Raw genomic sequence first — 72,089 nt, 5'->3', positions numbered from 1 at the left:
CACCAAATAATACCTTTTTGGTCAACTGTAGTGGTTACAAATATTTCTTACATTTGCCAATATTTCTGTTCTAATCAATCTTTTAAAATACAGAGGATAAATGAAATCTCCTTCATACCATATAAATCTTCAAATATCTAAGGAAGCCATCATGTAACTCACCTGGCTTTTCTCTCCTAGGTTAAAGCCTCCTGGGAACTTTGTGTATTTCTCATAAAAGCCTTTCTCTAAATCTGGTGTGTTTCTGACCTACCTTGTTTCCTTGAGCTCCGTTGGTGACGTTTCTCTTGATGCCACAGATCAGGGCTGAGCGAAGTGTGGGACCTGCAGGTCAGCGGCACTGCTGCTCCACTGCTCTCGCGATCTTCCAAAGTGGCTCTGAGAAATGGTGGCTTCCGGAATAAATACATTGACCACACGTGTGGTCACTGCAGAAGAACGCCCACAGAGAGGAGCAGGATTTGTGTATTATTAAAAAATAATTCACTGTATGTGCATAACTTGCATTTTTCTTCTGTTTTCACATTTTCTGTTTTCTAGTTCTTTTTCCAGTTTTCACTAATCATAAATTTAAGCACATGATTCCCTTTTGACCTCAACAAGCTTTTTAGTTTTCATCTATGACCTGCCTCCTTTTATGGAAATTGTGACTTTTAAAAAACACTGTTGTCTATAAAAACTACACACCTTAATCAAAGTTTTCAGATTCTTAGAACTATTTCTTATCCTATTACGTAGAGAAACGCTTTGGAATTTGATGTACTAATGTAATGATTTTACACCATATTGAGTAACTAGTGTTTTATTATGTTAAGCCTGATTATGTGATAATGTTTACATCCCCCAAGACTTCACTGAATAGTAAAAGCAATCAACCATAGTATGCTGGATGATATAGAGAAATATGTACAAGTATTTTGTTGTTGCTGTTAATTATGCTTTTAAAAAACCTCTGTGCATTTACCTAATTCTATGAGTGAAACGATAGATTTTAAATTTTAATTAATGATGATCTTATTGTTGTCAGATATAGTATTAATGGATATTAAGTACTTTAGCAAACCCCCCAAAATTTTAGATTTTGGAGTAGAAGCATGAATATTATTTTATTTCCTTAGGCTTCTCAATGTAGTCATTCTTTAATTCGTGTTAGTAAATGGGGATAATTTTATCCATTAAAATCATTTAAGATGGGGCTGGGGATTTAGCTCAGTGGCATAAGCGCCTACCTTGGAAGTAGGCAGTCGTGAGTTCGATCCCCGGTACCGATAAAAAGACAAAAAAAAAAAAATCATTTAAGATATATATATATATATATATAAATTTCTTATTTTTCTGTATTGACATTCAAGATAATCTTATATAATTTGTTATATCTTTTATGCAGCTGTTTACTCATCTGATCTATCCATATTAGCATGACAATTTATATTCCACATTTCCACATAAGTTAATTGGTGAAGAACAGAAAGAACAAAGTTAAGGTAGATTGGGCCAGAGCAATTTCATATCTTGCAGGGAAACTTAGCTTTTTGAACTTCTTGTGGTGTGGCAGGTATTTGGTTTATTCCCTAGTCTTTCTGCTTCCCCTCTTTTTAAGCACATAGGAGCGGGAGATAGGGGTGTTTCTACTTCCTCTCTAGGACTGGTGTGATCTTGTAAGTTGCTGTAGCCAATAAAATTTGAGTGAGAGTGACATATGATGGTTTGGTGCATAGGTACCAACTGTCCACATGAAACTACTCCCATAATCCTTTGTGGCAGTGGTTTGAGGAGCAGTCCTGTGACGGGAAATGCCATGATATCAAAGCAGCTAACAAAGCTGAGCCTATGCCTAAAGGACAGAGAGCTTCCTGGGGCACAGTGGACTTGGAGTGGGTGAGAAAATTGGTATCTTTGTTTTGGTAAATACATAAAGTATTGATAGTTTGTTGTTTTTTAAAAATTACTATTGCTTAAGTCAACCAGTCTTGGCAGATATACATGTATATTACTGTTGCTTTTAACTAGGCTGTGCTTCACCAGCATTTTATTTTCCCTCCACACCTCTTATACATCGTAGCTTTTGATAATAAATTGTCTTTTTAAGGTGTGTGATGCTTTGGAGACTTTTTACCTTTCACTTACATCATCTTAGATGAAAGGCACTGGATAGGTTGCTGAGGTACAATCCTTTGGGTCCATTTGTGTTGGCTTCAACAAGAGATTCTTTTGAAGCACCGGGCAAATATTTTCCATTGATTTGGCTTTATGAGCGAACACCGTACACTGTAGAAGCAGTGAGTGAAATACCAACTGGATAGCAGAAAAAGATGTTGGAACTTCTGAAAAAACTGAAAACTGCCAGGAAGCAGCATGCATGTCTGACCTTGTGGAAAGGACTGAAGATTTGACATTCTCTGCATTTTAGAACTCTCTTCTGTTTTTTGATTTTGGCGATCTATAACCCTGGGCCTTGTGGCTGGTAAGCAAGTGCTCTACCTCTGAGTTATATCTCTAGTCCTTAAATTGTATATTGAGGCAAAGTCTTGCTAAGTTGCCCAGTTTGGTCTTGAACTTACTGTCCACCTGTCTCAGCCCTCAGGGTGGCTAAGAATACGAGGGTAGGTTTCAGTGCCTGTCCATGAATAAATAAAATGGGTGAGGAAGTTCTCATGTGGATATTGAGACCTCCTTGAAATCCTTTTTTTGGGGTTTATTTTATGCCATTTCAATCCTTGTGGTAGAGTGACCTTGCAAGGAAGGATTTGGGTACTTTACAGAGGAGGACGGGGTGTTTGTCTGTTTGACTCTTGCAGAGTTTTGGAAATCTTAGTCTGGCATTTCCAAGCTGGTGTGGGGTGGGGTGGGGTGGGGAAGACAGTTACTCATGGAAAACCAAGGACATTTAAGAACTCTGAAAGAAAAAAAAGAATTAATCATTTATAAAATACGTTCGTCTAGAATGCACTCATTTACAGTCTAAATGAGGCTTGAATTGACCCAGCAGAGGATGTGGTTACAGTGCCAGGTTTCAACTGCGGAGTGCGGGGTACTTTTATCATCCATGGATAGTGTCATTATATATTGCAATCATCATAATGGCACTTGCTCATTAGAAATTCATTGAATGCCCATGTGGCTGGAATGCACTTCCATTTGTATTCTGAAACGATTTAGCATTGGGGACTTAAAGTCATTTGAGCAGTCCTGTGTGGAGCTCCTCTGTTTTACTCTAGGCAAATTAAGGTAAAGAGCACTGTGACACATTAAACAGATGTAATTTTCTTTGATTAAGTAGTAACCTTGGATTGTACATACTGGAAACTCTAATATTTCTTAACATTTTGAATGCATGGAAAAATATTTTTTCCAGTTAGACTGAGTGGCAAAACAGGAATTTGAATATTGAAAATACATGCAAAATTTAACTCATATTTTTTGATATTGGGTTACTTCCATGGTTAGGAATATAGAAGGTATGTTATGTGTATGAGTTGCTCATGAAATCATACTTTCTTGTGTATTAAATTTAAAAGTATAATTTTAGTAAATCCAAGAAATGTTGAATGTACAGAATACTGTCATTACTTGCTTCATTTTAATGGATGTAAAAATGATTCTAAGAGGAGTGATGTAAATGCTGCTAAATTTAGGAGTATGTTATATCTTCACTTTTTTCCAAGCTAGATGAAACCACATGAGAATAGAATAATAGTAAAACTAAGAGCAGTAGTGAAGGAAACTGGACTTTCATGAATTCTATGTTCTACAAGAGGGAAAACATTTCTTTTCAAAAAAGGGGTTAAAGGAGGAAATAAAATAGTAGAAACCTCTCCCCTCTCAGCCTTGCTGTGTGCAAATGTTGCCATGTGGAATTTTTATGAGCACGGTATATTTGAACTGTCATTAACAATAGGTTCTGCTTTGTCATCCTAACACTTGTAATGACTTCCAGAATTCAGAGATTTTTCTCAGGTTAAGAAAAATCTGTCAATTCTTTCTGTCTTTTATGTATTTATAAATATAAAGTTATATTTTCATATTTTTAGGAAGTTTTGAGAAGATGAAAGGATGAGCCAAAAGCCATTTTGTACCACAAAAGACACTTCAATGGAGCAGTGTCTGAGATGGAGATATTGGTGCAAATACTTGAAAATCATTAGTGTGGAATTGTACCCCTTTAGAAGAGATTATAATGATTTGAGTGCAATCTTCTCAGCTCACAGGTGAAGAAAACAAAACCTTGATAACATTTTAAAAATTATCTTTTACACTGCAAGATCATAGAGAAGGTTTAAGAATGACAATACTAGACATTATATAGCAATTTGAATCTTTATTTGATAAGATAGCTTCAAATGCTGCAATATAAGCTTTTAAAGTTCTCATAATTATTTGGATTTATTTCATCTTCACTTTGCATGCCTATCTTTTAAAGGTAACTATTTTTGAGTTAACTCCAGGTTGGATGGAACAGTACTCTAGGCAGAAAGAGTGAGCACAAACTCTAGGATGAGATTGTATGTGGCATCTGGGAGGAATCTCCAGGAGATGGAGTGATGAACAGGAATTGCAAGTCACACTGTCAGGGCTCAGGTCTTGTGACTTGCTGGGGGTTGCTGCAATGCTAGGTTCTTTGTATTCTAAACCAACAATTGAGCAGGAAATTCAGAAGTAGAAGTAAAAGCATGGATTTATTAACAGAAATCAAAGATCACCACATTGCTCAAAGTGGTAATAGGCCAGTGAGATGAGTTCATGGTCCCCAAAAAGTCTGGTGTCAGAATCTATTTAGGTTTTATTGAAATAGGGGAATGAAACTCCCAACCTACTATGTCCAGTATGAGCTTGTGTTCTCTAAAATAGAAGAATGAATTTTAGGAACAATGGAGGTGAAAAGCAGAATATATTTATTGAGAGAAAGAAATCTTCCATCTGAAGAGAGACAAAAGGGGGTCCCAAGCAGGTTACCAAGGACTCTGTCTTTTACAGGGACTTTTATAGAGTAAAACCATGGGTTTAAGATGGGAGAAGACTGAGAACTCACAAAGCAGATGGGCACAAAGTGGGACATAACTATTGTTAGCCAATAAGATCAATAGTTCAGGTAAAATTGATTACATTGAGGACAAATAGGGAAGTGAGCCATGTAGAAAGTTGACATTCTTAGACAGTAGTGACTCTTTCCTAGGGATTGAAATGGTAACTCCTGACTTCAGAGTGATCCAGACTTAATCCCTAAGGATTATACTTAAGGATGTAGTTACGTTTGTTTTGCCTTCAGTCTTGAGATCTGGCCCACAGCAGGAGGTGTGTGTCCCCTCCAAGGTCATCAGATATCTGGTCCTCTGTGCTGGCTTCCTTGAGGGCCTAACCCTGTCTGACTGCCTATAATATTTCTACCTAACTCAGCTACCTGTAACATTATTAAGAGGGAGAATTGACAGGGTGATTTACTCCACTCAGGCATAAGTCTCCTCCTTTTGTTGGAGAGGATGTCTTCATTCTAAATTAGGCTTTGTGGAACTGTCATGGCACCAAAATCCTCTAGGGGTTGTAGCCGTAATGCAAATGAAATTATGATTAATTGTAACTAAGTGGGGGTTACTTTCGGATGTCTAAGATATTTTGTAGCACATGTGTGTCCAGGTACTTGCCTAGTTGTTACAGCTGCATGTTCTTTGTGGTTTTTAGATAGCCATTTCTCCACTGCCCCCAAGTGTGGAGTGTGTGTGCGCGCCCCTTGTCTTCCCAGGTGTGGTCTAATTGTTAGAACTGGACACTCCCCGCAGCTGTGGAGAGCTGACTTCCTCTTGCACCTCCACCTCTCAGGCTTCTCTTCCACGGACTCTTCCCTACCACCTGCCTCAAGACCAGGTACAATATTTAGTTCACTGCGAGTGAAATGAGAGAAATTAGAGAGAATCAAGTGGAAGAGCTGTATAATTTGATGATGTTTTAAGACAGAATTTTGACTGTGTTGATGAGAACTTCCTCTTATGGTTATGTAGAGTTTATCTTCCTGTGTGGGCTTCCTCCAAACACTCTTGCCTCAAGGAGGTCTTTCATTATCTTGCTCCTCTGTCAAAGTGCTGTTTTGGAGTGTTGTATGAAACCAGATAGCAAGAGTATCTGATAAGCTTACTTGATTTTTCCAAAATCACTTTCTTCTTCCTTGGCCCACAAAGCCTTTGGAGGCTTGCCTTGGTGTTATCACTACCCATGATGACCTCTAGTGTGATGGTTTAGATCTGAAGTGTCTCCCAAAAGTCTCATGTGTTTCAGAGGTAGAGCTTTCAGAAGGTGATTGGATCATGGGGTGCTACACTTAGAGTGGGTTAATCCACTGATGAATTCAGAGCTGAATGTCCTGTTAGGAAGTGGGGCCTGGTAGCAGGAGGTTGGTCACAGAGGCATAACTTGGATGGTATATTTTACCTCTTATCTTCTCCCTCCTGGCTATCATGAGGTGAATAGTTTTCCTTTGCCACATGTTTCTAGTATGCAATCTCTGCCCTGCAGTCCACTGAAAAGAGACTTTACCTGCTAAAACTATGAGCCAAAATAAACTTCTCCTCCTTTAAGTTGTGGGTATTTCATCCCAGTAACAAGAAAGTGAATAATATGCCTGGCTTTGCTCTTACTGGTCCACTATTGGTATGTGTGCATGTGTATGTGTGTGTGTTTGTGTGTGTGTGTGTGTGTCTGCACATGTATGTGGTTGTTTGATTTTGTTATTATAAAGGTTAAGTTCTTTTGCTTCTGGGATACTATGTTTATTTTTAGTAGAAAAATGATTATTTGCACAAGTGTCTCATTTAAAATATGTGCAATTTCTATTTCAGAATTTGGCTTTTTAAAATAACTTTGTATAAATCCTTGGGAGGGTCACACTGTGTATGACAAAGCAAAATTCTTTGAAAGTACTGCCATCTCCAAAGTTCTACTATTTATATTAATTGTCTCTCATCTCCTCATTTCTATGTTTTTTTCTTTCCTTTCCTCTTTTTGTTATGTCTCTGTCTCCCATCATCTCTCCATATATCTTTGCTGGATCACATTATTTTCTCCTCGGGGTGGCTCTGAGTAGTATCTATATATAGAAATCTAACCCTCTCATCTCTCCAGTTTGTCCTTATCTTTGCTTTGTGTCACAAAATGGACACATTTCTTAGTATTTGTTCTTCATAGGAAGTGGAATAAGGGTAATATTATAAATATTTAAAATTAATTTATTTTTGTAATTATAAAAGCAAACTGTTTTCAATGCAAAAATTGGAAAATAGAAACAAAAATGACCCACCCAGAAGAAAGTATTTGCAGTTCTCTCACATGAAAACAACTTTATTTAACATATTTATATCTTCCTAGCACTTTGTGCATGTTTTAAAAAGATTGTAATTTAAAAATTTATAAGTATCAAGATGCAAATAAATTATATATTATTATTATTATATTACTATTGGGCTGCTCTTTATTGATTTTATAATGGTAGTAAATATGTGTTGTCATCCTACATATTTCAACTTAAACATTCTTTCATCTTCTGGAAAGAGATGTTGACTCCTTCATTCTAGTCTCTGCTTCACGTTGTCCCATACAGGTGTATAAATTGATTGCTGCATGGTGAACTGCAACTTACTTCTTTTTTCTGCTTCACTAGGCTTTCAGATTTACAAGGGCAGACATCCTGCTGTCCTACTGTCCACTAGGCAGTGAGTGGTACGTCATAGAGTCTCAGCAAGTTGCTGGTAATTGCATCTTAGAAGCCATGACTTTTAATCATGAAACAGTGTAATAATTACATTAATTATACCATGATTGATTAACATATTTTTACTCTTATTAATGAAAATATGTTATTTAACCATCAGAACAGCAGAGAAGCAGCCTTATATTTTCTAAATTTTCAGAAGTTAGAAACAATTAGGCACATACTGTATTATTGTCCTGGTGAATGAATGGATGAGTGAATGGATGGACAAGTAGAAGTTGAAAGATCAAAGGACTACTGTAGTCCATTGAAATATGGACAGCTGAAGGAGAACATATCCCTAACTTTTAGACTAAAAGTTGATTTAACAACAAAGAAAAACAAAACCACAGGCAAAGAGGGAAACCATAAAGGGAGCTTTACACCTCAAAATGAACCATGCAAATTTGCCTCAGTCTCTTTGGGAGATGGGTTCCAGGATACTTTGAAGACACCAAAACCCTCAGACTCAGATGCTCAAATATCCTTTATAATATGGGATAATATCTGCAAATAATCTAGACATCCTTTATATACTTCAAAATATCTTTAGGTCATTTATGATACCTAATACAAAGGAAATAGTATGCTTACTGTTATTATACTATATCACTTAAGGAATGATGATAAAAAAATGTCTGTGCATCTTCAGTAGAGATGAGATTTAGTTTTTCCAATATTCTGAATCTGCAGTTGATTGAATTCTTGAATGTAGAACTCTCAGAGACAGAGGGCCATTTGTATTTTACTTTACAAATTAATTCAACTTCCGAGCTCTCTCTATAACTAGTTTCTAGCTAACCTTTGCTTGTCTAGATTGGCTATATATTAATTGTGTTCTGGAAGTTGCAGTACATAACAGGTAAGGGATGTCTGTATAGAAGACTCCAAGTCATAACTTGTCCTGGTATATATACCAGGGATTTTTCATTAAATTTCTTCTGAAGTGTATTCCAAACCTAACATTATTAATTACTTTATTTTCAAATACATATTTCAAATTAACTTTTATATACCGGAATGTTACTTGGCTTAGTTAAATTAATAAAATTTACTAATATTCAAATAAGGAGATAGAATATGTTATTAATTTTAATATAAGTCTTGAGAAATCAGGGAAGTAATTTTGGTAAAGGCCAACTGGAAATGGATTTTGATTATTTGGTCATATAATCTCAATTAATATAAATTCCTTAAGAAGAGTGCAGAGTTAAGAATTTAGGAAAAGATTCAATTCTAACTCTTCATTACTGGCAAGGCATTTACAGAAGGACATGTGGTTGTGTGAAGGGAATAAAAATAAATTTTTCTTAAAATAGTATTTTTAAACATAATGAAGGTGGGTTGGGGATTGAGGGTTGAATGGAAGGTACTCAAAAGAAGATTTTAAAATAACTTTTAAAATAATGTTTTTAATATATTTCATGTTTTTATTCTTCATGTTCACACTGAGCAATGGCAAGGGCTCATAAATAGAACAGATATAAATAGCATAACTGCATGGTGGGTGGATTATTAAAAAGAAATGACTGTTCTCACGGATATCTGTTTATATTTCAATTAACAAAGAGTAAAAGGCCTTTTCTGACAGTTTTGCATAGGGATACTGGATTAAAAAGAATGTCACTTATGCTTGGCACATTTAATTAAATGTTTGGTTTGAGCTTATAAGGAGCTTCATTCCGATTTCAATGGGTCATTAGAAATTCCATTATCCACTGTTGTTGATATTTTGATTAAAAATTATGTCTAGCAGGATGAAGCCTCCTTGCTACTACATTTCTTAGAATATTTCTTTTCTCTCTCTCTCTTTCTTTTTCTTTCATAACAGGGATCGAAGTCATAACCTCACACTTGCTTTTGCTGCTGAGCTAAATCCCCAGCTTTTGATTCTTCCTTGATGTTATGGATTAAAAGATGGTGGTCAGCTTACACTAGCTGGATTATATCAGCATGGCACTGAGCATAGATTCTCCTCCTGAGAAGAGTTGCCAGCATAAGTAGAGAAGTGGAGAATGAGAAGCTGTTGCATTGAGGCATTGTGGGTTCTCTTATGAGTTGATGTTTGAACTGTTGGTTTTTTTGGAGATGCTCTGGTCCTCGCATCAAGCATTGCTTTTTGGAGGGGAAGACATGTGCTGCTTGGTCTCTAGGATAAACTCATTACTCTAGCTTCCTGGCATGTACTCGACTGTGCTTATCATCAGAGGAGCTCAGGGCCTCTGTGTTGCTAAGGATGGCTGTGGTGCTTTTTAGAACAGCCCTGGTCTTTGTTGTGAGTGTGGCTTTTTGGCTTCAGCATAAAACCCTCAACCTACCAGCACAGCTCCTTCACCCCGCTAGCATAGACTTTTTGGCTTGCACCACTGACCTTAGGGCCTTCCCAGCACAGATCCATAAAAGAGACAGGGGTGAGTCCTTTTAGTGGGCTCTGGACCTCTAGTTGGACTCGTGGGAGGCATTATAATGAGCTCTGGGTTTTCATCTGGACTCATGTGGGACATTGCTGTGGGATTTAGGCCCTTGACTAAATATTTTTTTTTTTTTGTGTTGTGGATAGATTTCCTGAATTTTCTTGTGTTAACTCCCAGTGGTCATTATAAAAATAATATTATAAACCCCATGTCCTGATTCTAATTGTTTTCTCTACAACCCCTGACTACAACAGAAATTGGTACCAGGAGTAGGGTTATTGCTGTTATGTTGCTTGGCCATGTGATTTAAGAGCCTTTAAAAATTATTTTTAAAAGTTTTTAAGAGACTGACCAAAAGGCAGCTCCTATATGCTGTGTACTATTTTGGAGACTCTGGTCAAAACCTAAAAAGTCAGAGTACTGATGAAAATGTTACCAGTTAAGATAAAGGCTTGGGAGGCTTTTGTTGAAAAGGACTGCTACATCTACTGGAGTCCAGGTAATATATTGTGCTTCAGTTGAAAGTTTATCTTCATTTTGCTTTATTTAGAGATATTACCTGGGTGACAGAAAAATTTCAGTACAGTATACTGTTGAGATGGTAGCACAGTTACTTTTGACCAGACCTATGTTAAAAATTTAGAGAAAAGAGCCAATAGAGTAATTTAAAACACTTGGCCAACTAAAAGGCTCCATTAAAACTGTGGGTTGCAAAGATAAAACAGAAAACATGGTTGTTATAGAAAGCAACAATTTTATCAAAATTCTCCAGATTTAGAAATTAGTTTGAAATATTTTATGTTACATTTCCTTTAAGAATATGTTTGTGAAAAGAAATAAAGGAGATTGTATTTCTGCACTAATATTGTATCTGAACAAAATTTCCCATTTAGATAGGGACTAATTTTTTCCTTTTTCTCAACATGAAATTGGAAAGCAGTTCTATATCTTTGATTAATTAAAACAAATAAAACCCATTAGTCTGCATGCACATATAGAACATGGTTTCATAGAGTTCCATTTGCTGGTAAGTAAAATTCTGTGAAATGAGTTGCAAGTTGATGAATCCCCATTATGATTAACAAGTGTGAATCGGATTACTGCAGAAAATTTGACTTTATGTTACTTCTTGAAAAGTTATGTTTATGTTTTTCTGTAATTACACTATATGTATGTACTGGATCACAGTAAAGTTACACTGAAACATGTACAGAAGAAAGGGGTTTCAAGGATGTGAGGGGGGAAGAAGGGATTGAAAAAGGGAGTAGGCTGTGTCAGGTGTGTGTGCCAACCCCTACAAGGAATGTAAGCACTATGTGTTACACACTCGTACTAATAAACTAAGAACAAACATATGGATTCAGAAAAACCATACTTTAAATGTTCAAAAATTGAAATAGAAGTGCACTATCTTTTAAAGTGAATATCATATAAATGTAGATTTCTATTAAAGAAAATTTTGGGGGTTTTAAAGCAGTAATCTGGGAGTGGAACCCTAGCTTCTGCAAGCAAGGTGCCATAGAGAAACAAATTTTTACTGAAAACATTACAACATCCCAAACCAGTTTTGGGTGCTGAAGGGTGCTGAGGACCAGGGTACTACCTTGGTTTTCCTTATGAATCAGTTCTACCTCAGGAGGATGAGAAGTCGAGAAAGGATAAACCATGAGCCTTGTTCCATAAGAGTTTATAACTTCAATGAGAAGTCAAGATCAACCCCACCTGGATCGTGTGTAACCCATAGGAAAAAGACGGAAACACAAATATCATCAGGAAGAAAATTTTGAGAAATGATTAGAAGCTTGGGGATTTAGATGGCTGTTTTTCTGAGATCTTTCTAGACTACTTGCTAGAATTGCTTACCTAGAAATGCTTTTTGAATGCAGCTGGGTTTTACCTCCCCATCTAGAATGTTCCATATCAGAAATTCCCAGTTCGATTAGAGGTTTGCACAGGGCAGAGCCTGAGGTTTCGGTTTAATTGGCTTCCCAGTTCTGACATCCAGCTTTAACAGTCAGGAGAAACAGTGAGCTGTATCACAAATATGTTAAACATCTGAGAAACATCACATTTGTAATTCATTATTCACTCCTCTATTTTGAACCTGGAGACTGAGAGACTAATGCTTGGGTTAGTCTGTGATGTTGTAATAAAAGACCCCAGACTGGGTAACCTATAAACAATAGGGATTAATTTTTCATCAAAGCACCAGTGAGAAGGACATTGCTCCCTTCAACCTGGAGCCCTGTAAAGAGTGCTGATCCTATTCATGAGGGAGGGGTCACTTAAGGCCCTCCCAAAAGCCATACCTCAGAACCCTGTTGCACTATGGATTAATGTTCATTGTGAATTTTGGAGGGGTCCCATCATTCCAATCATAGACTTAACAAAGGCGAGGTTGGACAAATTTCTTCTTTTCAGTGTCTGCCATTTGGAATTCTAACAATGAGGTGATTCAGAGCAGGTGTAGGACCATATGACTGTTAGGTTTATGGTCAGGATAAAGCACTACCCTTCTTAAAAGAAATGAAAATCCCATTGAACATTTAGAAATACAATAGGCCGGTAGAGTGTACCTTCTTCCTTACTTATATGCAATTGGACTCTGAAAAAGACTTCCAGATTTTATCTATACCATGCTACCGTGGACCCCATATATGAAAATTACTCCATTCATTCATTCATCAGATATTTATTGAGCACTTTTTATATGATGTTCACTGCCATAAGTGAGAAATACAGAACTAAATAAAGTTAGTACTTTCACAAAGACACAGTTCAGTATTCCATGTGTCATGCACAGAGCACCAAATGAAAAAAATACAAAGGGTGACAGCAGTGGATTGAAGAGGGCCACTCCTGCTTTCATCAAATGAAAGATGATGGGAGGGGGGATATTTGTGGAAAATCTTCGAGTCAGGGACATCAGAATCATGTGGCCTTGACTCTAGAGCACACATGGTTTGTGGTGGTACAGCAAGGAGGTCCGGATGGCTGGGAGAAAGGAGAGCAGAGGCAGTGGGGCCGGGGTGGAGTCCAGGCATGAGCTCTAAATCACAGTCAGGGAAGTGGAATGAGCAGAGGGCTGGTAAACAGGTCCCTTTCCCCAGCCTCGTCATGGTCTGGGAAGTTTGTATTTGTCATCCCATAGAAATGTTATTGGAATTCCAGCAAGTTAATTCCAATCTACCACTTCCAGTGCAACCCACAGTGAGAATGAAGCAGTAAGACCTATTTATAATTACGGGTAGCCCAGGAATTCTGAATCGGACCAGGTTCATCAGAACAAAGGCTTCCACCCAGGACCTAACCCAGCTTTTATTAATTCATGAAGAAGGGAGTGTCTGGAGGATGAGACTGTGAGAATGGAGGGAACTGTGTGAGTACTGTGAGCTGCACTGTCTAGTGCAGAAAATACCACCACAATGTGCAGAGAGAAGGATACGCAGAAAGAGCAATCTGCATAGCACAGTGGAGGTAGCATTTAATGTGAGGAGGCTGGTGCATTGGTTCTGATGTGCAAATGTTTCTGCCCTGGAAAGACGTAGCATATCTTGAGGCTCATCCCAGCTGACAGCCCTGGAGTGGTGGCTCTGTCATCCTGACCAGCTCAACTATGTTTTGGGTGTCACAGGGTGAGGAAACAGAAACTGTGGCCTAGTTTCAAAGATTATACACCTGCACCTCAGCTATCCCTATTTGCATTGCTTACAGCCAGTTGAAGGGAAAAGGAAATAACTTAGCCAGCTCTGTATGTATCAGTACATGGAGACAGGGCCAGGTTCAGCCAAAGTGGAGATAATTCAAGGACAGCCATCAGGTGGTCCTCCACAGGGTAGCATGATGTGACTTGGGATTCACAGGTCAGTCTGAGCGCCATACAGAATAAAGCATCAGAGTGAGGTGCAGGGAGCCAACAGGGCCACTGTGAGAACCCAGGACAGAGATGGTGGAGGCTCGCACTAACGTTTTGCTCCAAGGGATATTAAGAATTGGTAGATTCTATATTTTCTAACATATTGCTCTGGAGTCCTGCTCTAAGAAGACTGACTTACAAAGCTTTAAGGAGCTTAATTTGGGAAATCCTACTGTCTGCTGTGCTAGTGTTTATCCAAGTATTTATCCAGCTGCCTCGGAAGCTTTCTATTGTTTTTGTTAGAGTGAAGATTCCAGGGCCTGGCTCACTCCTGTCTACACAGCATCTATGGCAAAGGAGATCCAGGAATCTGAGGTTTTCACAAACTCCTTATGTGATTGTTAATGTAGGTTAAATGCTGAAGCCGGTGTCTACAAAGGAGAGTGCTGAGCCCTTGCAATGGCTTGTGTTATATTAGACGTTTCAATCCTACACTTTTAAGTCCCTGCAAGCCACAGAGCATGTCGTGAGCTTAATAATGAGAACAGCAGAAGCTCACTGTTTTGGCTTCCACGCGCAGCAGGGGCATCTCCAGCAAGCTGTCACATGTAGCCTTATCGGGAGTTTCATGAAATGTCATCATTTTCATATTTCTGAACCTGCTGCATAAATTTGATTTCCAGTCTTAGATTAGAGTTTCTAAATATTAACAAATGGACCGAGAGTTTTCTTAAACTTGTGTCTGTATGAGCTAGAAGTAAGGTGGTATGTTTAAGAGGAGAAAGAGGGAACTTGGCATTACTTTCTATGGTCATTTTGCTTCCTTATGTTTTAATAAGTTAATAGCTATCAGTAAAACAAAACAGGTTTCTTTAGCTTCCAAAACAGGTAAAATGAAGCTTTGAAGTAACTAGTGAAGAATGAGGCAGGAAACACAGCTAACAGTGCTTTTTTTTTCTATCTTGCTTCCTCTGCTATTCTTTAACAATACTGAATCATCTCAGTAAATAAGGATGGCTACTAAACTCTGTGCTAAAATTGCTTTCCATTGCTCACACATTGTAGTCAGTGTGAGCAGTGTTTTGTATTCTTTGTTGGTCTACAGCATCATATACACAGCACATGAATCATGTCAGCTCCCAGAATTATAATTCTTAATAACTTTGTATTAAAGCTTTGTAATACTATGCTGTGCTTCCTACAAACATTTATTTACTGTTTGTACTTGTAGTTGAGTTTTCCAAGTCTTCTGATATATAATAATAAACTATGACATAGATCTAAGCATCTTTATATAAATTATTTCATTTTCTTTGGGTCTATATTCTTACATGTTCCCAAATGTATGCTTACTGGACAAAGACAATAAGAGTTTTTTTTAAAAAAAAATTGTAACTCCCTGCTAGATTGTTTTTAGAGAGTTTGAATTGATATTTTATGCTATGGCTAATATTTCATCTTCATCATAGTGGTGTAAAATCTAAGCTCGTTAATTTTTTTTCTTTTTGCCAGTTTGATGGATGGAACTTACCCTATTATTTAAATATTTTCATCATCTTTTATTTTCAGTTAAAATTAGGATACTCATAAAATTGGGCCGTAATTGTAGGGCAGGACCAGAGTAGCAACTTTCCTACAAATGATTTCCTCACTCACCAAGCTTATTTTCCAGTCATTGTGGCCTCCTTTGCAAGACACATTGTCACTGATGAACGTCCCAAGTACTCCATGAGGCTTCTGCATTGTAGAGAAGTTCTACTGCGGAGCAGAAGAGGGCACTGTTTGTTTGTACCAAGGCAGAGCAGGAATAAACTGTGACCCATTTAAGGAGAGTGGTTGGTGCCAGAGACAGCCCTTTGCACATGTGATCTGTGACCTCGGTGGTGGTGGCTGCAGCTCCAGCCTGGCCGGACAAATCAGGTTAAGCATTCTATTTGCTGTTATTCACACAGCTCTGCAAAGTCCCAGCCTCCCAGGAGGTCAGTGGCATCGTTTGACAGCGAGGACTTGGCTCATGGGCAGGTGTGCTGCAAGACAGGGCTGGTTTCCCCTGAGTCACTGGTCCCTCAGGACACCTGCAGGGCTCTGGAAAACCACAAGATTAATTAGGGTTTTGAGCAGCTAAGGTGGGGAATTTAGAAAGCCTGGAGTAGCATCTAACAGAGAATGTAAGGACAGTTTTTGTTAACTTTGGAAATTAATGGGCAAGATTTTGAGGCCAGACATCATACATTTACCTCTTTCTTTTCTTTTCTTTTCTTTTCTTTCTTTCTTTCTTTCTTTCTCTCTTTTTTTTTCTTTCTTCCTCTTTCCCTTTCCCTTTCCCTTTCTCTTTTCTTTTCTTTAACAAGCTCTCACTATGTAGTTCAGTTTGGCTTTGAACTCACTATGAAGCCCAGGCTGGTCTAGAACTCATAGTGATCCTCCCACCTCAGCCTCCTGAGTGCTGGGATTACAGACAAGTGCTGCCATGCCCACTTACTTCTCTATTTCTTGAGGGTTTTTTTTTTTCAGTTTTAAGAAAAGTACAGATTCATTTTTATTACAAAGGGACAAATGGTGCCTCAAAGTGTTGAACAATGGGTAAAGTCCTTTTACCTCCTCTGTGCACACTGCTCTTCTCAAAGCCACCAGTGTTAAGTTTGATGACTGCTCTCAGGACATTTATAGCCTTAGATTTGCATATACATGCACACATACACACACACACATATACATTTACACATGTACTTTTTCCCAAGCAATATCTATTATGCCAAATTTAGTTTTTTCCTTTATATCATGAGTCTTGTCCCTGTTCCAATGAGTTCAAACTGCTGTCTCTTATCCTGCATTTGATCTGTAACACAGGCTGTTGTGAATGAATTAACAGAGGCTCTTGAGACGTGACAAGGTCTTTGATTTTTCACTATTACAAAAAATACAAAGTACATACCACAGAGTGTACACCTTTGTACATAGACCTAAGTATTTCTGCGAGAAGAACACTGCATGTCTACTTGCAAGGTCGAAGTATAAAAGCACTTAGCATTTTAATAATTTTAAATTACCCTCCCCAAAGGGAGTCAATAGCTTTCTGAGACTGTTGCTGTGTGCTGCCATCAGACTGTTTGATGGTCTAAGCAGAAAAAAAGTCTTGGGAGAATTTTGAAACCCTAACCTTGGGTGGCTTGACTCTGTTTGCATTGTTCCCTTTGCTGCTCTCCACTTATCTCATTCTAGATTCTTTCTTAAATGAGGCTCCGGGGGTCAGCAGGAAGACCTTGTAAGCTACTATGGGGCTGTGTCATATTTACCTCAGGTTGCTTTCTTCTTGGGGTAAAAGAAGGGGCCATGTGTCCAGTTGACTTCTAGGCGAGATGGGGGAAATGCTCTTCTCACCAGGATGGGCCTTGGGAGTAGGCCTTTGCCTGTGGTGCTTCTTAACTGTTCCAGCCCCACTTCTGCTCTGGTAACCCACCTCCTCTCGCTCCTTTGAAGCATGGATTACATCACGCTACTCCTTTGCTCACGGCCTTCCATTGGGTACCCCTGCAATCACACTGAACTACAAAGTGTTCCCACTGGGTTTTCCACCCATTCTATTCTTTGACGTCTTCCCCTGCTCTTTCTGTTCCACTTCTACCCTGACTCTGGCCTCTTCACCTCAAACACAGCCTGCTGAGGCAAGCGTCAGGTAGATGTCTGAAGGGCTCTAAAATATGCACTGTACTTCAGGAGGCCATGTAAAGGTCACACAGACTGCACCAGGTCTGCCTGGAGCCTGGAATTGAAAAGAAGATTAAATCACTATGTACTCATGGGATAGAGCCTGCAACAGCAGTGGCCATCCGATGGCACACATGCTGCATGGAACATTTATATCATTGAGAGCTCTAGGGGTTCACCATCCCTGGCCTAGATGGGTCTGCAGCAAGAGTCGTCCCAGTGTCTCCCTGGACTGGATGTGGGCCAGAGGGGAGAGATTTCATCTTAAGGCCTACAAAGAGAGGAGACAAGGAGACACCACACAAGATGGAAAACTGAATTTGATGTGTATATATGTGGAAACAACACCTGAACCTGGTTAATATGTATAAGAAATATATGTTAATAGAAAAATAAATTTAAAAAAAGGTTTTGATGCACAGTAGGGTATGTATTAGTTAGTATTTTATTGTTGTGACCAAATACCTGAGAAAGACAATCAAAAGGGGTAAAGGTTATCTTGGCTCATGGTTTGAGAGATTTCAGTTCACGGTTGGCTGACTTCACTGCTTTAGGCCCAGAGCAAGGCAGAAACATGGTGGAAGGACATGGTGGAGGAAAGCTACTCACCTCATCACAGCCGAGATGCAGCAGGGGTAGGAAAGTTCTCTGGAATGAAAGGGTAGAGGACAAGATATTCTCTGTAAAGGCACACTCCTAGAGTCCTGACTTCCGTCATCCAACGAGACCTTACTGTGAACTCATCAATGGATTAAGTTGATAAAGTTAGCGCCCTGTGATGCTTTCAGTTATTAAGTCCTAACAGCTATAACTGATCTGTAGCATAAGGAGGATATTTTGGGGGATATTTTGGATTCTAACACTAACTCCATGGAAGGTGTTGTCACCAAGGAAACTAGGTGAAAGGTTTCACAACTTGCAAATCTCTGAAGAGAATCTGATAGAGCCTCATTTAGGAAGAAGACAACTCAACACGTATCAGCTCAGCAGAGACTTTATCTTGGACCATTACCAAATCAAAAAACCTCCGAAATAATAACTGTGCTACCCTCTACTGCTCTCCCTCTCACCTCCTGTTCCCATCCAACCTTCACAAAAGTGGAAGAAAGTGTGAATCCAGAACAAAGTGAGCAGAAAGCAGAGAGAGCAAGACCAGCCTCACAGGCCATGCCGCCAATGCCCTGTCCATGAGAGCTGGAGTAGAGATGCAATCTTAATGTCAACTGAGAAATGCAGAGGCTAAGTCGCTGCAGGAGACTGGACATGTTGCTGAGTTGAGACTGTTTTACACACAAGTGAGCAGAAAGTTGTATCCCTGGAAAGTCACCAGAAAGATGGGGATTTGCTGAAGTCATCAGTCGGAGGCAGAGTGTAAAGCACCATTGGGTGTACAGCACGGTGCTCTATCTTGGTTTATTTTTGTGCCACTTTGGGACTCTGCAAAAATCCTAAGACACAGACCATGTTCAGGCTGACTCTGCAAAAATCCTAAAACACAGACCGTGTTCAGGCTGAGCAAATTACAATCTTTAAGAGTGGGGTCCAAACATTAGAATATTTAAAGATTCCAAATAATTTCAGTGTTCAACCAAAAAGTGATAGATGTCAGTAAGGTTTGCTTTCATCACAATAAAATAAGTGTTACCGATAATGAAAAACGGTCTTTATGATCATTAGATTTCATCAAGTGTTGATTTGTTCATTTCCAGATTTAAAAGTAAGCTTTCAGCTTTAAAAATATTTAGGTTGTCTGGCACTTAATACTATAAAAACTACCTCTTTTTTGCTTTAATTTGGTTTTAAGAACTTTTCTAAAGACAAGTATATACACTATCACCTTCTTTGAGTTGTGAGTGTACCTACAGCCCAGATTGTGCATTGAAATTAAGCTTATGATAGGTCACATTCTAATTTACACACACACACACACTCACACACACACATGTGTGTGTATACCTATATTAATATCACTGGTATATTATTTAGGGTTCTCTAGGGAGACCACCATAACCGAAATCTATGTCTATGTTGGTATAGATATTAATTGTAGGGTTGCAAGACTGTGGACATCAGCAAGTCCCACAGTCTGCTGTGTACTGTAGAACCAAGAGAGCTGGCAGTGTAGGGCAGCCTGAGACTAAAGGACTAACAGCCAGAGCACTGAGGGCAGGAGAAGACAGACGGCCTAATGCAGAGAGTGAGGTTGCTTTTCTTCACTTTCTCTTCCATTGAAGTGGCCCTTCCACAGATTCAATGATGCCCATTCGTGCTGTTGTGAGCAAGTTTTTATTCAGCCTACTGATCCAAACACTAATGTCTTCTGGAATTCCTATCATAGACTATTATGCTCTAGATCTGAAATATGTCCCCAAAGTCTCAGGTGTCCAGAAGTGGGGCTTTGGGCACAGTACTCATCAGTGGATTAATCCACTGAATTCATGCCTGAGTGTGCTATTAGCAGATGGGGCTGAATGGAAGAGGTGAGTGATTGGGCGTGTGACCTGAAAGGTCCCTAGCTCCGCCCTTCTCTCTCTGCTTCCTGAATGCTATGGGTTTATCAGATTTTCTTCTTCAGATACTTCCATTATATTATTTCTGCCTTGGAACCAGCCAACCATGGACTTTTGAAACTACAAGAAAAGAGGTTCCTCCTTTAAGTTACAAGTAATTTAATCCTGTGGTTAAAAGGGAACTAATACATAGATATACCTAGAAACAATGCTTTACTAGCTGTCTTGGTATCCCTTAGTCCAATCAGTTTGATGTAGAAAACTAATCTTCACATTGAGCTTTAAGAGTACCGCAGGAAGTTTTGGATGGGTTTAACTATCTTGCTTCAGAACTAAGGCAATTATGTTTGAGAAAATGTCATTTTGGCAGACATGGCAAGAATTTCACATGTATTTTTTTTTTTTATAGAAGCTCTCTTCATGATGGTTTTTATTGATTTCCAAAAGCTGAGTGTTTGGACTAACTGCATCAGAATCACTTTGGAAACCTATTAAAAATATCAATTCCTTAGCTCATGACCAGACCCTTAGAACCAGCCTTTCTGGTGGTGTAGGCTGAGCACAGTAGTTTAACAATTGCTCCCAGGTGGTTTCAATGCCCAGCCAAGTTAGGGCAGCACTGGAAATGCTAGCTGATTACTTAGATCAAGTACAAAACCTGCTGTGATGGAGAGCGAGTTGTCAATTAAGGAACAAACTAGTATTAAACTAGCTGTTAAAAGGTGATATTAGTGACCTGGGCTGTACAAGCTGCCTGCGGTGATATCTGAAGGATTCCTCAGTGAATACCTTAGGTCATTTTTGGAACCACTGAGATTTCCATCAGGAGTGTGATAGGATGCATCACAGAGTGAATTTTCACCAAAATCTTCTTCATCTGATTGTAGACTGCAATGGTTCATTAAAGACAAGGAAAGAGGAAGAGTTCTTAGAAGGCCTGAGGCATCCTGGGAAACATGAACTCTTCATTTCCTCCACGTGTCTTATGGAACCTTCTTCTCATGTCCTTCCCAAGACTTGTGTTTTGTTTCTTCTCCAGTAGCACAGGAAAGATGGACACGTTTATGAGCCAGGTGTTATAAAGTGAAATACTGGTGGTGCCACCCTCTACCCATGGTAATTTAGCTAAGTTCCTAATGTCTCTGGGTATCAGTGAATCTTTCCGTTAAGAGGATTTAGCTCAACATCGGTATATGAATATGTTTAAGCATGCAAGCAACCAATTCTACAATCCATGTCCTTAGCTCTGGGGACAAAACAAGTATTCAAAGAATGACAGAATGAATAACTAGCGTAGGGTCTCACATCTATAACATGTCCTAAAATATTTTTGGAAATGTTTAGAGACAGAGAAAATTGTAGATGCTGGAAGTCATTTCAAGGAAGCAGTTTATGTAGTTGGACGTCATTCTTTCCTAACCTTTCTGAGTGGATGTGAGACAGAAAAAGTGTGGGTGTTGATGGGCAATAACACACATCCTTCTATGAAAGACAGTCTCGCAGAAGTATTTCAGGTTGGAAGCTAAACCATATGAGTGTCCTAGGTAAGGGGCATATTCAAGGAACTTAAGTTGATTTCTCAACTGCATGGTGGGAAGGAATGAGGGGTTACTGCAGGGTTTGGTGATGCTGCATGGGATATGTGGTTTGGGGCTGGCTCAAAGTGAAGCTGAGCACTGCTCCCACACTTTTCTCCATTTGGAGAAATCTCTGGACTCATGAATTTGATGCTTTCATCATGTAAATGACTCAATTTTGTACCCTCACTATGGTATTCTTCCCTGAACTCCAGACCTGTAGGTCTAGCCATGTATTTGATATTTCTTTATAGGCACCTAACAGGCATTTGAAATGATACACCCAAAATCTAATGGGCACTCTTACCCTAAACCAGTTTTTCTTAAAACTTCTCTCATTCACTATCTGAGTGTTCCATTCTCTCCGTTAATTTGGCAAAAAAAAGTATTTAAAGGCATCTTGATTTTTCTGTTTTGCACATATTATATTCAATACAAATCCTATCCATTTTACCTTCAAAATACGTGGCTATTCAATTACTTCTTACCATCTCCACTACTACTACTTTGATCTAAGTGCTCTTTTTACGGACAAGAGTCCTTGCCCCAGGAGTTTCTATGTTATCTAGATTATTTCCTGTTCACTCACCTGATGCTTTGCCTTTCACCCTCCTGCTCCTATAATTGACTAGTGAGAGAAAGTTTGTTGAATACAATTCAGATAATCACTTTTCCCCCTTCAAAATCCTCCATTGGTTTCACAGGGATGGACTCTTCTCCATTCTTCTCCCCCAGTCCTGCTTCTCTCAGATCATCACCGAGGCTCTGGCTGCTCTGTCCTCTGTGCTGTGCACATAGCATAGACATCCACTTGTACCATAGACTTCCGAGAGGAGAGCTTCCACGGGACTCTGCCCCAGCTCTTCCTTTGCCTGGAATACTTTGCCTGGAGGTACTCTCTTGGCTCCTTCCTTTTCTCCTCCATGCCTTATTCACATGTTACCTGCCCAGGGAGGTCCTGACCTCTCTCTAAGGCTGCATCCACTCCTGTTGTTCTTCTCCCCCTTCCTAGAAATATTGTTCCCAGCAGCAATGACTGTTGAATGTATTTTACTTCATAGTATATGTCTCTCAATTGGAATAGATCATCTCAGGACACTGATTTGTTCTTCTTCTTCTTCTTCTTCTTCTTCTTCTTCTTCTTCTTCTCCTTCTCCTTCTCCTTCTCCTTCTCCTTCTCCTTCTCTTCCTCCTCCTCCTCCTGCTTGGAGAACTGCTAGAGTCCCAAAGTTTTGTGAAATGTCTGATAGTCAGTAGTTCCTCAAACATGTTTGCTAAATAGTAAACGAATTAGACTTACTGAGCTCAACTGTGACTTTCTGAATAGCAGCAGCAGAACTTAGTGATACAATTTATAACTGACACATGGATTTTATGAGTTTCTTGTTAGATTTTTTTCTTTTTCCTACTTAGTGTTGTGTGAAACCAAAGGATCCTTGAGGGTTCTCCTGCTGGCTGGCCCCAAGTTTCTTGCAGGGTGGGCTCCAGGCACTTTCTAAAATCACTAATCTTCTGCGATTCCTGTCTTATGCTTTGAGGAGTAGCATGGAGCTCCTATGAGGAGTTGCTTTTCGTCTTTTTTAGAAGATGCTGTCTGCTTCTCTAGGAAGCTGACTCCAAGCACCGTTCTGCAGCAGGTCCTGCCCCTCTTGGTTCTTCCAGACTGAGGCAGGCTAGGATTGTTGCCCTGGACACAGTGTACTCTGCTGCTTTGGAGATGGCAATGCTGAGTAAATCTGTCTTCTCTAGGTTTGCAAGACCCTTGGGAAGGTGTTATGAACCAATTAAGAGAGGAGCCTTTGAAAGGAGAGGAAGTAAATGTGTAATTAGAGGTTGCTAAACATTTTCTTTGAGGGGTTAGATAGTCAATATTTTAAGTTTGAGGGCATGCAGTCTTGGTTGCAGTAACTCAAAAAATGATTTTGTTGTCATAGCAACCCAAAACCATCATAAACAATCTTAAGCAAACAATGTATTAAAATAAGAGCTTATTTATGGGCATTGAAATTTAAAATTCATATAATCTTGGTATGTCACAAAATATTCTTATTTTCTTTCTTTCTTTCTTTCTTTCTTTCTTTCTTTCTTTCTTTCTTCCTTTCTTAGTTTTTTCTTCGATATTGGGGATTGAACCTAGGTTTCCTGCAATGCTAAGCATGTGTTCTACCACTGAGTTATATTCTCCAGCCCTGCATATGTTATTTAAAATCATTAATGTTGTATTAATTATTTTTAGCTTGTTGAGTTATATGGAAGCAGACAGTAGGTCTGCACTGGTTTATTGACCCTAGTTTACAGACCTCTGATATAACCCTTGGTTCCTAAGGAAGAAGATAATTAATGGTTTTCCATGGTCTATGACTTTCCCAGGGAAATGTGAAAGAAAGGCCTTCAAATTGAGGAGATGCCAACAGACAGGTCAAAGAATGACTGGGCCAAGTTCAGCTTGTGAGTGTATTAGGCTGACTTACGTCATGATGGATGGATTAAAGGCAGCTGCAGTCCTCACCACACCCCTGTCCCTTACCAAACTTCTGTTTGCGTAGGGCTCTAAGTTACATAACAAAAAGTGAAAGCAAGAAGCAAACCCATGGGAAGAATTATGTGCTTATGTACACTCGTTACCACTCTCATCAGGAATCTCACTGGTCTTAACAAACAGTAACAGATGATTTTGTTTTGTTACAATCTGGCCCACAGCCTTAGCACCTGCTGAGTCCTGCGGGACCACATGATGGGCTGCCACAGAATGATGTTAGTGTGGCTAGGACTTGGAGGACAAGTCTCCCTACACCTTGGTTGACAAGTAAGTGCCATGGATCCAGCACAAAGTAAGTGCCATGGACCCGGTTCTCTTTGGTACAGGGTTATGTTTTGAGAAAAACTGCTTGCGTTCATTTATGAGAGAAGACTGTAACCTTAGGATCTGCGCGTGGAGCAGATTTGTGGGCTATGTAGGATCTGGAAGTGTTGCATGACCACAGCTTTAGATACCCACTCTTAGGGCCGTGTAGGACCTGTGATCAGAAGGCCTCAGTGTTAACTGGGCAATGCAACATCTCTTGGTGCTTGAAATTTGGCAACCAAGCCAAGCACTTTTCAAATCAATGAGATTGTAAGATGTTTACGCAATTGGGGATGAGACAGCAAGAATTCTTTAGAGGCAGTTACTAGGCTTCCTGTAACTATGATTATTTATGATCAAACCAACCATATTTATAATGCATGCTGATTAAGAGGGTCAGCTCTGATATGCTTAACATATTTCTCTTTAGTACCCCAAGGCCCATAGCAGGGCATTTTCCAAAGAATTAAGTAGCTGATGATTTAATTGGAAGCATAAATATTTGTCCTTGACCAATCTTGTTTTCCAAGAATTTATGGTAATAAAATAAAAGAAACAAATATATTGGATTTTGATGTTTGGACATGGTGGTATGGATCCTGTCTTATATTATCTGGTCTAATTCTTTCCAGAAGGCAACTATCTTTATTTACATCTGATAAATAGCTTGCCCAGTGCCATGTAGCCAAAAGATGGTGGAGTCCACCTTTAAATGCAGGCCTGTCTGGCTCTTTATACTTCTTTCATAGTTTAATGGGTAAGTGTCAACCATTCTTTATACAATGTAGGCAGAGACATGAACTTGTATCAAAATAGACCACTGTCACTAAAATCCAGGTCAAAGTCTGTGTACCTTATATTTGGCTATTCTTACCCAATTACATATGTAGTATGTAATGTATTAATTTTTAGAGGATAAATATTTTAAAATATAACACATATTCATTTATTCAGGTGAGGTTTGTCTTCCTAGGATTTTGAAGCTTCTGTCAGAATACATCATAGACTCTAAGTTTGGGAACTTTAACCTTTGTTGTTATTTAAATAACTTTTCTTGAAGAAATACACGAAAGTGCCTCTCCTGACCCTTTTTGTAAGCTGGTCACACTCTTTCTCTTCAGCTGTTGGTCCTAACCAACAACTAGGCTGCTCACCTGTAGTTCTTTAGGTTTCTCCTGACCTTTTTGTTTATCTTTGGTCTTATCTTACTACAGGGACTTGGCTTGGGAGAAGACCATACAATTAAAGACTTGATGATTCTCCCTCTCTTTGGTACTAGAGAGGAAATACCAGACAGAGGTAACCTGGTTTCATGTGGTTTCCTTCAGGACACGGGCATTATAGGTAGCACCCAGAGAGTCTCTAGACTGTTGAGCTGTATTGGACCATGCTGGGCACTTGAATTCTACATTTAAGAGTCAAATATGACATTCTGGTAAGATCCACCAATTATATGTTTAAAATAATACTAGAGGAGTGTTTCATAATGAAGTTATTGAGGATCACTGAAGAATTTATTGAGAACACTGTAGAAACATTCTTTAAGAGAATTTATACATTTATGTATAACAAAGGAAAGAGCAGATTGAGAAATCAGTTTCATATTCCTCTTCACTGAGAAAGTGGTACCAGCACCTCCTTTGACAGTGTGGCTGAGGACCTACTTTGTTGTTGGTGTGAATCTTTGCAGTGTTTCACACCGTGTCATGTCTTGTCGCATGTGATGTGGTTTTACTTTAGAGACCTTATACAGAATATCAATGCTCTAACATTTTTAATTGCTAGTTTCACTCTTTCTCTTGAGTCTGTTTTCACTTTTCAGGATTGGGGACCTTCTGCATTGGGACATTTTTGATCTTTTGTGTTTTAAGGATAGAAAAATTTGAAGCACTTTTGGAGTCAGGAGTGGGAATAGAAAATAGATTTCACATTTATACAACTATGTGATACTTCCTGAGTGCACATTGTCATGATAGCCTCCTGGTAACAATGGCTCAGTGTCCCATTCCTCTTTACAGTGGTGGTGATGACCATGATGATGATGCTGATGGTGATGGGGAGCACCAGGTGGAGGGCCTGATGTGTACTTAGATCGATGAAGTGCTAGTTGAATCTGATCCTCACAAAATTTTCCACAAAACTCTGGGAAAACAAGGACAAAATGTGCAGGACTCCTTACAGGAACTCTTGCATATGGACATGGAAGGGATGCTACCTTTGGGGCTGGTAGGGGCCTTACTGTAAATTCTATCAGTGCACTAGGGGTGTTCAGGTCTTTCCAACATACCCAAAGGCCAATTTAAGGAAGCAGAGGGACAAAAGTGGAATAAGTCTTAAAGAAACGATAGGACTCTAATGCAAAACCAACTACAGTAGACAGATGGCCGGCACATGCTTCTAACTTTAAGAATATTTAGAAGAGTTATTTTTGTAAGCATATGAAGGGATTGCCTGACAGCAGGTGTTAGTCACTATCTCTTAAATGTGTCTAATAGAGCCTTAGGTAGGAAAGAAGGAATACTGACATTTTATTTTGTCATTTTCTTATTAAGATGTCATACGTACTTTTATAACAGCATTTTAATGATTTCAAAGAACAATTTATCAGCTCTCATCTCTTGAGTTGCTGACACTTTCACTCAGAATAGAACATCCTTTCTACATCATTATAAACCAAACCAAATGTTTCAAGGAAACACTACCTGATCTGTTACTCTTTTCAGGTGTGAAGTGCAAGTCTAGTCTGCTGATTAGTGTAAGACACAGGGTTGAGGATGAACTGTGTGATTGTAAATCACACCTCTAGGGACCCCGTTTTCATTGTGCAATTGAAGTAACTGCCAGGGCTAAAGTCATTTTAAGTTTCTTGGATGATTATTTTCCCAGAAAAGAAGAGTTTTTGGGAAAGACAGTTTAAACTTGGAGGGGAGAAAACACTTAGTGGAGAAAAATTTGGAAGACACTTGTTAGATTCTGACAGGTTTAGGAAATTCAATGAGCCTTTGTGTTATTAAGTACTGTGTTGAACACCCCAGGGGGAAGGTTTGCTTAATAATAAGGAAATACTGTAAATAAACTTAAGAAAATGAAAGGGGAACCGAGAAAAAAAAAGCAGAAAAGTAGTTTAGGGAAGTAATTGGAAGAGTTTGAAGGGGAGATTTTCTCCCAAGATATAAATGCTTAGATATAAAAAAAAATAAAGAGAATGTGTGGATCGTACTTGCTAAGGAAGAAAGGAGATGATCAAGGGGGGCAAATTCAGGGACAAACTATCCTGAAAATAAGTCCTCAAGAACAAACTGACAAACACACTTCAGATTAATGGAACTGGAGACCTGATAACAAAATGAATTGGATGAATCAAAATATTTGTGGTAGTTCTTCTACCAAAGAAGGAGCTCTTGGAATACAGAGCCATTCTAAAAATACATATCTGGAAGAGAACATGTGGTTCCTCTTGGCTTAATTTCTGCTAATAAACTTAAATGATTCAGTTGGTACATATGTGTAGAAAAGTTCTGAGAAGTGAAATTATTGTGAGAAAAATATAATCTCTCCTATAAGAAGGAGCCAAAACTTCTAAGCTATATATGCAAGGAAAATAAAATAAGGAAAAATTTCCAAACTGTCTACCTACATTTGCAATCAATTTCCAGACAACATATTAGCAGTAAGTTTTAGTTTAACAAATTTTTGTGAGCACCTACTATCATCCTAATTAGAGCAGCAACAATAGTACACAAACTATTCATGAAAATAAAGTCCTAAAACTCACAGGGATATTTCCAGAAATATGCCCCATTTCACATCACTATGTTATAACACAGATTCTTTAATAAGCTTTAAATATCCAGAATGTGCTTGTCTTCTCTTTGTGTGTCCACATTTGTGCTCCCATGTTAATATTTTTTTCTCTTTCAACATTTCATTTAGTAACCCTGAAACAGTTTGTTTATGTAATTTTGCATGGAACAAATAATAGTGCACTAAAGATCAGGATGTGAACCATGGACTATTTCTCCTCTGCAGTGCCTCTCTGCTATGCTCTCCTGCCTTGGAGCCAGCTGGCCATGGACTGAAACCTCCACAAACTGTGAACTGAAATTAACATTTTCTGCTTTAACTTTGAGTGTTGGGTATCTTATCTCAGTAATGACAAAGTATCTAAGACACTATTATACAAGCATGAAACATTATACTTGTTAAGGAGTTAATGAAAAATTAATAGTACAATTTATTGATTGCTGGGACCAAACATTCCTTTTTATAATGACACTAGTCATACTGGATTAGGGTTCACCCTAACAATCTCATCTTAAATTGATCATTTCTGTAATGAACTTCATTAGAAACCAAGGTCACATTTAAAGGTAATAGAAGTTAGGACTTCAACATCTTTTTTAAGGACCATTGACCATATATAATGATTACATTTGTTGTGAGGAGCTTGTTCATGTACATAACACATCTTTATTTTCATTCCCTTCCCCTCCTATCCCTCCCTGTTTCCTCTAACTCATTGTCAGGCCCATTTGCAAAAGCTCTATTTCCATTTTTCCTTAAATTTTCTCTCTTTTTTCAGTATCTTTTTGAAGGTACACAGTTCAGTCTCCATTTTAAAGATGAGGAGACTGAGTCACAGGGGTGAAGTAAACTGCCTACTGTCACTGGGAAAGGAAGCGATGGTAGTGGAGAGTGTTGCCCCAACCACTGTGACACAGTGAGTTGGTGAGTTCCTTTACCAGTGGAATCCCAAACTCAAGAAGACTGGGTCAGAACACCACAGAATGAGGACATGAACATGATGGAGAAGTTTGCCTTCTCCCTTTCTGAAGTAACTGTGAGCATGGAATAGACCTTATAAGAGACTTTTAAGTTGTGACTGGCATTAGCAGTATCTGAAGATACCTGTTTGAGGAGATATTCTAGTTGGCTATGGAAAAGAATATCATACTTCCTTTTACTGAATAATCTGATCTTTAAGTTGAAATTTCAGAGGAAGATAAAAATGAAAGAAAGTTATTTTTCATGCCCTCATTTAAAAAAATTAAATATGATGTAAAATAGTAAAATAGACACATGATGCACAATGATAAAATACATATACCTATACCATACCATGGACATATACCATGGATGAAAGGACTTTCACATTGTTTTGCTTCCTAACTTGTGCTGGACATACCTGATTACAGGGTCTGAACAATTGTCTGTTTAGATTATCTTACAGAACTGATGAGGTGAAGTAGTGCATAAACCAGATTTTATATTTTTAGAGTTGGCCCCTTTATCAGAGGTTGTTCCTTTGACGCCTAAGGAACTTTCCATCCATAACCGGATAAAACTGTTTCAAGGATTATTTTTCCCTCTAGAATTGATATGAAAGGGGCAAGATTTGGAAATCTAGAGGGAAGCTTAAAGTCAGGAGAAGACAAGGTCCAGGGGTGCAACCTGTGTGTAAAGCTCTGGGACAAACTTGATGTTTGCAACTTTCTGCCCGGCCTTTCTCTCTCTGCTGTCCAAACTTGACTCAGAGGCAGGGACTCATACATCAGCCTCACAGGATCTTCCTTACTTCTGAGGACAGCTTGCTGAAGCCTCTTGGGAAGTGGATTCAGTGTGAATGGTTGAGGTAGGCAGTGAAATAAGTTCTTCCGACTGTCTCTATCCTGTTCTGTGTTCCTGTAGGAACAGCAGAACTCCAGAAAGCTATAATTGAGTGCTATAGTTCGAGTTTATGTAGAAAGTTCCTGGAAAGAAAGCTGAACTAATTAACCTATCATTGCTTCTGAGTTTGATTCTATAGCTCTTTTTTAAAGTAAAGATCCTGAGGCCACAAAAAACAGTAATTTTGAAAATAACATACCAATAGTTACTGCAGAGCAAGTGCTGTGTGATTCATGATACAAACAGTGGCACATTCTCTGTGAAACCCAGAAGCCTTTGTGTTAGTAGTAAGAATAAACTTGCAGTCCTTCTATTTCGTTTTTAGATTTGCTTTTTACTCAATTCTAGGACCTTTCAAGTCTTTGGTAAAGGGCTCACATACTGACTGATAAATGTACTACACACAGCATGCCCACCTGTCTTCCCCTGGCATGCTTAGTGCTAGCCAGATGAAAAACGGGTCACTAACTAACCTTAACAAGACCCATTATTCATGCATATCATTGCCTGCTGCACTTCAATGTGCTGATGTGGGAAACAGCTTTCTAGTCAATTAATTTGGCTTTGTCGCTTAGGAACAAGAAGATAAAAAATATTTAATTAAAAGTTCAGATTTGTTTTGGATACCAAGCCAAGAACTGTGGTATGTCAGATTTTACAAGTGCTACTTCAATCACAGAGACACACTGTGTGGAATTTGCAGTGCTTTGTATTGCAGAGTAAGCTGTAATTACACTAGCTAATTCCCCCCTTTTTTTCTGTTTCCTCCTTCAGAACTCATTGGAGTACACAGTTAACAGCATGGGGCTCTGAATTGATGCATGCCTAATCACAGTGTGCAGATACAGTTTCTCTGTCTGCCTTAATTCCCTGTGTTATAATTTATGTACATATGCAGAGAATACACGGCTGTGTGTGGAAGTTTCAGGAAGAATATGCACTGAAATAAACAACCTGATTGCCAGCTTCCATGCCCCAGGCTGGGGACTGCTTTATGCACAATACTCACCCTACAGCTCTGCATATTCTGCTCCTCTCAGTCTCTAAGTGTTGCCCCCTGATTTGTCTTCTTGGCCTGGCTGCCTCTACTCTAACATAAGGATATATCTGCAAGAGGAGAAATGTCCCTGCAAAATTCTCAAAGAACTTTGAACTACAACCAAGAGGTCAAATAAGAGAAAGTGCACTTTGTTGATTTCTGATCTTTATTTTCTAAGTATGTGTGAGGATACGGTAACTGGAAATGGTTTACATCAACGCATTTTCATTTGAATTTTACAACATGTTCTGAATAGTGCTCTACCAATTCTCTAAGCAGCTTTTAACACAGGTAGGAAAATGAACATGTTTTCTATGCTCCATAAACAATATGGATACACTTAATAAACCCAATTTTATTGAAATGATGATGATGAGTCCTCAGCCTTAGGAAAGTCAGGAAATGAATTCACACTGAAGCAAATAGTATACAAATGCAAGGAAGTCAATGTCAATGTATTGCCTCTATCTGATGTCTCTAACACATTAAATATACATGGAATAACTTATGGTTTCATAGAAAATGCCTTCCATATTTAAAATTTTTTTTTTATTTTTAATGGACAAAAGCACTACATCTGTCAGTTTAAACTGTACCTGAACTATAAAAGGAAATATGAAAGTCACTCTCTCGTTCCTTAGAAGTAATAACTATTAAGTTTGTGTATACTTGCAAACATGTTTTGCATATATACACTTATGACATATATTTTCAACTTCGTCACATAGTAATACAAGTTGCGATGTCAAACATAAAATATATACATCTAATTCAAGCTCTTTAATTGGTGTGTACTTTTTTCATGCTTAAATGATTTTTAATTTGTCTCTCATTGATGATCATTTTTATGGCTTCAATTTTTTAAAATTCCAAACAGTGCTACAATAAATATTCTTGTAATAAATAAAATAAATCTCTATTTTTGCAGCATGGTTTGCACTAAAAAAATTATTAGACCTCCTTTTGGATAAGGTAAGTCTGTCTTTAAACTTCTAAGGGAAGAATTGCTTTTTAAAAGATAATTTCATATATTACTTATTGTTGCATCACCACTTTAGTTAATCTTTTATGATTCTCAGGCAGACACATTGGCTTAGTGGCTCTTCTAGAATGGCTGGATTGAGTCATAATTCTGCAGTAGAGCTGCAGGTATTCCTGGCATGGCAGAGATCAGCTGTGAAAGTGGCCTAGACCAGCAGGTCAGAAAGGCTCAGCATTTTCCCTGGAAGCTCAGCCTGCACATGTTCTCAGGATGAGACAGAGGTCAATGAAAGGGAGTTGAAACATGAAAATAGTTCTTCAAGTAGCTTTTGTCATTTGCTTCTGTTTCTATTGGCCAAATCCAGCTTCATGACCTATTTCAGAGTATATGTAGGACACTGTAATAGCATAGGTGTAAAGAATCAATATCATTTTTGCAGTTAATTTCCATATACTTTGTTAAATTGATGAATACTGCCAAATTACCTTCCTTTCCACCAGGATTTAACTAATAGTCACAGTTACAATGGTATATAAGAGGATTCTAGAAACAAAATTCACTCTCTCTGTGTGAAAAGTTAGGAACAGCACAGTTTTACTTCTGTGACCTTTATTCCTTTGCTCTGATTTTGCTATTATGTTCTAGGACTACTGACCAAGCTTTTATACTTACTGTTTTTCCCATTATATACTTTTTCTTAAAGATCTATAACATTTTCACAACTTTAATTAAGCAAATTTAGTAGTCCTTCTTTGCCTTGGGCATAATTAGAAAGCAATTAATGTTTCCTCTCCTGCACTTTTCATAAAGCAACCTCCACATTCCTCAGCTCAATATATTGAACTACATCTTGGATTTTTGTTGCCAAATAAGTAGTCAAAACACATTCATGGGTGCTGTGCTTCCTAAGACCATTCATATCTCCTAATTCCTTTGTATGGTTTTTGTATATGAGTGGGCTACAAATAAAATTATTGTAGGTCAAATTTGTTTTGTTTTACTCGTTATCTTCTGGAATTGAATGTTTCTATGGAGAACTTTGACATAGTTAGTCCTGTTCCCCATTCATTCATTTAACAGTATTTGTTTAGCTTCTTCTATGTGGTAGGCACTATTCCAAGTACACGCAACACTGCAGTAAATAACATACAAATACTCTTGCTCTCCTGGAGTGTAAATTCCAGTGTGAGGACATCAACTAATAAACAGAAAAAAGTAAATAATTATCCATACAGTGTATATAAATCAATAAATACAAGAAAAACAGGAGATCTAGAGTGAGAGTTAATATTAATTGGAATAAGAAACTCCTAAAGTGACATCTGAAGGAGATGAGTGAGCAACCTTTGCCAATATTAGGGAGAGAAGCATTTCAGGGAGGGAGAGCATCAAATACGAAGGCCCTCAGGTAAGAAAGAGCAAGCTGGTCATATGTGAGGAACACAGAGGCTAGCCAAGATGAAGCAAAGTGAAGGAAATGAAATGAACAATAGGCTAAGTTCAGGGTGAGATCAAGGCCTTGTGGCTCACATTAAGATCTTTCTACCTTATACTGAGATGATTTTAGTGGAAAAGTTGTAAGTCTGACATAAATATTTTGCTTACTTATAGGTGAGTTTTTGTTTTTGTTTCATGGATACTCAGTGAAAAATCTTTAGTTTCTTCATTTGAAAAGTGTGTGGACTTTCTCAGTATAGGTGCATTAGTCATGTGACTGTATTCATATTCTTTTGATTCACAAATTTGGATTTTCTTCATTTTGGGGAAGTTTTATTCTGTGATATCTGTTCTTATTTCTTATGCTTTATTTATAGTATTTCATATTTCAGGGGTGCCATTCACCTGTTTGTTGGATTGTAAATGTTTGTCTTCTTGCTATCACTTTTAAGTACTTTCCAATCTCTGCTTCCTGCGTATTTGGTATGATTTTCTCAAAACTGCCCTCATAGCAGTTATTTTTCTTTAAATTTCATCCCTTCTTGTCTCAGATTTATATATACTTTTTAGCTATCTGTGGCTTTCCACTTTTTTCCTTGTGCTGTTTCTAAATTGTTATTTTATTATTTCTTCTATGGCCTCTTACAAGGATAATTTCCCTTGTTTTTGGTCAGAGTGTAATGTCTAAAATTTTCTGCAATTTCTTGGAGTGTGCTTTATTCTAGAATACATTTTTTCCTTTTCTTTAGTATTCTATATTCTTTTAATTTTTTTCCTGCTCTATTATTTTTGCATTATTAATGAGCCATTTATTTTCAAGTTTTTTTTATTTTTTTTTTTATTTTTGAAAGGGGACCATTGCTCATCACTCCCTGAAGTCTGGTGGATTCTATTTTGCTGTCTTTTGATTTTATATGGAACTTCTTTTACACCATGAAAATGTGAGGCTGAAGCAAGCTGTCTTCTGTTCCTGAAGATATGAGGAGTGTTACTGAGACGAGACTTACTGTGAGGGACTTCAGTTCTGATTTTTGTTTCTTTTCCCATTGTGTTATTATTAAGAGTCATCCTTGGGAAGTTTTCTACTCTGGGAGACTCCTGTGCATTTCAGGTTGTTTCTCTACTTCAGGAGAAGTTGAGTGTTTGGAAGTACTTCTGACTCCTAGGACCTACCTTTTAATTCAAAAGAATATCTCACATTTAATATTCTTGCAATCACATATTGCTGGCCTGAGTTTATTCCAAGCTGAGGATATTAGTGAAGGATTTCTAAGTTTAGTTTTCACTTTTTTCTCTGTATTGCTATCTTTCTTCCAGGAACTTTGGAGGAGAAGTTGTACTCATGTTCTGGAAGCTCATTTTCTGTACTAATTGCTCTTTTCTGGATGAAACTTTTGAAGGATTATTTAAGTTTCTTTTACTTGCTTTAAGACTGATAATATATTTGTTGTTTATTTTCTCCTTATAGTGATTACAAATGTATGTGTTATCTTTTGTCATAAATTCCTGTCCATTCTAATCCAATATGCCCTCATTTTTACTTAACTAATTATATCTACAAAGACTCTTTTTCCAGATAAGGTCATTATGAGATTCTTTGTGGGTATGGAAATTTTTGGGATACTGTTTCATACAGTACAGTACAGATTATGTAGCAATTAGTGTATAGAGAATGAAACCCTCAGGATTATCATGTGACTTTGGGTCTTTAAGTGGTGTGTTAGAAAAGGAAAATTATCAGTGTTCATCCTATATGCAGAACCAGCTACTTAATGGGATCCTAAATTTTGATTCTGGGGCATTATATGGGGGATTACTGAGAGTCATGTGACTGAAAGATACAACTAATGGTCAGTGGCAAACGAAGGAAAAGTCAACAGAAAAGTCTATAGGAGGGATAAAACCTTCTGTCTCAGTACTACATTTGTTTCCTAAAGTATAAAGCTGAAAGGTTGAATCTTGACCTGGATACAGATCTAGAGTGAATGTCGTACAGGAAAGATGAACTGGCTGGATATTGGATTGCATAATGCCTTGTAAGTACCTCTGCTCAAAGCAGCTTCTCTCCTTCCATGGCCCCAGTTCAAGAACCATATTTAAATTCCTTCTTTCAAAGGAAGCCGGTGCTTAACTCCCATATGGAGCTGAAATGGGAGAAGGGAAGCAATGAAGTGAGAGAGAAATTGCAATGGTGAGGGGAAGGAGCCACAGCACTCAACATTCACTCTCCAGAAAAGCGGGTGTCTGTGATTGGTACCTCAGTCATCATCTCTCATCCTGACCTTCTCTAAGCACCAAGGGTACCATGGAAAATGAGATTGAGTCTTCTGACTCTTTGCACCTAAAGCTCTTTTCAAAGCTCTGGAGATCCTAAGAAAACTCTGCTTCACAAGAAAAAAAGAATTTAAATTTTTACTCAGCTATTTCATTTACATAAGGTTTTATATTTGAAAGACAAAGTATGTATTGTAGGCTAGTTAATAGTGAGGACTTTGTAATCACTTAGATCTCAGAAGCCTTCCAATTTTGGCATTAGAAAATGTAATCATTATGTACTATAGATGCGTACTAATAAAAATAAAAACTAAAAAATCCAAATCACACATGCACAAAGAAACTACTTTCTATCTTTGAACTGCCTTTTTTTATTTGCCTTAGACTTGACCATAAAGATGCTTTATAAAACTAATAAAGCACAAAATTACACTGATATACCAAATGGGCTATTACTGCAAAATTGAGGCAGAGAAGCCTGTTTCTCTGCCAAGCTTGAGGTATAGGAACTGCTTCCTTCTATGCATTATAAGTAGAGAGAAACATGACACTCAATCAAGCACTTTTGATTATCAAGGAAGTGGTGTTTTTTTTATCAAGTGGAAGAGGACGGTGACCTCTGCTCTCTGACTGACTTGCTGCAGTTGGATACCAGTGATCTTGAATAAATGGTTTGGCAGCAATAGAGACTGTTGTCTTATGTAGATGGCAACTTCGTTTAATGGGAAAATTTGCTACTTACCAATTCACTTTTTTGGCAAATGTTACCATTGTTGCTTTTTACATTATTAAGTGATTTTTCCTTCTGTATGTTCTCCCTCACTTACTGCTTAAGTGAACATTTACAAGGTGCAGAGTACCAATTTGGCTTAAACTAGTGCAACTCCAAACTATGCAGCTTGAGTGTTACTCTTCCAGATTTTGAACATCTAATGGTTTAGAAGCATGCTAAAATGTATGGTCCCTTATAGATAAGACTTTCTTAATTGATTAGCTGCACAGTCCAAACAGAGGTGTGTTTGTTATTATTACGTAATTATAAGATTTCTTTGGAGGCATGGACAGTAGAAGAAAGAAGAGCTCCAACTTATCCCTGAGGGTCACCTCATAAATGACATCATAAATGAACTGGAGCCTAGGTAGAGAGGTAAGCAGGGAACATCCCAGAAATGTACCATTACTACAAAGGTATTACAGTATGCAGTCTGTGCTGAGGAAAAGAGATCCAGGTTCTGACTGCATTTTTATTTGTTTATTTCTTCAAGCATTGATATAGCATCAGATGCTTAGGCAATAAATGTTAGAGGATACTGGAAAGTTATAAAACATTCAAATTCTTGTTTAATAATAATAAACTTCAGAAAGCATTGCATACTTTTCTATAGTGTTCATTTGGCTTTTGGAATAATACTGAGTATGACACTCAATATTTATTCAGTGACTGGATTTCTGAGTATTACACTGTAAAAACTTATGACTGCTTCATTGCATAGTCATTAGGGCTGAATACTCATTGAGAAAAAGAGGAAAAATAAGAGTGAAAATATTTTGAGTTAAAGCAAGGACTTTCAGGTAACTTTATGGATACTAATTGCTACAATTTTTGTTACCCTATTGGTCATCAGGATTATTGATTTTCCTGAATGGTGTCTTTCTTTTTTCCAGGGACCTAATCATCCTTTGGATGTTGAGATGAAAAATGTGTTCTTGCCAGGTGAGAACTCCATTCCTGTGTCCAGGTCCCTATCTCTTTGAGTCATTTACAGGTTCTAAAGACTATAAGGATGTGGGAAGGGAAAATGCAGGATCACAGTAACAGGGAATTTGTGGTATTGGTTTGTCCAACTTTGTAACAGATTCAGTGTGCTAATTCCTCATTACATTGCTTTAGTTTTCCTCTTTTAAATATCTAAAATTTTCAGTTTACTGAGTGATCCGGACTACATTATAATACCTACCCTTTATTGGATATTTTGAACAAATGCTTGAATATCAATCCACATTGATATTACATTGCAAACAAATGCAAACCTAGGGTTTACATGATTGTTGGAAGAACTGTGAATGAGTAAGTTCAAGTCAGATGTAGTCCTGCTTAGCTGCAGAAAGAACAAACTTCATGTTACTAAATCAATGGAAAGTCAGTTGTGATTATAATCTTGTTTAGTCTTTGTCTTTCCTCCTGAAATTTCAAAATGCACTAACATTTTAGCTAATGCACTATAGAGTACACTTGAATAATTCAATGTGTTTTATATGGTCTAAAATCTAAAAGGAGATGGTGGAACCATGTGGTGAGATGATTGGCTGTCTGTGAGTGAGAGAAACATGCTGATGATGCTTTCACAGCAGAAAGGGGATGAAAATTCACACACTTCACATAGAGTAGTGGATTTAGTACTTAGGACAAATCTTTTAAGTGTTAAATTCACATCAGTATGAGGTGGAAATAAATGAAGGAATAGTTTTTATAGATTAAAAAGATTTCACATTGATAATTTAAAATGTTTTAATATAATTTATGTTTTGAAGAATAAACTCAAAGATGGAGAGAGAGAGAGAGAGAGAGAGAGAGAGAGAGAGAGAGAGAGAGAGATTTCCAAATAATAAAGCTTCAAACGCAAGTTTTGTGACTCTTACATTCCTTTTTACACATTGTACTTGCCTGTCTTCCCAAGTGATGATGTTGTTACCTCACCATTGGTGCTGGAGAAGTCACTGAATGTGTCTGTGCAGTGACTCACTTCCCCCAATGATCTATTAATACCTGCTCACCTATAACTTGAAAAGTTGTAATTAAGATCACATAAACTTCTATGTAAAACTTTTTGGGGGAACATATCTTTGAAATGTATTCACATGTTCTATTTTTCAGTCTAGGAAAGTAGCCAAAAAGTATTGCATCTACCAAGATGGAAAATTTGCAACTATCGTTGATAGAAAATATAACTTTATAGTTTCTCCTTTAAAGCCTCTTAAATTTTTTTATAATTGATAACATTTATCTTTTACTGCTTAGAAGTATTTTGTCTTTAGTAGCTGAAAAAGATTAAAACTGTGTAAACATTGCTCACTGGGTTCTTAAAAGTAGTTAAGTGTGTTTACTAAGAAAAGAACACAATGGAATGTTCATGAAAATTTACTGATAAATTTGTGGAATCTGCAATACATAATAAACACCCAACAAGGCAGCTGCTGGGGGCGGTTTTTCCACGTGGGATGGCCTGACCTCGCCCAGGATGGCAACAGCCTTTACAACCTTTCTTAGGGACCAGGGCACCGCCATCTTACTCAGGACGGAAGCCGTGCAGGGACCTGTGGCGTCAGAGTGCACATGCAGCCGGAAACGGAAGTGAGAAGACTTGGTCACAGTGCTAGTCTTATGGCACTAGAGACGGCCTCAGGGCCAGGTTGTTTGGCGATTGAGGGCACTGAGAACTCTTGGACACCCTACTGCAGACTCTGTTACGTGAGAGAGAAAGAAGGTGAAACAAAACAGAAGAAAATCAGAAAGAAAAGAGAAAATAGGAAGACGGATGGGGTTGCGGTAGCTGGTGCAGCAGAGAGAACCATGCCTGCGTCTTTCGCGAGAAACCAGAAGCAGGGAACTCAGAAAAGAGTTTAACTGTGCTCCTGTGATCACTTCACACAGTCCGCCTTCCAGGATCACCCTCTCCCCTGAAAAACCACAGGGAGCAAGTGGAAGTGGTGGAGTTTCACAGTAGAAATAAAAAAAGAAAACTGAAGCCAGATCAAGATGGGTGCATAAAGACTAAAACTAGTGTCCCTGAGAAAGATGTAGGTATTCAAGAATTTAACCTGGAAAAGGTTCGGTTAGAAGTGCACTGGTTTGACATCATGGACTATGGGAAAGGCAAGGAAAGAGCCCTGGAATGGAATTTCACCATTGTGATGGGTGCCAAGCATCCCAAAAATAGTTACATGAACTAAGAGGTTTTGCAGGGCCAAATCAAAGAGGGAAAAAAAGGCAGCAAAGGAAGAAGAGAAGAGAGTGGCCCAGTATGCACATATTTTCAAGAAGAAGAAGAAAGGGGGGGGGGGAGGGAGGAGGAGGAGAAAGAGGGGGAGCAGGAAGATAGGAATTCCAAAAAGAGGAGGACAGCTACCAATATTTTGTCAAGTAGATGGATTGGACAGGTTGGAAAATTCAAAGATGGGACACTGATTCTGAGCCCATTTGATATCAAGAAAATAAATTCTTCCGGAATGGCTAAATGAAGTACTTCGTCACATTAAGGAGAACAAGTGACTATATGACACTGAACCTGGCCAGACATCCAGATGCTCATGTGCCACATGCTGCCTCTTCACTTGAGGAAGACCAGACTGAGCTTTTTTAGGTTCCACCGTATCTATGTGGAGCTGCACCAGGGGCCGAGTGAGCAGGCCCCACTTCCATTCCTGTGCACTGGTGATGGGCAAGTTTGCTTGCAACACCTTTTTTTTCCTCCATCTTTTACTATCTTATAAATGCTGGTAATTAACATTAATTTGCCTTTTAATATTTTTGATAACAATGTTATTGGATCATGAAAGAGCTAAGAATATGATTTGTTAGTTTCTTGGAAAAGGAGTTTTAATTTTTAGCCTATTTGTACAAAATGTACTTTTCCAAATTTGTATAAATAAACACAGCTTTTATAGTTGAAAAAATGCTCAGCAAGCATTAAATAAATGACAGAAAGTCAGTTAATGTTCTTTCTTATATACAGGAGCTGACGAAAACATTGACCTGGAAGTAGAAGAGTGTTTACTGGACACTGGGAAGACAAGGGCGGCTGGATTTGATAAATGTGTGCTATGTGCATGTATTGCACAGAAATCCATTAATGCATATAATTGATGTGTATTAATAAGAAAAGATACACAAAATAAAAGACAGAATATATGATTTTTAAAAAGCACCCTAATTGTACTGTAAACTCAAGAGAAATGCTAATAATACAATGTTTTTTCAACCTTCTGATCTTCTGAACATTATCTTACTAAGCAAAAAATATAAAAATAACTAGGAGTTATTAAATAAGCAAATTCAATTTACTTAACTGCATGTACAGGGTCTCTAGAGTGTCTCTACGCAGAGCCATGCCAGGCACCTAATGAGACGTGTTCTTGCCTAACCCAGCTCACGGTGTCCTTTGGTACTAAAGAGTCTGCCTGGTGAATTGATTTCATGGAAATTTGTTTGAGTGGAGCTCAAATGGAACGAAAGGACAAGTATCCTCTGGGTCAGTTGAATAACATCCACAGGAAATAGGTTGGAAGCTTTGGGGGTGTGTGCTCAGTGTTACCTGGTAATAATCATGATGCCTGTTAGACCAGCTCCTGCCTAGAAACTTGGAAGAGAACATCAGAAATGATGGGGGGTCATGAGCTGCCATGAGGGAGGTGCATCTTGCGTAGCGGGGTGAGAATGCAGTGGTTGGCAGGAGTGAATCACCAGGCTGACTCTTAGCTCCCACCCTACTGATTCTGGGAGTGACTGCTGACTTTTGTTTGTCTAGATTTTAGCAGATCCATTTTGTACAATATGTAGTAACTGGCCAGCTTATCACATATGCTAAGTGCCACAAACATGTTATTTAATTACAGATATTTAAAAAAGAGGTCTCTGAAGGCATAAAAGAGTTTGTATCCTTACAAAGGTGAGCAATTTTCTGTTCAGTGTGTAAGCATCTACCAATTACAAGTATAGCATATGAAGTGTGTCATGGTTTATGTCAGTGGCCCCAAGGCCTCATGCATTTGCATTGTGCATTTGTGATTGGTTCATTGTCTAGCGCTTAGATTGATGGTGTCAGTGCCACACCCACATACGGGTGGAGCCAGGATGTAATGTAATGGTAGGAAGAAGGTTTGTCTTGCTCTTTTGCCGGTTTCTGCCTTGCTGTTTGCAGCGACCATGAACTGCAGCCCTGCCATGCCACTCTGCCTTGAAGCCAACTAAATATAAACTAAAACCTCCAAAAACTATAAGAAATAAACCAACTTGGTGCATCAGGTATTTTGTCTCAGTGATGAGTAAAAACTAAGACAAGATGTGACAGAAACATATAGTGATTGTTTAAATTTAAAAAATGTTGTTACAAGCCAGGTGTGGTGGTACATACCTGAAATCCCAGCACTCGGGAGGTTGAGGCAGGAGGATTATTACAAGTTCAAGACCAGCCTGGGCTACAAAATGGGCTCAAGGCCAGCCTGAACTGCATAATGAGACCCCGTCTCAAAAAAGACAAAAAATATTACTACAGTACATGACATATGGTCATTAGCTGCCCCCAAAAATCTCTCTCACCATTCTCCTTGTTTTTCTGAGGCAGTTTTCATTGTCCTTCAGAACTTTTTCAGTTGATTGCAGTGAAGAGATTTCTTGTACATCACTAGAATCTTTCGAAGTTTTCTGCACCATATCTAAAGTGAAGCCAGTAGTTGGGTGTAGGTGTGTGTCTAGTGGTTGTTTGTGTTTTGTCCTCAGAATAATTTACTGCTTTTAATCTGAGCTCTCTTCCTATATTTTCACATTTCTTCTGGTGACTATATGGACCAGAAAGAGAAAGAGAAAAAAATAACCAGAGGAAAGCCATAAAGTTCATTTTACTTATTTTTCCTTATTTTTCTCTTGTGAGAAACCAAATTGTAATACAGTCTCTCTGGAACCATGGCCTGCCATGGAGAAAGTAAATTAAAAAATTATTGTGCCCTCTGGGAGGACTGTGTTTACTTATTCCTGAATTCAGGTCATATTAGGGAACAGGCATTACTGGCACATCCAATTAAGGTAAGTGCTAGCACTTGCATGTGAAGCATCGTCCTGACAGTTCTAGCCCGCAGCAGCTCAGCGTCTCGGCCACAGTTAGCTCTTTCTAGTGACAGAAAATCTCACTTATTTCTTAACGAAGACTCAGTGGTAATGCAGAATTTGTTTATGGCTCTTTTGTGTCCTCATAAGAAAAGGCATTGATGGTAAACACTCTGAAAGTGATGTCCTGGTCAGAGTGTCTATGCCATGTGCGTGGTCTCTGCCATCACCCTTAGCCATCTCCGTGTCACGCTGTGATACTGATTACGCACTCAGATGTCAGGGGACAAGGTTGGTCAAATGTATCAAGGCAGCCAGGGAGTAAGTAGCAAGAAAGATACATGAAACACTATCCTTGTTCTATAACTCGGTTAACTCTAAAAGAGGAGGACAGTTAACCAGTGGGGAAAAGTTAAAATTTAAAAGTTGTCACTGCTGGGTCACCTGCAAAGCAAGGACATGAGCAATCAGAAACAGAGAGAGCAGTTTCTGTGCTGTACACAGCAGTTCCGGTCTGTGCCCTGTTAATTATCAGTCTGTAATGAGCAGAGAGAAAAAGAGGAGGACAAGCTATCAGATTTATAAAGATTTAACATTGCCAAGTGGTTTTTGGATTTTTATAAGACTATTGGTCCATGACAGGCGGGACATGGGAGAGGGCTGTCTCTCCACTGTTTGAGAAGTTCTGAGTTAGACAATGGTGAAATAGTCACTATTATATAGAAGGAGCCACTTGGCTAAGAAGGAATTGTATTAGTAACTGAATGCAAAGGAAAAGTTTTGCAAATGGCCCTTGTTGAAGGTCTTAGATCCTCCTTCACCCTAGAATCATCCTATGACCATAGCTTACTATTGTTGGGTCAGTTTTATTATTTGAGTGATTTTGAAGCTAAAGATAGAATCAAACAAAGTAAATGTAAAGTTGTGATATATCTTCTAACTTATTATAAAATTGGATTGAAGAGTGTCTTCGGAATATTTTTGCCCATATAGGTGGTTGTGTTCTCATTAGAAATGTGTTTAAAAATCTTTTTTTTTTTTCAATTTTGATATCTGTCCACCATGATCATTTTTATTATTAACAAAATACAGCAAAATTACATTTGTGATATGTGAGTTCAAATATTTTTAATCCTTTCTGCAAAATTTACATTTTTTTACCTAAAATCTGCATTTATGCATATGATGGTGATATAGGGGTAGTGCTGAACCAAGAGATATTGTACTGTAGAAAATACTTGGATATCTGAGTTTAAATCCTGGCTCTGGCACTTAAAATCTACAAAGTCGTCAAATATCTCTGAATATTATCTTAGTCTTCTGTGACTTGAAGGTAGAAGTTGCTCATTTTGCCAGATCATGGTGGTAGATAGAGGACAGCAACATTTATATCAGGCACATGGTGTGTTAAAGTCAGATGGTGACTTGGAAGTATAGAGAGCCAATCACAATAAAAGTTAAGTATATCTCCATTTCTACTTCCTACTAAATATCAGTCCCATAAAGTCTTCCACAAAGTGTTTATTGTAGTCCATTCAGGTATATATATCAATATACTATAAACAGAGTGGTTTATAAACAATGATAATTTATTCTTTACACGTTTGGAGCCTGAGATATCCAAGATTAAGGTACCAGGTGATTCAGTCTCTGCTGATTCATTTTCCAAAGGCCTCCACCTTCTGTAACCATCACTTTGGCAGTTCAGGTTTCAAACTGAGTCTTGGAGGTACAAAAACATTTAGAAAATTGCAATATTGATCTGGGATGAATGGTACTATTTCCATATTGTCCCTTAGGGAAGCAAATCAGCATTGACAAGTTCTTCAACTGTCCCTTACTTTCATGATGTCTGTAACATTTTTAGTTTTCCTTAGACTTCATTGATCAGTCTCTCTCAGGTTGATTATTTTCAACCTTTTTTTTAGCTTCCCTAACTGAAAGCCCGAATTCAGTATTTTTTCATTGTCTTATTGTTTTTTTATTTAAATTACTTTATCTGTTAATATTAAGAAGAAAAGGTAAAACAAATTTTCACAACAAAATAATGAAAAAATAACAATTATTGATAAATTACACATCATTATCTTTAGTCACTCAAGTACAAAATATGGGCATAAAAATTTCTTCAATCAGTATTAGCACAACCTTTCCTAGTCAGTGAACTAAGTGACACTAATGGTATAAGAAACTTGCATTTTTTTTCTTTTCCCTTCTATCCTTTCTCTTTTCCCCTATCTTAGTTTCTTCTTTTTATTGAACAGTTTCCTCCCATTTCACAGTGACTATTGTATATTTTGAACCTTATGGTTGCATATATGTCACTGTGGTATGATGTTTTTCAATTCTTCTGGGACGATACACAGAAGGGGAATACCTGGGTTGAATGGGACCTCTAATCCTAATTTTTAAAGGATTCTCCACACTGATTTCCACAGTGTTTGTACTAGTCTACTCTCTAACCAACAGTTGTAAAGGGTTTCTTTTTCCCTATAGATCCAGCAGCATTTTTTATTGGTTGATATTTTTTAAAAAAATTAAATAATTTTTTAATGAATAAGGGAGAGGATGAGATAAAAGGTGGCATAACAACATAACAATACAGTTTAAAGCATGACACTTTCAGCAACCTAGTGCTTCACCACCAAATAACCTGACTTAATAGTAGTTACCATAGTGTCTTTTTCTTTGAAATATTTGAATATAACTTCATATGCTATAGCATCAAACATATCAAGACTGTATAACACCATTCAAGTGGATGAAAGCATTGTAGAGTATTTAGTCCTATTTCATATAGTATTGGAAGTACTAGCCAGAGCAATTAGACAAGAGAGAAAAATAAAAGGGGTAAAGATAGGAAAAGAAGAAGTTAAATTGTCATTATTTGCAGATGACATGATACTCTACATAGAAGACCCCCTAAACTCCATTGAAAGACTCTTAGATATAATAAATAAATTCAGTAATGTAGCTGGGTACAAAATCAATACTCAGAAATCAATAGCATTCTTATACACTAACAACAAAATCACAGAGAGAGAAATAAGAGACGCCACACTCTTCACACTAGCAAGCAAAAAAATGAAATATTTAGGAATTACTCTTACGAAAGAAGTGAAAGACCCATACAGGGAAAATTATGATACACTGAAAAAAGAAACTGAAGATGATCTCAGAAAATGGAAAGACATCACATGTTCATGGATAGGAAGAATAAACATTGTGAAAATGGCCATTCTCTCAAAACTGTTATACAGATTCAATGCAATCCCAATAAAAATACCATCAACATACCTTATAGATCTAGAGAAATCACTCCTACGGTTCATCTGGAACCAGAAGAGACCTAGAATATCAAAGGCAATTCTAAGCAACAAAGGCAAGGCAGGAGGCATCACAATCCCTGACTTGAAGTTATACTACAAAGCAACAGTAGTAAAATCAACATGGTACTGGAATCAAAACAGAGCAGAGGGTCAATGGAATAGATTAGAAGATACAACCACAACTACAAACACACTCAACCACCTTATTTTTGATAAAGGAGCCAAACAGGTTCACTGGAAGAACGACAGTCTTTTTAATAAATGGTGTTGGAAAAACTGGCTCTCCATTTGCCGAAAACTAAAACTCGACCCAAGCCTACCACCATGTACTAAATTAAAATCTAGATGGATTAAAAATCTGAATATTAAAACAGAAACACTAAATCTATTGGAAGACAAATTATGTAGAAACCTTGAAGACATAGGGGTAGGTAGAGAATTCATGAACAGGACTCAAACTGCACGGGAAATACTTCCCAGAATCAATAACTGGGACTACCTCTTATTAAAAAGTTTCTGTAAGTCAAAAAAATCTCCAGCATAGCTAAAAGAAAACACACAAATTGGGAAAAGATCTTAGTGAACTCCCCCTCAGACAAAGGACTTTTGTCTAAAATATATAAAGAATTTTTAAAAATCAGTCCCCCAAAACTCAAAGACCCAATCCAAAAATGGGCATCTGAGATGAATACACACTTCTCAGAGGAATAAATACAAATGGCAAATAAATACATGAAAACATGTTCATCATCATTGGTTATTAGGGAAATGCAAATTAAAAACACACTGAGATTCCATCTTACTCCTGAAAGGATGGCCAGGATCAAGAAAACCAACAACAACAAGTGCTGGAGAGGCTGTGGGGAAAAAGGAACTCTCCTACACTGTTGGTGGGAGTATAGACTGGTACAACCTTTGTGGAGGTTAGTCTGGAGATTTCTCAAAAAGCTGGGATTGGAAGTCCCATTTGTTCCAGCTATTCCACTACTAGGCATCTTGCCAGAAGAACTGAAAGCATCATACCAAAGTAATATATGCGTACCTATGTTTATAGCAGCACAATTTGTAATTGCCAGATCATGGAAACAGCCCAAATGTCCATCAACCGAGGAATGGATAAAAAAGCTGTGGTACTTCTATACAATGGAGTACTACTCAGCTATAAATAAGGATCACATTGAGGTATTTATCAATAAATGGGTGCAGCTTGAAACCATACTCATAAGTGAACTAAATAAAACTCGCATCTGTGAACTCCGAATAGTTTCCCTAGTGTAGGAAATGAATCAAATATATAAAAGTACGTGATAACCATGATTCCCCATTATATGGCCTTGAAGCCTTTTAAAATTTTCACTCATTAATTGGAATGGCTTTATTCTGGGCTGTTTGATATTATGGCCAGTGATGCAATGAACAGCTACTTTGAAGAAAATAAGACATAATAACAACTAGTGCCGATTTAATAACATCTTGTCTTAAAGCCGCACCAAACTATGGTTCTTCTGTCTCCATTGATTTTATCATGTTGTAACTTGCTGGATTTTATCGTATGTGGTAGTATAAACAAAAATTGTTATAGGCAAAGAGATAATATTGAAACCATTGATCATTTTTTCTGTTAGCTGGTGATACTGGCTGTTGGTTTGTCATAGACAACCTTTATTATATTGAGGTAAAGACCATCTATTCCAATTTTCTGTAGAGTTCTTATCATGAATGAATGTGGGACCTTACCGAAGGCTTTTTCTGCATCTGTGGAAGTGATCATGTGATTCTTACTCTTGGCTTTATTGATATGGTGGATTACATTTATTGATTTACGTATGTTGAACCATCCCTGCATGCCTGGGATGAATCCCACGTGGTCATGATGTATAATCTTATTGATGATTTGCTGCATCCTATTTGCCAATATTTTATTGAGGATTTTTGCATCTGTGTTCATTAGGGAGATTGGTCTGTAATTCTCTTTTTCGGTTGGGTCTTTCCCGGGTTTTGGTACTAGAGTAATATTTGCTTCCAAGAATGACTTGGGAAGAACTGCTTCCCTTTCAATTTCATTGAAGAGTTTGAGGAGTGTCGGTATTAGGTCTTGTTTGTATTTCTTGTAGAATTCTGCAGTAAATCCGTCTGGGCCTGGGCTCTTCTTTTTAGGTAAGGAATTAATTACATGTTCAATTTCATTGATAGAGATTGGGTTATTCAGCAGTTTTACATCCTCTTGATCTAGCTTTGGTACTTCATATGTTTCTAAGAATCTGTCTATTTCTTCTCTGTTATCAAACCTTTGAGAGTAGAGGTTTTCAAAATAGGTGTTGATGATCTTATGTATTTCTATTGAGTCTGTAGTGACTCCACCATTTTCATTTCTTATTGCATGGATTTGAGCTCTTTCTTCCCTTCTTTTAATAAGGTTGGCTAGAGGCTTATCAATTTTATTTATTCTTTCAAAGAACCAACTTTTTGATTCGTTGATTCTTTGGATTGTTTTCTTAGTCTCTATTGCATTAATTTCTGCTCTGATTTTTATAATTTCCTCTCTTCTTTTGGCTTTGGGCTTGACTTGCTCTTCTTTTTCTAGCTCTTTGATGTGTAGCATCATGTTATTTATTTGTATTCGTTCTGTCTTCCTGATGTGGCATCTCAGTGCAATAAATTTTCCTTTGAGGACGGCTTTCATTGCATCCCATAGATTCCGGTAAGTTGTATCTGTATTTTCGTTTGTTTGTAGGTATTGCTTAATTTCTTTTTTAATTTCCTCTGTGACCCACTGATTATTCAGGAGTGTGTTATTCAGTTTCCATGTGTTTGTGGGATTTTTGCAATATCTTTTATCGTTGATTACTAATTTCATGTCGCTATGGTCCGATAGCATGCAAGGCATAATTTCAACCTTTTTGCATTTATTTAAATATTTTCTGTGAATTAATATATGGTCTGTTTTAGAGAATGACCCATGTACTGCTGAGAAGAATGTGTATTCTGTTGTTGTTGGGTGGAATACTCTGTATATATCTATTAAGTCCATTTGTTCACAGGTGCAATTCAGTTCTTTTATTTCTTTGTTTATTTTCTTTTTGGTTGATCTGTCCATTGGTGTCAATGGTGTGTTAAGATCTCCTGTCAGAATTGTATTACTACTGATTTGGTTTTTCATCTCTGTTAGTACTTGTTTTATATAACTAGGTGCTTTGGAGTTTGGTGCATACATATTTAAGATAGTTACATCTTCCTCTTGGAGTTTTCCCCTAACCAGTATGTAGTGACCTTCTTTATCCTTTCTAATCATTATTGGCTTGAAGTTGACTTTGTCTGCAAACAGAATAGCTACCCCAGCTTTTTTTTGGGTTCCTGTTGCTTGGAATGTTGTTTTCCATCCTTTGGCTTTGAGTCTGTGAGTATCCTTTTGAGTTAAGTTGGTTTCTTGTAAACAGCATATGGTTGGATTTTGTTTCTTGATCCATTCTGCCAGTCTGTTTCTTTTAATTGGTATATTGAGACCATTTACATTGATAGTAAGAACTGTTATAAATTGGTTTATTGTTGACATATTATCTTTCTGGCATTGCATGTTTATCCTTTTGCTCTATTCAACTGTCTGCTTTGTTTAGTGGTTTTTTCCCTAAATGTATCTAGGCTGTCTTTCAGTATTCTTTGCAGGGTTGGCTTGGTGATCATGAAGTTTTTCAGCTGATCTTTGTCATGGAAGTATCGTATGTCTCCATCAAATTTGAAGGACAGTTTTGCAGGGTACATCGGTCTAGGTTGAAAATCATTTTCCTTTAGGGTCTGAAATACATCACTCCATGCTCTTCTTGACTTTATTGTTTGTGCTGAGAAGTCTGCTGTAATTCTGATAGGTTTTCCTTTATAGGTGATCTGTCTTTTCTCTCTGACAGCCTTTAGTATCCTGTTCTTTTGTTTAATTTCTGGGATGGTCATTATTATATGTCTGGGTGTAGATTTATTTTGGTTGTGACTATTTGGAGATCTATATGCTTCATTGATCTTGATATCAGTTTCCAATCTCATGTTTGGGAAAATTTCAGCTATTACTTCTCTAAATATCCTCTTGACATCCTTTATGTTGTCCCCTTCTTTTTCATTTATCCCTATCAATCTTATGTTGTCTCTCTTTGCGTCGCCCTGTAGGTGTTGAATTATTATTTCCTGATTTCTTGTTATTTTTAAAAGATCTTTTCTTTCCTGTTCACTTGTTGCAATCTTGTCTTCGAGGTCTGAGATTCTTCACATTCATTGAGGCGGTTTTTATAACTTTCAATGGAGTTTTTTATTTCCTGTATATCTCTTTGCATCTGTTTTATGTATTCTGTTTGCTTCCTATACTGTTCATCCAGGGATTCTATCCTTCTGTTTAGTTCCTCTAATTTTTTAACTGCCTCTTCTTTAGCTATGTTTAGCATCTGCTTCATTTCTTTTATCAATTCTTCTTTCATCTGCGAGAATATTTCTAGTTTGAATTTCTTCAAAGCTTCCCATACTTGCTTCTTTATTTCGGTTACCATTATTTCAGGTATTTCAGTCATGTGGCATGTATTTTCTTCTATGCACATGGCTCCTGGACTTTCTTGGGATGGGTTGGATGTTTGAGATTGCATTTTAGACTTTTGTTTTGTCATTTTCCTGTATTTGGAAGCTTCAAATGTTGTTCCAGGTGTGGGAGAGAGATCCACCAGCCTGGGATGGGGTACCCTGCAATGGCCCCACTCACTGGACCCAGCAGGGAACTATGGCCTGCTCCTCAGGCCAGGAAGAGTGTCTCCTTAGACTGGGCAGAGCTCCCAGCCGCCACTGCCACAGTCTCTGATCTGGCCTGGTCCCCGGGTCTGGTGGAGAACTGGCCTGGGTCCCCAGGTCAGGGCGAAAGTTCCTGCAGGCTGGGCGAAGCTCCCAGCCACCACTGTTACTCTTATCCTTCCAGCCTCATCTCTGGTCCGGTGGGGAGCCGGTCTGGTCCCCCAAATCAGGGAGAAAGTTCCCGCAGGCTGGGCGGAGCTCCCAGCCGCAGCTGCTACAGTCTCTGAACTGGCCTCGTCCCCGGATAGGGCACCGGCCTGGGTCCCCAGGTCAGGGCAAGAGTTCCCGCAGGCTGGGTGGAGTTCCCAGCCGCAGCTGTTACTCTCACCCTTCCGGCCTGGTCTCTGGTCTGGTGGGGAGCCCGTCTGGTCCCTGGGTCTGGTGGGCAGAGCTCCCAGCTGCAGCTGTTACTCTTACCCTTCGGTGTGGAGCCGGTCTGGTCCCCCAAGTCAGGGAGAAAGTTCCTGCAGGTGGTGGTACAAGCGCCTCCATCACTGCTTTCCTTAGTGGCCAGGATCTCGCTGGAGTTTTATTCTCTCCCCCACGTAACACACCGCGTCAAACTACACCTCCGCCGTGTCACTCGCCAACACTCTGCTTCTCCCAACCGCCCAGGCCCTAAAAATCTATTTAATGATATGTGTTGTCTGGTCTGCTGTCTTAGTTGCTTTCTTCTTGCTGGGACAAAGTAGCTGACAGACACATGTTAAAGAAGGAAAGGGATATGTTAGCTCACTGTTTATACAGGATTCAGTCCATAGTGGGCTGCTTCTGAGCATAATGAGTGCAAGAGGCTCGGGGGACATTAATACAAGTTGTGACAATGGGGGACTCCAAAAGTAAGCCAGCTAGATGGTAGGGATAGTTACACACCTCATAAGAGGAAAAATTTTAAAAGAAACTAGTAGTGAAGGAAACCACCAAGAGAGTGAAAAACAATCTCCAAAAAGGGACAAATGTTTGTAAATTGTAGAGCTGATAATGGGCTAATATCCACAACACATAAAATAAATAACTTCCATAGCTCAACATCAACCAAATAAATAGTAAGATTTAAAAGAATTCAAATGACAATTCTCCAAAGAAGATATATATATATAGATACCTATCTATATATATATCCAATAAGCATAAGAAGATACGCTAATCATAAGAGAAATGCAAATTAAGCCTCTAATAAGGCATCACCTAACACCCATTAGGATCGTCACTACCCAAAGAACAGAAAATAATAAATGTTGCTGAGGATGCAGAAATATTGGAATCCTATTTACTGCTGATGGTACTAAAAAATGATGAAGCCATTATGGAAAACGGTGCATTACGAGGTTTCTTCAAATTCTAACTAGAATATGGTACAACAATCCCATTCAGAGTATGTATGCAAAAGAATTTAAACCAACATCTCAAAGAGGTATCTGTACAGCCGTGTTAATCAGGTCATCATTCATCATACCCAAGAGGAAGAAGTTACACAAATATCTATTACCAGATTAACAGATTTTTAAAATATGGTATATATGTGATGTTATAGCAAACAGGAACATCGAAACAACACCCGCATTTGGAGGTACATTGATTTTACAGCAATGGGCACAGATTGGGATCATTACTGAAATACCAGGCCTGATCTCTGATGATCTAGAGCTTTTACATTATGCATTAACAGGAGGTACAAAGGGGAGACCGAACAGCCCAGCAGTTCTTTTGATTAGCAAGCAGGGTGAGCTCTTCGGTTACAAGGCTACATTAATGGTCATGGAGCTTGTTACATTTAGACATCCTGCATGTTCGGTTATGCTTTCGTGGTTAGGAGGTTGAAAAATTAATTACAGAGCCATGAAACAGTTACAGAGCTAGGCAGTTTCAAAAGTAACAAAGTTTTGAAAAGAGTAATTTCCCTTTCAGGACAGCACAGTATTATGCACTCTTAGGAAAGAAGAAAATTCTTACTCATGTACAATATACATGAATTGTCATGACATTACATTAAACAAAAGCCAAATATTCTATGAATCTGCTCACATGATGTGTGTAAGATAGTCAAAAATCATAGAAATGGAAGGTAGAAAAGTGTATTTTTTTTTTTTTTGTACGGGGAATTGAACTCATGACCTCATGCTTGCCAGGCAGGCGCTGTGTCTCTGAGCTGTATTCTAGGTCCTGAAAAGTGTATCTTTCTACTGAGGGCTGCAGAAGTAGGAGAAAAAATGAGTGTTTAGGGGATATATGTTTTCATTTTGCAAGATATAAGTGTTCTATTATCTGTTGCACAACAATGTGTTAAAACCACTGAACTAACATTTGAAGAATTATTAACACGGTACATTTTATATTGTTATCAAAGCACAATAAAAGAAAATGAAGATGAAAGGAAGAAAAGAAGAATGTAAAAGAAAAGAAGATATTGAAGGAAGGGAAGAAGAGAGAGGTTGGGAGGAAGGAAAGAAGGAAGGAAGGAGAGAAAGAAGAGAATTTGCTGTCGGTGTTCAGGGCAAAAATTTGTACTTGATCTTATCCTGAGACTGACCCTGGGAACACCTGTGTGCCTTAAGTATAACTGAACAAAATGTTTCACTAATGAGTTCAACAGTTCTAATTTTTTCTTTTTTGGTAGCTACACTAAAAGAGCAGAATGCGTGGAGTGGTCCCCCACCCCATGAGCGACATAGATGTAGGAGACAGAGGGACCTCCAGGAGGCGCTAGTGAGATGTGTTGCCACAGTTTTACAAGTTGGCTCCAAGTGAGGGCAGCCTGCCTGGAAAGTAGGGCACCTGTTTTACCAGCGACATGGGGATATGTTTAGAAGGTTTCTCCCTGATGGAGATGAGCGATTGTGGAATTTAACCTAGAGAGGTGACAAACGTGCCATCTGAATCACAGGGATGTCAGAGATGTAGACAAGAGGGCAAAGTTTAGATGAGGCAATCACATGCTTATCCTGTTTGAACTAATGTTTCTGGGGCGCTTATAGAGACCCAGGAAGGGAGAAGGGCTGACATTTCTTGGATTCAAAAAGTCTTATAATTCATGGGCCAACTCAGTCACTTCTACAAATCTGGGGAACAGTGGAATGTACAGACTCAGCTGGAAAAGAAGGAGTCAGAGAAAACCTTCAGCTGTGAGAATGAGGATAAAGTTAAGAAAGTGAATTGGGAGAACAAATAATTGACGACTGGAGATGGCAGACTCAAAGATCTGAATTGATCCCATGGGCTATGAGAGGCCACCGAAGGTGACCATAAAAGGCATTTATATAGTGGAAGAAGATCATACAAAACAGATTTATGCCTGATCCATGTGTGGGTAGTTTGGGTTGAAGTTCTATAAAAATAATGAGAATCTTGATCAGGGAAATGAAAGTGAGAATGCTAAAAAATCAATGAGAGAGACATTAAGACAATAAATATTAATAGGATTGAGGACTGATAGATATATACTTGGATGACTTTGTCACTTTAATCTTTTATATTCACTTTAATTGCTATCCATGACATATATTGAGCTACAATTTGATTAACCAATACATATGGTGAGTTAAACATTCCTCAACACATCCTTCAAGAGCTCCTAATGTGGAATAGGCAATCACATTTGAAAAAGTACATGAAACGACTCTGTAAAGATCTCATTCATTTAAGAAAAACAATGATTGATAACAGAATCTGTTTAAAATATAAACACTTAGAGTTTCATAAACTTAAGAGAAGTACAGTTTTACTACTTTCAAGATAATGTAGAACTAGGTATTTTGTTAGCCTTATGTTGTAGAAATTTTGTTCTAATTAACTGATAAAATTTTATAATTAATATTATTCATCATACACCATGTTCTTCTATATAATTTTTCTAAATGAAATGTTCCAAATAAATCGTGATTTGGCAAATACTAAATCTACTCAATCCATGAAAAGAGTTTGGTATAAATTGATCTGAAATAAAGTGCTCTTTAAATAATATGTAATTATATTTGATGTGAGTGTAGGATAATTTAGAAACACAGAGAATAATATAGAATTTGGAGGATAGGATGTAACTATTCCTAATTGGCAGCCAAGCTTTCTGGTCAGTAGTTCAGGAGGAGGAGGAATTCATGTTCTATTTTCACAGTAGGAAAATGAGGTTGTGAGTGTGGGTCTAGTCCAGCAGGACCTTCCATGCAAAGAGAGACACCAGCCCTCTCTCTTCTTTTGGGGCACAGAGGAAATGTCACTTAAGGACATAGTAAGAGTGTGGCTGGTTCAGACCAGACTAATTCTGAACAAGATGTTGTTGGTCATTGTAGGAATTTCTCTTATACCTTTTTATCAGACAATCTCTTGGATAATGAGTTTATACCAAAGCTGCAATGTGAGTGAAATACACATTCAAATGTTAAGAGAAATCCTAACAGGCCTTCAGGCATCTCTGATCTCTGACATGTTGTCCTTTTATCATATAGGTTGAATGTCTGAACTAACACATGACCAGCCAGAATTGGGGGCAGAGCACACACCTTGAGCATTTCTTCCTTGCCTCTTATTTTCTTTATTTCTTATTTCACATTGTTAATATTGAGAAAGAATCAATTTATAGATTTAAAAGAAGTGAGAAAAATATTCACAAAAATAGATGAAGTACATATGTCATAAAACGAAACTGGTGATGTGTTGCAATAATTTCTTATATTTGTTTTTTAACTTCAGTTCTAAGAAATTGAACTTCCTGTGGGTTTGGAGCAAGGCTCTGGATTTCCAGGCAAATGGATTCAAATAGAATTATTTTATGGCAATTAGATGACTTGAAGAAAGGCTTTTAACAACTCAGAGACTGTTAAACAAGAAGACATCTAAATTCCCTTGAAAAGGAGATTTTTATTTTATTATTGCGTTGTATTCATTTGGGAAGACAAAGTGTCTATTAATGCCATTACTGTGTGCATTAATCCTTAAAATTTACAAATGTGATTCTGTCACACCTTCTTTAACCCCAATCAAGTCAAAAGTTGAGAATTGGGAATTTATTAAAGAAGAATCAATCAGAAAAATATCTAAATTATATTTATTTAAAATTTAATTCAATCAATTAATTGCTCATTCAATATTATGTGCTTTTATTTATTAGGCACCTATAATTACCTGGCACTATGGGCCAATACCATATAAAGCTCAAAAGATGATATGACCAGATATAGTGTGCTGTAAATCAATTTTTCTTCTAATGGTTTTAGGGCTAACAGGTAGATTTTGATTTTTTTTTGTTAATGTAACTCTCCACTGGAAACTGGGTGGTGATTCTAGTCTGTTTGTGACTCATGTCCCAGTAGGTACATTGTTTTGACTTTGGATTTAGTTTTACAAAATAGTGTTTCTTTGTTTCATAATAAGCTAAGCATATCATTTCTAAGAAAATCGATCACAAAGGGTGGATAAGAAAGTATTTGTGTTTCAATACCTAAAAATTCCTTTAGATGTCCCTGTTTCATATCCCTTCTGAACCAATATATCAGGCCACTGCGAAAGAATTGCCTAAAGCTGGCTTCCTGACAAGTTGAATTTGTCCTCGAAGGGCAAACAAGGCTCTCTGGAAGCAGAATTTGACAAAGTTAATTAAAGAAAAATATAGACGATGGCATGTAGATACATCATCACTACTTCATAATAATTTTATAAGCCAAAAAATCATCTGTGATGGGGAGATGTCCTTTTCTACTTAGCTTGTAGGTAATTCTGTTGCATAATAAAAATTTAACACCATTTGGTTTTGTCGGGCAACCTGTGTTTTTATTAGATGATATACATTCAGGCTGAAAAGGCAAAATTGGGATGTTTTGCTTTTTTCATTCTATGACTAATCTTTTGAAAGCACAAAAATGTTGGAATGACTTTGCTTTATTATACACACGCTCCTTTGGGTAATGAAGGAGTTAGTCCCATTAAGTAAAAAAGTAAGTCAAAATGCTATAAACTGAAAATGGGCTGAAACCCCTAATTTTCCAAACACAATAGCTCAGTGACACAGTACACTGTGTGGCAGTATCCAACCTGCTGTCTGAAGACCAAAGTGACCTGCCTAGCTGGTAATGTGGCCCTAAAAACCCATAAACTTTTAACACTGTTCTATGATTTTTATCAGTATTTTTCAAGACTCAGTTGCATGGTGCTCAAGTGCAGAATCTTTAGGAGACAATAGAGCACTGTGAAAAAGGGGTGCAGTGCAGTGCTCCCTTCGCTTCCTGTGCCCACCACACATGGTCAGTCAACCCCAAACCCATGGATTTCAGGCATTACGTGGGCTTGTGCAGCAGATTACTGGTGCAGTGTTTCAGCCCACTATGCCTGTGTGTGAAGACAGTTGTTCTTGTCATTAAGTGGATATATAAGTTTCTTATCAAAGTTGGAGTCCTTTTACTTAATAATTTAATATGTTAAAATATAAAAAATATAAAGGAAATTTGCTCTTTATACACATTAATTATACTATGGATTCTATAGGGAACACAGGACAATCTCTCTCCATTTAGTGAAATCCACATAAATCAAGTTTGGACACCCTGCTGGAAGATGTTGATTGTTTCCCCTCATGTCCATGCAGTCAAGTGGGAGGTTCAATCTTCTGCTGCTGCCCAATACTATGAGAGGATCGTTCTGCATATTGCTAGCCTAGTAAAAGATCAAAATTCAAACTTGGAAGTGTGATTTCTATCAAATATATGCTGCTTTTGCACCATCACCATGCTGATAAATTTTAACTTGAGCCCAAATTAAGGACCATTGGTTCATGTGTGCCCGTGTCGTAAGTATGAACCTACCAGGAGACGTCATAACAACATGTTTGAGAAAGAAAAAAGACATCTGAGAATGAGTTAAATTTGTGTACTTTACCTGTCCTGTCTACCAAATCTTAAATCAAGTGACACTTAAAAGAATGAAAGATGCCTGATTCAGTGGACAAGAAGAGATTTTAAAAGTGCCAACGTCTTGGCATATGGAGAAGTGGAGAAAGTAGGAAGGTGTCTACTTATGTAATGGGGAGACAAGGTAGGCACAAGCAGATGGCACCAAATACCCTGGAAGGAGGAATTAGAAGTGGAAGTAAACAGGAAGAGGATTGATGGGAGGTTTACATAAGGAGAGTGCATTCGCTGCAGTACTGCCCAACCCTGGCAAGCCTGCCAGCCACTCCTTCTCCATTTCCTGGAGCAGACAGGTGGTCTGCCAGAAAAAATAAAATAAAATAAAAGAGCCTAACTAAGAAACTTTGGATTTGAGAACACCAGGAAATGTAGAATGAAAGCTGAGTTAACATGCTGATAAAAGAAAATGTCAGTGAACATCTAAATAGTATGTATTACTATACCTCGCCATCCTTTGCCATAGCACTGACTACGGGCAGCTGTGGCTGCAATGCAACAGGTGGTATCTGCAGAGGATTTCTGTCTGGATCCAGGAAAAGGAAAATATTTACATGTTCTGATATTTCCGCATCCTGACCACCCTGTAATGAGGTCCACTAATTAAAATGTTTTGCTAACCAAATAGAGCTACCAGTAAGTTACATAAATCTGGGGGGACAACCAAAGACCACTCCACCTGAGAAGAAGGTATCTCGATTGAGAGTCATAGATAAAAGCAAAAGGAACCCAGAGGAAGTAAAGAAATACCCAAGCAGAAGAAAAAAGTAAGACAAATATCCTTCGGGATTCAGGAAATGCATTTTACTCATGAAGCAATAACAAGAGGTGCAAAAATTTCAGGAAATAAGAAAGTCATAAGAAGTAAAAATGGTTTTACTAGAAGTGAAAAATGTCATAGAAAAAGTGAGCACTGTTTCCAAAAATTAGAACAAGAAGAGAAGGAGATGTAGCAAATAGGAAAGAAAATGTATTTTAGAATGAGTGGATCAAATCAAGGGGAGAAGTTTAGAAATATTCTTTACAAAAGAGAACAGAAGCAAAAAGAGGATGGGAAAATCGTAAGGAAATAAAATGTGAAACTTCTGAGTGTTGCAAGCTTTGAATGTCTGTATTCCTCTGAATGCTTTGTAATAAACAGGACAATCTACATCAACACAAAACATCACTGCATATCAGAACTTGAGAATAACAAGATCCTAAAAGCAGCTAGGCAGAAGTAATAGGTAACATCCAAAGACCCTAACTGAAAAATAGAGCTATCCTTTCCAAATTGTAAAGAAAAATGAATTACAACCTGGATTTTCATACTTAGCAAAGCTGTCAATCAATTTCGAATGTAAAGTAGTATTTCAGTATCTGTGATTTCTCAAAAAAAAAAAAAAATCCATGTTTAGGGATATAGCTCAGTGGCACAGCTCCTGCGCGGTAAGCATAAGGTCATGAGTTTGTTTCCCAGTGCCACAAAAACAAACAAACAAAAAAACAAATAAACTCTAAATTTATGTTCCTAGGACACTAATAAGGGATGTGTTGCACCAAGAGTAGGAGAGAGACAGAGACAGAAGAGAGGAGAGAAGAGGAAACGAGAGGAGAGGAGAGGAGAGGAGAGGAGAGGGGAGGGGAGGGGAGGGGAGAGGAGAGGAGAGGAGAGGGGAGGAGAGAGGAGAGGAGAGAGGAGAGGAGAGGAGAGGAGAGGGGAGGGGAGGAGAGGAGAGGGGAGGAGAGGAGAGGGGAGGAGAGAGGAGAGGAGAGGAGAGGGGAGGAGAGGAGAGGGGAGGAGAGAGGAGAGGAGAAGAGAGGAGAGGAGAGGAGAGGGGAGGGGAGGAGGGGAGGGAGGGGAGGGAGAGGAGGGGAGGAGAGGAGAGGAGAGGAGAGGGGAGGGAGGGGAGGAGAGGAGAGGAGAGGAGAGGGGAGAAGAGGAGAGAGGGGAGGAGAGAGGAGAGGAGAGGGGAGGAGAGAGGAGAGGAGAGGAGGGGAGGGAGGGGAGGGGAGGGGAGGGAGGGGAGGGGAGGGAGGAGAGAGGAGAGGAGAGGAGAGGAGAGGGGAGGAGAGGAGAGGAGAGGAGAAGGGAGGGGAGGGGAGGGAGGGGAGGAGAGGAGAGGGGAGGAGAGGAGAGGGGAGGGGAGGGGAGGGGAGGGGAGGAGAGGAGAGGGGAGGAGAGAGGGGAGGAGAGAGGAGAGGAGAGGAGAGGAGAGGAGAGGGGAGGGGAGGGGAGGGAGGGGAGGGGAGGAGAGAAAAGAAACACTACATAAGAAAGAAACACTACATAAGAAAGGATACCAGGGACCTTCTTTTCCTTTTGCTTTGTCCTCAGCTGCCAGAAGCTATTGCTTGGCTGATGATTCAGGAAATGTGAACAAGGGGAAAGAGCCCTAGATAGTCTTGGTGGGTATCAGTGTTCATTGGTAATCCCAGCACTTAGGCAGTGAGACAGGAGGAGCACAAGTTCAAGGTTAGCCTATGAATATAGTGAGCTCCTATGTCAACAAAATAAAAAGCAAACCAAAGCAAAAAGGTGTGGAGGTGGTGGGCGCAAATGGTGGTGTTTTCCTCACTATTATGCCCATTGCAAAGTGTAAAAAATAATTACCCAAAATGCATTCCTGTGTGCAACCTGTGCCTTTTCATTTTAAAGGAAAGTTTAGGTACGATTAATGGGTTCTTTGTCCCTTTCATCACTAACACTGGAAACTTCAAGTTTGATGCTGAATGTTTCTTTGGTTCATTCTTCCGATGTCTCCTCATGACCTGAGTGTGCTGTCTTTTGCTATTTCCTTTGCTGACATCCTGCAACACCGAAATTAGGACATGGAGGGACCAGGCTGTCCTTTACATGATGAAATATATTACAAATCAAATGGAAGGAGAAAATGGAGAGATTTACAAATAAGAAACGTATGTCTATAATAAAACTTCCCACCATCAGCTGAAGAAAGTGTTTCCCAAAATAGGATTTTCTACCAGAAAAGATAATTGCTCTTCCTGCTTTCATCAGGTCACAGAGTCCTGAGCCTCGCCGTCTGGGCCTGTGTCACTGTTACTAGCACATTCCATGCTCTATGATAACTGACTTGTTAATGTCATGTTTTCTCCTGTAAGTGAACTCCTTATCCTTAAAGATCTTAAGCATTTTTGTGTCCTCATGTCTAAGAACAATGCCTGGGACAGAGGCTTCAATAAATGTTGAGTGAATGAATAAATTACAGGAGACTATAATGAACTCAAACATGATTTGCACTTATTAGCATTTTGAATCTTAGAATTGTTTATATGTGTTGTTTTCCTCCTGTTGACTGTAAGTCTGAGACTGCGTGGATCTCACTTCACTGCTGCATTGTCCACACTGAGCTGTGCCCAGGTGCTTAGTTGTAAGTAGCGGCTGCACAGTTAGCATTTGTAAAAGGAAGAAACAAGTGCATTCATTTATGAACTGTGCACAACTAAACTTCCTAGGGGGTGTGTGTTTCCCATTTTCATTGTGCCATCTGTGTCCTCACTTTTAGGGACCAGAAAGTATAGTTGAAATATTTGAAAACTGGTTTGGAAAGTCATTTGGTCACTCCCATCTTACCCATTTATGAAATACCTATTTTGCTTTTTAAGATAACAATGTTTGCTTTCATTTCTCTTTTTCTTTTTTTTCTAAGGCAACCTGCTCTTGAATGAAGACCACCTTTTACAAATGCAGTGGGGTAAGTCCTTTATAAAACTGATACTTTGACTCACAAATCCCAGCTTATTTGTTCCATGCATGCTATTGGTATTGGATGACTTAATGAAAATGCCTGAGGCTTATAGATAAAAAGAATTCCTAGAGCAAACTTATTACATGAGCTTCCTTATTGAATAATGCTTATTACAATGTGTCCCTGGCATTACATAAAAATGCATAAAATGTTAGTCTTTTCAAAGTCATCTATCCCCACAAGTGTGCTGCTCCTGCTTTACCCCTGGCTGAGTACTTCCTGATATAAAAGTACACCCAGTCCTGATTCTTCAGCAAAAAGAACAAATTATTCTTCCTAAGTTGATAAGGCAGTTTGAGTGTGCCAAGATCAGCTGTCTTTGGAGCCACTGTTGGGTCGCTGACTTACTGACCTCTCTGAAAGACAGAAACCACTGGGAGGATCAATTTCGAAGGTCAGACCATCAGAGGTGGTTGGAGATTTAGTTGCTGCTATGGGAGAGAAAAACCTTTACACTGATAAGCTGAAGTAAAGAAAACATTTTAACCTGTTGAAACTGACTGTGTCTGTCACGTTCAATTGTGCAACCGAGCAAAATGGAATGAGCGTATTAATGACAGTTGAGACAAATGGATTTTCAAATTCAGTTTTTATGAGAGTGATTTAGGAAGTGTAGTGTAAGTCATTAAGTACAAAATGCTATAAAGGTCAGGGGGAGTTCTACTCTGCTTTTGTTTGGTTCACTGGTGATGTGGCCTATCTTAAATCTGATGGAGAAGCGCTTTGGGAGGCTGTAAGGAGAGAGGTATCAAAGAAAATTCTTGGCACACCCGTGGATTCTCAGGGAAATGGGAGGGGTGCCTAAAACCGCACTGCACCAGCTTGTTGAGGAGCCAGTAAGGAAGCCTTGGGTTCCAACTCCTCTGTGAGTTACTGCAAAGAACCTTCTTGTGAACCAGACACACTCTTTTGATTAAGAAAGGATAATAAATGTGGTGAGAGTGCTGAGCTTGTGGGAGATGATTTGGAGCAGGGAAAAGAGGAGAGGAACGAAGCTTTGATCATCAGGCTGTGTTATAGTTTAGATAAAGAATGACCCCCAAACCCCACGTGCTCAAAGGTGGAGCTTTTGGAAGGTGATTGGATCAGAGCCTGAGGAAATAGTTGGTTTTCTGGGCGCCCAACCTGGAAGGGTTTGGTCTCCTTCCTCAGCATTCTCCTCCCTTCACTTTTGGCCACTATGATGTGAGCAGGTTACCTCCACAGGGCTCTTCTGACATGCCTTCCTGGCTTGGAGCCAGCTTATTATGAATTTAAGCCTCTATAAAATTGAACCCAAGCAAACTTCTCCTCCTTTAGGTTGTGAGTGTTGGTATTTTGTCCCAGTGGTGAGAAAGCAATAAAGACAGACAGTGATTGAGGACAAGCACAGCTGTTGGCTCATGGGCCTGTGCTAGTTGATATATTGGGTCATGTGGGCCGGCATGTGGAGAACATAAGGGAAACATGCGCCTCTCCCTCTTGTCTCTGCTAGCCTGAAAGTTATGAGGTGTAATTCCTTGTAAATATGGGTTTGAAGGTCTCATCACCTATAGAGTGTTTTTAAAAACTAGAAAGTGCCCTATAACTTGAATCAGAAGGACAAAATCTTTTTCATCAGTTCATGTTTACTATTTCCTGAACCCAAAACAGTATAACCCATTTGACCTACATTCAGAGTCTTTCATTTTTTTCCAACCATTTTTCCTTATTAGTATTGCATGCTTTGCCCTCAGATTAGAGCCCTCATGCTTCACAGTTGTCTCACAGCTGCCACCTCCTCTTTGGCAAGGCTCATCGTCAACTCACAATAAAAGAAAGGACCATTCTGTCCGCTGTGATCTTATCACAGTTGTTTTACATAAACTTTCTTTGTAGCTGCATAGGTCCTCTGAAAATTGGTCATAGTTGTCTCACCTTAAAGCCTTCGCTTGTTAATGCGTCATCCTGTGGACTTCCAATCACACCTGCAGAGCTGGCCACACTGCATGGGACCCCCACTGTGCGTGAAGGTACCCTCTTCATAGACCTGTTGGCAGCTCCAATCTCACATAGGTGCGCCCTCTCTCTAATTCTGTAACCCTCACCCTGTACTCTGGGACAGCCGTCCACTTTTTTGAACTCTGAGTTAATCTCCTTTGCCACAGATCCTATGGTCTTCATCACAGGGATTATTTGTTTAAATGGAATTTGTATGTGTTTTGTGACAACCTCTCTTCCTGGGTAAAAGAAGTTTGCTATTTCTCTTTCTAAAGCACACTTGTTTCCCCATTGTCATTCACTCTTGGCAGAAATACCAGTGAGCAACAGCTACTTGCCTTGCCAGGGACCATAATGAGAACCAGTTCCCCAGTCTTGCATGGTTATTTTTGTTACAGCCCCTCTGTTTTCATGCCCTCAGCTCAGAGATGGGTGCACGCAACTGATCTACTGGTAGTGTAGGGCATACTGACTCAGTGTCAGATATTCTAAGGCAGCTAGGACTGATGTAAACTTCCCACTTAGGAAAACATATAAGACGTTAATTCAACATTCTTCTGTATTAATGGGGTTGAAAGCATCTACCCATTATGCTTAATTTGTGATATTGTTTTCACTCCATTCATTCATTAATTAAGTAATCTTTCGTATATTAAGGTTTATGCTCCCTGAATAAGTTTATTAGGGAGTGTAATGATTGTCTATTGCCATGATAATGCTGCCTTCCAGATAACTAGAAAACCTTAGTAATGTACAACAATAGACATCTTTTTTTATTTTACAAGCCTGTGAGTCAAATGGGTGGACTGTCTTCTCTGGAAAACCATAACTGATCTCAGCTGAGCTTAGTCATTCTTCTGTTGTCAGCTGGCAGTTAGACTACAGACTGATGATTCCAGGCAGATTTTGGCTACACAAGAAAACCACTTGAAGCTCTTTCATGTGATATTTCATCCTCCAGGAGGCTGTCCCAGCCTTGGTCACAGGTCGAGAACATACAAGACAGTGACAAGAGTGACCAAAACTTCTGAGCCAGATTATCCGAACATCTGTCATATTCTTTGACTGAAAACAAAGTCAAAATTCCAGGTCAGATGGAAGGCAGGGGTGGAGCAGGTGGAATAAGATTCCAACTCGTTAAGGGAAGAGTTGCAAAATCACATTGCAAAGGACTTTGATTCAGGGAAGCCATTTGGACCACTCATGATCAATTCACCATGCACAGACAAATAGGCAAATCCCAGGGGAGACTGCTGTGTGCAGGGCTAACTATCAAAGAGGTACATGTGCAGGGTCATCTATAAATATTTTTTATTGTGTCCTTCTACCTTCATTATATTTCTCTGAAAGGAACAACAGGAAGGAGGATGTAGCAGAGGCCCCAAACTAGCTCGGCTCTGCTTTTCTCCTTGCATTTCCCATGCGTACACACAAAGAGACTTCCTGTGGGAAGTCCGATTGACACCCAGCCTCTTCCTGGAGTGGTCACTTCACAGGTGTGAGACCGGAAGTTTGGAAGTCAGAGTTTGTCTGAAGAGGTTATGTGAACGTATTTATTGATTCTCTAGCAAGCAAGAGGATATTATTTGGCAACTAAGCTTGTTTTCAAACCTCAGCTGCCTTCCTGGGTCTTCTGGGAAGTCTTTTTTGGGTTATTTTTTGTTTCTGAAGTCAGAGTTGGATATTAAGCTTCATTTTAGAGTCTTAGCCTGCATTTGTCACTTGGTCTCATTAGATTTCTGGGTCTCACTTATCTGTGTGATTTAGACTCCTGTCAACAACCAAGGCAGAAGTGGCCGCCTGCTATATTTTTCAGAACTTAGTAAATGCTGGCTATGGGTTTAAATCAATGAATCTTATACTTTCTCATCCTGCAACTCAGAACTTTCAGCATCATACCAACCACCTCTCTAAAATCAATTGCTCTTTACCTTTGGGTGTTTTTACAGGAAAAGATCCAATTAGATCCCCTCAGCTGAAGGCCCCTTGGACATTACCATAGCCCTCAGCAATGGCAAATGAAAGAATGAAGGGAAATGAAGAGGAGTGGAAGGAGACAGCTAACCCTGAAGCAGTGTTTCAAAATCCTGAGTTACAACTTGCTTGTCCCTTTTTGAACTCCTAATACTGCCCTACATGGAGAAGCAATAACTCAAACTGAAGAAGATTAGAAGTTTCTAGTTGTAATGGTGGCATGTTACCAGAATGACACTGTAGCGATATTTTCTCTTGGAACATTTATAAATTAGATAGTAAAGCTCATTTTCACTAGACTACGTGAGTCCTGTAACATTGGCAAACACCGAGATTATCAGTGCTCCCTGCAGCTTGCTTCTGACACATAAAAGTCTTCATGTAAGTCTGTGTTTTAAACAAAGGGTGTAACTGAATTTGTGCACTTTTACAAGACCCTCAGATTAATAATATTGTGCTTAAAAGTATCCTGAAAACTTTCTTATCAAACCATTGATTACATAGCCAAGTAAACAGAATCACACAGGTAAAAGACTGCTGCTACTTGTGTGCTCAAGATGTTCCAACTCTTGGTGCATTCATATTCCATAGTTCATAAAAACTTGCTTTCACACATGAAAAGGCTGAGAAGAGGGGGAGACATCATTAAGAAGGTACAATAGTAGTGCATTTGGTTGGAAGTAATAGTAGGGAACAGGCAAGTGCAGAAGGGCCTGTGATAGAGGCAGAGCCAGCTTTAGGGGAGGTACAGCTACCTAATTTTATTTAAAAACTGTAAGAAAATCTTTTTGACATAGAAATATTTTCACTAATTCTAAAGTGCTCAGACTTTACAGTGTGTCTGGGATGATCCTGTTTTATATCTGGTGCCTCAGAATAAGTATTAACTTCTATTTTCAAGTGATCCTATTACAATATAGTAATCAGTTGTCCTAGCTATCAATATGGTGGAAAAATATCATTTATTTTACCTTACAGAAGTTTTTCAATATCCAAAATTTCCTCTGCTTATTCCATAAAAGTGTTGCCTACAGATATGAAGCTTAAAATTTTACTATGTATTAAAAGCAATTAATGCATGAATTTGATGAGTAGGAAGAAGATAATGGAAGGAAAAGGCTTTGAAAAAGAGAGCAAAAGCAAAGCCACTTGGCTTCCACCAGTGCCACAGCCAGTGTGTCCACCGTGGAAACAGGTAAGCTTGCAAATGGCGTCAACACAGTGGTTATTGATTTTGTTCTCTAGCATTTCTATTTGCTTTTTTTTTTTTTTAGAATTTCCATCTCCCTGTTTACAGAAGCCCCCTGTTCTTGCATGCTGTGTACTATTAAAGCCCTTAGCATATTAATTATTATTGTTTATTGTTATTATTTTGTTTCTTTTTTTTTTTTTTGTCTTTTTCCTTTTTATGGGTACCGGTGTTGTTGTCTCTTTTGCCTTTTGTTTTCCTTTTATGTGTTTTATTTTATTTTTGTCTTTTAAATAAAATTAAAAAATAAAAAAAGAAATAAACAAATAATGAATTCCTGTCCCTAATAATTTCAACATCTCTGTCATATCTGAGACCTGTTCTCATTCATAGTCTCTCTCTTTCTCTCTCTTCAAGCTGTGTTTCTGCCTTACAGTATGCCTTGTAATTTTTTTGGTTGATATCCATGTGTAGGGCAAAAGAAACAGGTAAACAAGATTCCAGTTAGGTGGTGATAAAGTGAGGTGAGAAGGGAAGGGGTCTCTATGTTCCCATGATTAAGTTGTAGTCTTTTAATAAGCCTGGGTTCTTGGACTGTGAATTTCACAGTTGTTTTCCCTCCCCTAAGGTTGATTATACTCTGATAAACTCCCAATTAATTAGGCTTTAGTATATATATATATATATATATATATATATATTTTTTTTTTTTTTTTTTTTTTTTTGTACCAGGGATGGAACTCATGACCTCGTGTTTGCTAGGCAGATGTTTAAGCTGCTGAGCTAAAACCCAGCCCTGTTTTTTTTTTTTTTTTTTTTTTTTAGGTCAGGTCTTGTTAAGCAGGAAAAAACACTCTGATGTATTACAAAATGATTGTGAGAATGTGTTTAAGCTACTGGAGGTAAAACCCTTTAAATTTTAACCCTTAGACTTTTCCACCCTGGTACTCCAGCAATTCCTCAATTAAAGTTTAGAAACTGATTCTGAATCTGCCAAAGTTTATGTTTCTAGGCTTCTATTTCAGCAAATTGCGATTCTTTGTATCTGTCTGTCTCTCCAGCTTTAGGGAGCTGAGGTCTGCCCTATGACTTTTCTCATATCTAAGAAGAGCTGTTGGCTTTATAGTGTGTCTAGGTTTTTAATTTGTTCAGATAGTGTGATGATTGTCTTTCCACACTGGACTGGAAACTGTAAGTTTATTTTTTTACGCTTTTATTCTTACATGTATAAGTAAACTTACATTTAATAACCATCACTATTTTATTTGTCTGAAGATCTTTCCTAAGCAATTCCTCAGAATGAGCTTATAGGTCAAGATTTTTAAAATTTTAAAATATTAGTTCCCCCATGATTTCACGTTCTGTGGTTTCAGTTACTTATGCTCAACTGTTTATGAAATAATAAGTGGAAAATTCAAAAAATAAATAATTCTGTAATAAATTTTACATTGCATGATCTTCTGGGTAATGTGATGAAATTTGTACCTGCTACATCCATTCAGCTCAAGACATGAATCATCCCTGTCCAGAGTATCCATTCTGTGTACACTACCTGCCCTTAGTTGGCAACCATCTTGGTTATCAGATCAATCGTTTTCAGTACTGCAGTAGTTATGTTCAAGTATCCATTATGTTCTACCCCAATGCTGTATTGCAATATCTATGTCATTCACTTTACTTCTTCTTATATGTAGGTACTATATTACCTCACATCTCCACAAGAAAATGAGTCAACTGAAATAAATTATTGTGAGACAGAGATAGAGAAAAAGAAACAAAGGACATTCACATAATTTTTATTATACTATATATTATAATTGTTTTAATTTACTATTAGTTATTAGTGTTAGTTTCTTATTGCTTTATCATAGGTATTAGGTACAGGAAAAAGAGTATTTACGGAGTTGATTATTATCCATGGTTTCAGATTTCTCTAGTTTGTAGTTTTTATTTCAGTAAAAAGTTTTGATAGTTTAAAAATACCTGAATCATGTTATGTTTTTCTTTAATAGCTTAAATACGTTCCTCCATTTTCTTTAGATACATTATACTACCAATTAAAAGCTTAATGGTAGCTACTTTTCACAGACACTGGGTGATCTCAAATAATTTTGTTCTCCTGGCACACATGCCTTTATTTAATCCTCTCCTTGAGGGTGGGTAGAATTTGAGGCATTCTTTTAACCAATAAAGGATGGTTAATGTGGTGAGATTAGGTCACATTGAATAATAATACACTTTAGTAGATTGAAGCAAGAGTCTTTTCACTGCTAAGTTTGAAGAAGCAAGTTCTAATGTTGTGAGAGGACCTTTGGGGAAGGTCATGTAACTAGTTACTGTGAACATTCTCTAGGAGCCAAGAGAGGCTCCCTGCTAAGAGCCAGCAGGAAAATGGTGACATTACTTATACAACCACAAAGGAGTTCCAACAACCTGAATCAGTTAGGAGCTTCCCTTCCCCTACAAATCAAGCCTCCACGTAAGGACCACCCAGACTCTTATTTGTAGCTCCCTGAGACCCCCAGTTAAGGTATGAAGTGGAAGAGCCAGAGAGCATGGTAGACCCATCAGAGCAGAAGAAAGTCATCTTTTCAGTAGCCTAAAGAAGACAATGGTACTGCCAGATTGCTTAGATAAACTTGCATTTCTATCAATCGAATACAAGGAAAGACATACAAAGTAGAATTAATTATTTCTGAGATTGATAAACCTTCTCTGTAAAGGATCACGGGTTAAAAATTTGAGGCTTCTGAAATATGTGGTTCTTAATCACAATTGTTCAACTCTGCTATTACAGCTCAGAAATGGCCACGGTGTAATACAAAGAGAAATGGGCATAAAACTATATTGATAACAATGGATGGTGGGCCAACTTATGACGGTGGGCTGTGGTTTGTTGACTCCTGAATTATACTCAAGGTACTGAAAAGAATTTCTTTTTAAAAGTATTTTCATAGAAATTTCAAACATATATAAAGTAAGAAGAAAAATTTAATAAATTCCTACGTTATCAGTCAGTACTATAATAAAGAACCTCTGTGATTTTTGTTCCATTCATGTCTCCATCTAATCCCTTAGTTGTTTTTTTAATAGACATTTAGGGTACAATTTGCATACATTAAAATTCAAAAATCTCAGCTGTGTAATTTTAAGAACTAGGAATATTGTCTCAGTCACACCTCTGTTACAGTAGAATGCTAGAAGGGGCTACTGTAAAAAATGTCAGTACAAGTAACCAGTGTGACATGCTCTACAGTGCCACCAACCATGGCCTTCTGTCTGACTTGTTAAACTAGTGGGAGGTTGTTAGGATATATTCAAGGATGTCTTAGCTCAGAATTTAAGATAGCCATAGCACTGATCAGAACTGAATTAATGTCTGACAGAAGAACCCACTGTAGCCTTGATTAATTATCTCTGGTGCAGCTGTTACCCAATCCAGCAGCAAGAGTTTATTTCTGGTTTTTGGCGTATGTGACAGCTTTCAATTTGTCAAAGCCATGGATATTGGTCCCCTATTTGAACTATTTGAGGGCTGCTTCAAAGATGTCAATATTGCTCTGTTTTCTTCCACTAGTAAAGAAGGACTCAGAGACCGATCAGTTACTCACTTGACTTTTGGTGAAAGTCAGTAAGCTTAGTAGAAAATCCAACTCTGGAAATTTAAGTTTTATGAGATATGCAAATTTCATGTTTATTATGAAATAAAGAATAGACTGGTGTGGATATAATCAAGATACTTAGGTTACTATTAAAACTGAGGCGATATCAAGGTTATGCAGGCTATCTTTGTTTCTATGCAATCTGAATGTGATAAGGATTCTCATAGTTTGGGACATTATTTCGTGGAGTTCGTTCATTCATTCATTCACTATATTTATAGAGTACATAGTGGAAGATGAACAAAAAATGAGGTTTCAAGATGAAGTGGGGATTTAGGAGGTTCAACTGTTAGATAATATACTATGTCTGATGATAAGCTGTAAAGACAGGAGGCCTTGGGGTGTCAGAGAGGCTAGAGAGTGGAAATATCTAGGGAACACACAGAACTGCATGGAGATGAGCCTGATGAAGAGGAATGACCTCAGTGTTCGGGCTGACTTTTAGAATCTGACATAAATTTAGAAAAGGGCACATGATGGCAACCTCATGATTATGTCTTAGGCGTGCTGTGGAGGTGGCTTGTGAAGAACAGGAAGAAGTTCACCAAAAGCGCCCCTTGCACTCCTTCAGATCTCTATTTCAAGTTGAAGCTCTTATATCTTCCTTGGACTAACAAGAATTCATCTCTGTTAGAGAGTGGAGACATTTTTAGACTTAAAGAGATCCTACTGTTTAACCGTCTTTTACTCTCTCTTTCATGTAAGAACCTGAAACCCTGGAACATTGTTTTCTCAGCTTCATTGAATAATGTAGGCTAAGGTTCTATGAAATAGAATCATACATGTGGAAGAAATAAAATGAAGGATTTCCACAAGGGTAGTGGAATAAATGTTCACCTGTGAGCTGATAGAAACAGAAGGCTGTCTCTTCTGACCTCCTGAAGTCCTGACTGTGGTCTTCATGGGCTTGGGCAAGGTGAGGAAACTGGACATATGCAAAGGAGACCAAAGAGGAGCAACTCAGCAGGCATCTAACCAGAGAGGCAGAGAGAAGACAAGCAAGTTTTCTTGCCCTCTCCCCAAGGTCATTTCTTTCTTGGGATCTCTCAGAATGAACTCTCAATTCTAGCATTCACTAACCTCAAAAAGTATTTCAACTTGGCAAACAATTTTTGAATGTGATTCCAAAAGAACAGGAAAAAAAAATTTGTCAGGGGGAAGTTGATGCCAAGTACTTTCTCTTTTAATGAGGGAGTTTGAAGAGAAAAGCTTTAAAAATGTACCTTTAGAGAATTCTGATTGGCTGAGGTAGGGTGACTTATAAATGTCTGCCTAGGTCTGCTTTTACCCCTATTATCATTATTTTGTTTTTGTGTAATACTTTGTGGAAATTGTCTGCTTTCTCTACCACTAATTTTTACATGGTTGACAGAGATGACCTAAATATTACCTGAAATACTCTTAAAAAGACAAAATAAAACCTGGTCAATTAAAAGTAAACTTTCAGAGGAAAAACATAGTTAAGAAAAATTGAACCACACGTCTCTTATCTCATTACCTACCAGGAAGAAAATCAATATTTTATTTATAAGTTATTATCCATCTCAAACTCCCAAAAGTGTCTAAATCATTTAAAATGATTCATTTAATTGTGGTTAATTTTTAATACAGCCCTTCAGGTGTTCATGAGAGGTTGCAGGATTATCCAT

The 72,089-nt window shown here is 38.3% G+C and overlaps 1 long non-coding RNA gene and 1 pseudogene across 1 annotated transcript; both read left to right on the top strand.

Annotated features, from left to right (window-relative positions):
* Positions 1-32,277: 32,277 nt before the first annotated feature.
* LOC134478601 (uncharacterized) lies at positions 32,278-40,954 on the top strand. Its single transcript, XR_010051352.1, has 3 exons — positions 32,278-32,323; positions 37,710-37,758; positions 40,778-40,954. It is a non-coding gene; the product is annotated as an uncharacterized LOC134478601 (long non-coding RNA).
* On the top strand, positions 39,345-40,431 carry LOC100735028 (uncharacterized protein C1orf131 homolog; annotated as a pseudogene).
* Positions 40,955-72,089: the final 31,135 nt, after the last annotated feature.

Source organism: Cavia porcellus, unplaced genomic scaffold (assembly GCF_034190915.1).
Source record: "Cavia porcellus strain 051 isolate PalLab524CR breed Dunkin Hartley unplaced genomic scaffold, mCavPor4.1 scaffold_14, whole genome shotgun sequence".
Lineage (NCBI taxonomy): Eukaryota > Metazoa > Chordata > Mammalia > Rodentia > Caviidae > Cavia > Cavia porcellus.
Note: the sequence above shows the minus strand (reverse complement) of the source record. Positions and strands in the feature narration are given on the sequence as shown.